This window comes from Oncorhynchus kisutch, linkage group LG8 (assembly GCF_002021735.2).
Source record: "Oncorhynchus kisutch isolate 150728-3 linkage group LG8, Okis_V2, whole genome shotgun sequence".
Lineage (NCBI taxonomy): Eukaryota > Metazoa > Chordata > Actinopteri > Salmoniformes > Salmonidae > Oncorhynchus > Oncorhynchus kisutch.
In genome coordinates, this window is record NC_034181.2 from 15545832 (window position 1) to 15617920 (window position 72089).

Genomic DNA, 72089 nt, shown 5'->3' on the forward strand with positions numbered 1-72089 from the left:
TAACCTTAGTCTGTTCTATTGTCTCCCTCTAACCTTAGTCTGTTCTATTGTCTCCCTCTAACCTTAGTCTGTTCTATTGTCTCCCTCTAACCTTAGTCTGTTCTATTGTCTCTAACCTTAGTCTGTTCTATTGTCTCCCTCTAACCTTAGTCTGTTCTATTGTCTCCCTCTAACCTTAGTCTGTTCTATTGTCTCTAACCTTAGTCTGTTCTATTGTCTCCCTCTAACCTTAGTCTGTTCTATTGTCTCTAACCTTAGTCTGTTCTATTGTCTCCCTCTAACCTTAGTCTGTTCTATTGTCTCTATCCTTAGTCTGTTCTATTGTCTCCCTCTAACCTTAGTCTGTTCTATTGTCTCCCTCTAACCTTAGTCTGTTCTATTGTCTCCCTCTAACCTTAGTCTGTTCTATTGTCTCCCTCTAACCTTAGTCTGTTCTATTGTCTCCCTCTAACCTTAGTCTGTTCTATTGTCTCCCTCTAACCTTAGTCTGTTCTATTGTCTCCCTCTAACCTTAGTCTGTTCTATTGTCTCCTCTAACCTTAGTCTGTTCTATTGTCTCCCTCTAACCTTAGTCTGTTCTATTGTCTCCCTCTAACCTCAGTCTGTTCTATTGTCTCCCTCTAACCTTAGTCTGTTCTATTGTCTCCCTCTAACCTTAGTCTGTTCTATTGTCTCCCTCTATCCTTAGTCTGTTCTATTGTCTCTATCCTTGGTCTGTTCTATTGTCTCCCTCTAACCTTAGTCTGTTCTATTGTCTCCCTCTAACCTTAGTCTGTTCTATTGTCTCTAACCTTAGTCTGTTCTATTGTCTCTAACCTTAGTCTGTTCTATTGTCTCCCTCTAACCTTAGTCTGTTCTATTGTCTCCCTCTAACCTTAGTCTGTTCTATTGTCTCCCTCTAACCTTAGTCTGTTCTATTGTCTCCCTCTAACCTTAGTCTGTTCTATTGTCTCTAACCTTAGTCTGTTCTATTGTCTCTAACCTTAGTCTGTTCTATTGTCTCTAACCTTAGTCTGTTCTATTGTCTCTAACCTTAGTCTGTTCTATTGTCTCCCTCTAACCTTAGTCTGTTCTATTGTCTCTAACCTTAGTCTGTTCTATTGTCTCCCTCTAACCTTAGTCTGTTCTATTGTCTCTAACCTTAGTCTGTTCTATTGTCTCTAACCTTGGTCTGTTCTGTCTCTAACCTTAGTCTGTTCTATTGTCTCTAACCTTAGTTGTTCTTTGTCTCTTAACCTTGTCTGTTCTATTGTCTCCCTCTAACCTTAGTCTGTTCTATTGTCTCCCTCTAACCTTAGTCTGTTCTATTGTCTCCCTCTAACCTTAGTCTGTTCTATTGTCTCCCTCTAACCTTAGTCTGTTCTATTGTCTCCCTCTAACCTTAGTCTGTTCTATTGTCTCTAACCTTAGTCTGTTCTATTGTCTCTAACCTTAGTCTGTTCTATTGTCTCCCTCTAACCTTAGTCTGTTCTATTGTCTCTAACCTTAGTCTGTTCTATTGTCTCCCTCTAACCTTAGTCTGTTCTATTGTCTCTAACCTTAGTCTGTTCTATTGTCTCCCTCTACCTTAGTCTGTTCTATTGTCTCTAACCTTAGTCTGTTCTATTGTCTCCCTCTAACCTTAGTCTGTTCTATTGTCTCCCTCTAACCTTAGTCTGTTCTATTGTCTCCCTCTAACCTTAGTCTGTTCTATTGTCTCCCTCTAACCTTAGTCTGTTCTATTGTCTCCCTCTAACCTTAGTCTGTTCTATTGTCTCCCTCTAACCTTAGTCTGTTCTATTGTCTCCCTCTAACCTTAGTCTGTTCTATTGTCTTCCTCTAACCCAAGTCTGTTCTATTGTCTCCCTCTAACCTTAGTCTGTTCTATTGTCTCCCTCTAACCTTTGTCTGTTCTATTGTCTCCCTCTAACCTTAGTCTGTTCTATTGTCTCCTCTAACCTTAGTCTGTTCTATTGTCTCCCTCTATCCTTAGTCTGTTCTATTGTCTCTATCCTTAGTCTGTTCTATTGTCTCCCTCTAACCTTAGTCTGTTCTATTGTCTCCCTCTAACCTTAGTCTGTTCTATTGTCTCTAACCTTAGTCTGTTCTATTGTCTCTAACCTTAGTCTGTTCTATTGTCTCCCTCTAACCTTAGTCTGTTCTATTGTCTCCCTCTAACCTTAGTCTGTTCTATTGTCTCCCTCTAACCTTAGTCTGTTCTATTGTCTCCCTCTAACCTTAGTCTGTTCTATTGTCTCTAACCTTAGTCTGTTCTATTGTCTCTAACCTTAGTCTGTTCTATTGTCTCTAACCTTAGTCTGTTCTATTGTCTCCCTCTAACCTTAGTCTGTTCTATTGTCTCTAACCTTAGTCTGTTCTATTGTCTCCCTCTAACCTTAGTCTGTTCTATTGTCTCTAACCTTAGTCTGTTCTATTGTCTCTAACCTTAGTCTGTTCTATTGTCTCTAACCTTAGTCTGTTCTATTGTCTCTAATCTTAGTTGTTATTTTGTCTCTTACCTTGTTCTGTTCTATTGTCTCCCTCTAACCTTAGTCTGTTCTATTGTCTCCCTCTAACCTTAGTCTGTTCTATTGTCTCCCTCTAACCTTAGTCTGTTCTATTGTCTCCCTCTAACCTTAGTCTGTTCTATTGTCTCCCTCTAACCTTAGTCTGTTCTATTGTCTCTAACCTTAGTCTGTTCTATTGTCTCTAACCTTAGTCTGTTCTATTGTCTCCCTCTAACCTTAGTCTGTTCTATTGTCTCTAACCTTAGTCTGTTCTATTGTCTCCCTCTAACCTTAGTCTGTTCTATTGTCTCTAACCTTAGTCTGTTCTATTGTCTCCCTCTAACCTTAGTCTGTTCTATTGTCTCTATCCTTAGTCTGTTCTATTGTCTCCCTCTAACCTTAGTCTGTTCTATTGTCTCCCTCTAACCTTAGTCTGTTCTATTGTCTCCCTCTAACCTTAGTCTGTTCTATTGTCTCCCTCTAACCTTAGTCTGTTCTATTGTCTCCCTCTAACCTTAGTCTGTTCTATTGTCTCCCTCTAACCTTAGTCTGTTCTATTGTCTCCCTCTAACCTTAGTCTGTTCTATTGTCTTCCTCTAACCCAAGTCTGTTCTATTGTCTCCCTCTAACCTTAGTCTGTTCTATTGTCTCCCTCTAAACTCTGTCTGTTCTATTGTCTCCCTCTAACCTTAGTCTGTTCTATTGTCTCCCTCTAACCTTAGTCTGTTCTATTGTCTCCCTCTATCCTTGGTCTGTTCTATTGTCTCTATCCTTGGTCTGTTCTATTGTCTCCCTCTAACCTTAGTCTGTTCTATTGTCTCCCTCTAACCTTAGTCTGTTCTATTGTCTCTAACCTTAGTCTGTTCTATTGTCTCTAACCTTAGTCTGTTCTATTGTCTCCCTCTAACCTTAGTCTGTTCTATTGTCTCCCTCTAACCTTAGTCTGTTCTATTGTCTCCCTCTAACCTTAGTCTGTTCTATTGTCTCCCTCTAACCTTAGTCTGTTCTATTGTCTCTAACCTTAGTCTGTTCTATTGTCTCTAACCTTAGTCTGTTCTATTGTCTCTAACCTTAGTCTGTTCTATTGTCTCTAACCTTAGTCTGTTCTATTGTCTCCCTCTAACCTTAGTCTGTTCTATTGTCTCTAACCTTAGTCTGTTCTATTGTCTCCCTCTAACCTTAGTCTGTTCTATTGTCTCTAACCTTAGTCTGTTCTGTTGTCTCTAACCTTGTCTGTTCTATTGTCTCTAACCTTGGTCTGTTCTATTGTCTCTAATCTTAGTTGTTCTTTTGTCTCTTACCTTGTTCTGTTCTATTGTCTCCCTCTAACCTTAGTCTGTTCTATTGTCTCCCTCTAACCTTAGTCTGTTCTATTGTCTCCCTCTAACCTTAGTCTGTTCTATTGTCTCCCTCTAACCTTAGTCTGTTCTATTGTCTCCCTCTAACCTTAGTCTGTTCTATTGTCTCTAACCTTAGTCTGTTCTATTGTCTCTAACCTTAGTCTGTTCTATTGTCTCCCTCTAACCTTAGTCTGTTCTATTGTCTCTAACCTTAGTCTGTTCTATTGTCTCCCTCTAACCTTAGTCTGTTCTATTGTCTCTAACCTTAGTCTGTTCTATTGTCTCCCTCTAACCTTAGTCTGTTCTATTGTCTCTAACCTTAGTCTGTTCTATTGTCTCTAACCTTAGTCTGTTCTATTGTCTCTAACCTTAGTCTGTTCTATTGTCTCCCTCTAACCTTAGTCTGTTCTATTGTCTCTAACCTTGGTCTGTTCTGTTGTCTCTAACCTTGGTCTGTTCTGTTGTCTCTAACCTTGGTCTGTTATATTGTCTCTAATCTTAGATTGTTCTTTTGTCTCTTACCTTGTTCTGTTCTGTTGCCTCTAACCTTAGTCTGTTCTATTGTCTCCCTCTAACCTTAGTCTGTTCTGTTGTCTCTAACCTTAGTCTGTTCTGTTGTCTCTAACCTTGGTCTGTTATATTGTCTCTAATCTTAGATTGTTCTGTTGTCTCTAACCTTGGTCTGTTATATTGTCTCTAATCTTAGATTGTTCTGTTGCCTCTAACCTTAGTCTGTTCTATTGTCTCCCTCTAACCTTAGTCTGTTCTGTTGTCTCTAACCTTAGTCTGTTCTATTGTCTCCCTCTAACCTTAGTCTGTTCTGTTGTCTCTAACCTTGGTCTGTTATATTGTCTCTAATCTTAGATTGTTCTGTTGCCTCTAACCTTAGTCTGTTCTATTGTCTCCCTCTAACCTTAGTCTGTTCTATTGTCTCTAACCTTAGTCTGTTCTATTGTCTCCCTCTAACCTTAGTCTGTTCTGTTGTCTCTAACCTTGGTCTGTTATATTGTCTCTAACCTTAGTCTGTTCTATTGTCTCTAACCTTAGTATGTTCTATTGTCTCTAACCTTAGTCTGTTCTATTGTCTCCCTCTAACCTTAGTCTGTTCTATTGTCTCTAACCTTAGTCTGTTCTATTGTCTCCCTCTAACCTTAGTCTGTTCTATTGTCTCTAACCTTGGTCTGTTCTGTTGTCTCTAACCTTGGTCTGTTCTGTTGTCTCTAACCTTGGTCTGTTATATTGTCTCTAATCTTAGATTGTTCTTTTGTCTCTTACCTTGTTCTGTTCTATTGTCTCCCTCTAACCTTAGTCTGTTCTATTGTCTCCCTCTAACCTTAGTCTGTTCTATTGTCTCCCTCTAACCTTAGTCTGTTCTATTGTCTCCCTCTAACCTTAGTCTGTTCTATTGTCTCCCTCTAACCTTAGTCTGTTCTATTGTCTCCCTCTAACCTTAGTCTGTTCTATTGTCTCTAACCTTAGTCTGTTCTATTGTCTCTAACCTTAGTCTGTTCTATTGTCTCCCTCTAACCTTAGTCTGTTCTATTGTCTCTAACCTTAGTCTGTTCTATTGTCTCCCTCTAACCTTAGTCTGTTCTATTGTCTCTAACCTTAGTCTGTTCTATTGTCTCCCTCTAACCTTAGTCTGTTCTATTGTCTCTAACCTTAGTCTGTTCTATTGTCTCTAACCTTAGTCTGTTCTATTGTCTCTAACCTTAGTCTGTTCTATTGTCTCCCTCTAACCTTAGTCTGTTTGTTGTCTCAACCTTGGTCCTGTTCTGTTGTCTCTAACCTTGGTCTGTATATTGTCTCTAATCTTAGATTGTTCTTTTGTCTCTTACCTTGTCTGTTCTGTTGCCTCTAACCTTATGTCTGTTCTATTGTCTCCCTCTAACCTTAGTCTGTTCTGTTGTCTCTAACCTTAGTCTGTTCTGTTGTCTCTAACCTTGGTCTGTTATATTGTCTCTAATCTTAGATTGTTCTGTTGTCTCTAACCTTGGTCTGTTATATTGTCTCTAATCTTAGATTGTTCTGTTGCCTCTAACCTTAGTCTGTCTATTGTCTCCCTCTAACCTTAGTCTGTTCTGTTGTCTCTAACCTTAGTCTGTTCTATTGTCTCCCTCTAACCTTAGTCTGTTCCTGTTCGTCTCTAACCTTGGTCTGTTATATTGGTCTCTAATCTTAGATTGTTCTGTTGCCTCTAACCTTAGTCTGTTCTATTGTCTCCCTCTAACCTTAGTCTGTTCTGTTGTCTCTAACCTTAGTCTGTTCTATTGTCTCCCTCTAACCTTAGTCTGTTCTGTTGTCTCTAACCTTGGTCTGTTATTATTGTCTCTAATCTTAGTCTGTTTCTATTGTCTCTAACCTTAGATTGTTCTGTTGCCTCTAACCTTAAGTCTGTTCTATTGTCTCCCTCTAACCTTAGTCTGTTCTGTTGTCTCTAACCTTGGTCTGTTATATTGTCTCTAATCTTAGATTGTTCTGTTGCCATCTAACCTTAGTCCTGTTCTATTGTCTCCCTCTAACCTTAGTCTGTTCTGTTGTCTCTAACCTTAGTCTGTTCTATTGTCTCCCTCTAACCTTAGTCTGTTATATTGTCTCTAACCTTGGTCTGTTATATTGTCTCTAATCTTAGATTGTTCTGTTGTCTCTAACCTTAGTCTGTTCTATTGTCTCCCTCTAACCTTAGTCTGTTCTATTGTCTCCCTCTAACCGTAGTCTGTTCTATTGTCTCCCTCTATCCTTGGTCTGTTCTATTGTCTCTAACCTTAGTCTGTTCTATTGTCTCCCTCTAACCTTAGTCTGTTCTATTGTCTCTAACCTTAGTCTGTTCTATTGTCTCTAACCTTAGTCTGTTCTATTGTCTCTAACCTTAGTCTGTTCTATTGTCTCTAACCTTAGTCTGTTCTATTGTCTCCCTCTAACCTTAGTCTGTTCTATTGTCTCCCTCTAACCTTAGTCTGTTCTATTGTCTCCCTCTAACCTTAGTCTGTTCTATTGTCTCTAACCTTAGTCGTTCTATTGTCTCTAACCTTAGTCCTGTTCTATTGTCTCATAACCTTAGTCTGTTCGTATGTCTCGAACCTTAGTCTGTTCTAATTGTCTCTAACCTTAGTCGGTGTCTATTGTCTCTAACCTTAGTCTGTTCTATATGGTTCTCTAACCTTGGTCTGTTCGGTTTCTCTAACCTTGGTCTGTTCGTTGTCTCTCTCATAACGCTTGGATCCTGTTATAATTGTCCTTCTAATCTATGATTGATTCTTTGTCTCTTACCTTGTTCTGTTCATTGTCCCCTCTAACCTTAGTCTGTTCTATTGTCCTCCCTCTAACCTTAGTCTGTTCTATGTCTCCCTCTAACCTTAGTCTGTTCTATTGTCTCCCTCTAACTTAGTCTGTTCTATTGTCTCTAACCTTAGTCTGTTCTATTGTCTCTAACCTTCAGTCTGTTCTAATTGTCTCTAACCTTACGTCCTGTTCTACTTGTCTCCCTCTAAACCTTAGTCTGTTCCTATTGTCCTCCCTCTAACCTTAGTCTGTTTCTATTGTCCCCTCTAACCTTAGTCTGTTCTATTGTCTCCCTCTAACCTTAGTCCTGTTCTACTTGATCTCCCTCTAACCTTAGTCTGTTCTATTGTCTCTAAACCTTACGTCTGTTCTATTGTCTCTAACCTTAGTCTGTTCTATTGTCTCTAACACCTTAGTCTGTTCTTTGTCTCCCTCTAACCTTAGTCTGTTCTATTGTCTCCCTCTAACCCTTAGTGCTGTTCTATTGTCTCCCTCTAACCTTAGTCTGTTCTATTGTCTCGTAACCTTAGTCTGTTCTATTGTCTCTAACCTTAGTCTGTTCTATTGTCTCTAACCTTAGTCTGTTCTATTGTCTCTAACCTTGTGTCTTGTTCTATTGTCTCCCTCTAACCTTAGTCTGTTCTATTGTCTCCCTCTAACCTTAGTCTGTTCTATTGTCTCCCTCTAAACCTTAGTCTGTTCTATTGTCTCCCTCTAACCTTAGTCTGTTCTATTGTCTCTAACCTTAGTCTGTTCTATTGTCCTCTAACCTTAGTCTGTTCTATTGTCTCTAACCTTAGTCTGTTCTATTGTCTCTAACCTTAGTCTGTTCTATTGTCTCCCTCTATACCTTAGTCTGTTTCTATTGTCTCTACCTTGGTCTGTTCTGTTGTCTCTAACCTTGGTCTGTTCTGTTGTCTCTAACCTTGGTCTGTTATATTGTCTCTAATCTTAGATTGTTCTTTTGTCTCTTACCTTGTTCTGTTCTGTTGCCTCTAACCTTAGTCTGTTCTATTGTCTCCCTCTAACCTTAGTCTGTTCTATTGTCTCCCTCTAACCTTAGTCTGTTCTATTGTCTCCCTCTAACCTTAGTCTGTTCTATTGTCTCCCTCTAACCTTAGTCTGTTCTATTGTCTCTAACCTTAGTCTGTTCTATTGTCTCTACCTTAGTCTGTTCTATTGTCTCTAACCTTAGTCTGTTCTATTGTCTCCCTCTAACCTTAGTCTGTTCTATTGTCTCCCTCTAACCTTAGTCTGTTCTATTGTCTCCCTCTAACCTTAGTCTTTTCTATTGTCTCCCTCTAACCTTAGTCTGTTCTATTGTCTCCCTCTAACCTTCGTCTGTTCTATTGTCTCTAACCTTAGTCTGTTCTATTGTCTCTAACCTTAGTCTGTTCTATTGTCTCTAACCTTAGTCTGTTCTATTGTCTCCCTCTAACCTTAGTCTGTTCTATTGTCTCCCTCTAACCTTAGTCTGTTCTATTGTCTCCTCTAACCTTAGTCTGTTCTATTGTCTCTAACCTTAGTCTGTTCTATTGTCTCTAACCTTAGTCTGTTCTATTGTCTCTAACCTTAGTCTGTTCTATTGTCTCTAACCTTGGTCTGTTCTATTGTCTCCCTCTAACCTTAGTCTGTTCTATTGTCTCCCTCTAACCTTAGTCTGTTCTATTGTCTCCCTCTAACCTTAGTCTGTTCTATTGTCTCCCTCTAACCTTAGTCTGTTCTATTGTCTCCCTCTAACCTTAGTCTGTTCTATTGTCTCCCTCTAACCTTAGTCTGTTCTGTTGTCTCTAACCTTGGTCTGGTCTGTTGTCTCTTACCTTGTTCTGTTCTTTTGTCTCTAACCTTGGTCTGTTCTTTTGTCTCTTACCTTGTTCTGTTCTGTTGCCTCTAACCTTAGTCTGTTCTATTGTCTCCCTCTAACCTTAGTCTGTTCTGTTGTCTCTAACCTTGGTCTGTTCTATTGTCTCTAATCTTAGATTGTTCTGTTGCCTCTAACCTTGGTCTGGTCTGTTGTCTCTTACCTTTTTGTCTTTTCTATTGTCTTTAACTTTGATGTGTTCTATTGTATCTAACCTTGGTCTGTTCTATTGTATCTAACCTTGGTCTGTTCTTTTGTCTCTAACCTTGGTCTGTTCTTTTGTCTCTAACCTTAGTCTGTTCTATTGTCTTTAACCTTAGTCTGTTCTTTTGTCTCTAACCTTGGTCTGTTCTATTGTATCTAACCTTGGTCTGTTCTTTTGTCTCTAACCTTGGTCTGTTCTATTGTCTCAGTATTAGGTTTGTTATATTGTCTCCCTTCCCTGTGGTGTTGTCGTGTTGTCTGTGATGTAGTTGTGTTGTCTGTGGTGTAGTCATGTTATCTGTGGTGTAGTCGTGGTGTATTCGTGTTGTCATGTTGTCTGTGGTGTATTCGTGTTGTCATGTTGTCTGTGGTGTATTCGTGTTGTCTTGTTGTCTGTGGTGTAGTCGTGTTGTCTGTGGTGTAGTTGTGTTATCTGTGGTGTAGTCTTGGTGTCTGTGTTGTGGTGTCTGTGGTGTAGTCGTATTGTCTGTGGTGTAGTTGTGTTATTTGTGTTGTAGTCGTAGTGTCTGTTGTGTGGTGTAGGTGGTGTAGTCGCATTGTCTGTGCTCTAGCTGTGTAGTCAGTTTGGTTGGCCAACACAGTCTCTGCCATTCCAAGTAGGCAGCAAAGCAAGACAGGTTAACTCTGCCTCTGAAGGATGGATCTGTCTCATTTCACAGACAAGCTGTCTCTCTCTCTCTCTCTCTCTCTCTCTCTCTCTCTCTCTCTCTCTCTCTCTCTCTCTCTCTCTCTCTCTCTCTCTCTCTCTCTCTCTCTCTCTCTCTCTCTCTCTCTCTCTCTCGCCTCTCGCCTCTCGCTTTCTCTCTGTGTGTGCACGCATGTTGATGCATCAATGAACCTGTGATGACAAGAAGATGCCAGATGTGTGTCCACCCATAACGTGCCCCCTCTTCCCCTAAATTAAGACGTACCACATTCGAGCCACCTCACAGCCCCACACCAGAACCTGCCCACACTCCTGTGGGGGGATTGAGGGATGGAGGGGACGAAAACAATGGATTTCTATAATTGCCTCCCTATTTAACGAGCTAATTAGCACAGAGTGTTGCAACCTGAGGCGTTATTGAAATGACTCAGTCACAGTTCAGTAAAGCTTCTAATAGAGGGGGAGGATGGGGGAGGGAGGATGGGGGAGGGAGGATGGGGGAGGGAGGATGGGGGAGGGAGGATGGAGGGAGGGAGGATGGGGGAGGGAGGATGGGGGAGGGAGGATGGGGGAGGGAGGATGGGGAGGGAGGATGGGGGAGGGAGGATGGAGGGAGGGAGGATGGGGGAGGGAGGATGGGGGAGGGAGGATGGGGGAGGGAGGATGGGGAGGGAGGATGGGGAGGGAGGATGGGGGAGGGAGGATGGGGGAGGGAGGATGGGGAGGGAGGATGGGGGAGGGAGGATGGAGGAGGGAGGATGGGGGAGGGAGGATGGAGGAGGGAGGATGGGGGAGGGAGGATGGGGGAGGGAGGATGGGGGAGGGAGGATGGAGGAGGGAGGATGGGGGAGGGAGGATGGGGGAGGGAGGATGGGGGAGGGAGGATGGAGGGACGCCGGTGGAACAGATGAGTCCAGGCTGGAATAATTGCATGTAACAAGCTCCCCACTGTACCCTCATCAGACTGGAGCTGTAGGTAGTGACAGGCAGGCAGACAGAGAGATAGGCAGACAAGCAGGTCGGTAGACAGACAGGCAGACAGACGGAAAGACAGATGGACAGACAGACAGACAGACAGGCTGCATGCGTGGAAGTGTAAAGCTGAGACTGCTCTGATTTCAGGGCCTCTGGGTAGCCAGGCCTGGACTCTGATAGAGAGGTAGAACTAGAGTTTACAGCAGTCATTCTGGGTTCAACCAAAGTAATTATGGCCAACATAAACATAAACACTGTTCAGTATCGGTTGTCTCTGGGCAGTAACATGGTGTCTAGATCTTGGGCAAACTATAATATGTGTGTGCGTGTGCAGGTGTTTGGGCATGTTGTAATGTCTCCGTGCTGTAGTCCTGGGTGACAGTCTTTCCCCCCCACTCAGCAATAGCTGCATTTGGAATATCCTGTGAATTCACGACCTCTCTAGTTAGGAAACATTAAAATCACAACTGATCGCCGGCTGCTTTCTAGAAATGAATGTTTTTTTTTTGTAATCCTCTGGTGTATCATGCTGTAGGAACATGGAGTGGAGAAAATGTTCCCAAGTTTTTTCTCCACATGATAAAACCGCTGTAAAACTACTAAAACAGGGAGGGGAGACAGTGAGCTGACTGTGCGTGGCTCCAAGTTGTTTAGTTTACTAAGGCATTTTTCACTGCATTCAAAGCCAATGCTACTGAGGCTTGTGAAAATTCTCAGCTGTTAGATATTAAAGCTGGAGAGGAGATTGGTTTTGATTGGGTTTGGATTTAGCGAGAAGTTTGCATGACATTTTCTTTCACTAACCACGTTTCCATTCCGGTCATACCGACAGCTGTGTCGGAAACAGGACGTTTCAATAACATTTTATGAATTCAGACAGAAAATGTGTTAATTCGACTTGGTGGGATCTTTTTGTGTCGAAGAAATTAGGTATGGTGAGGAATGGTGGTAGAAACACCTTTATGTGCACATATTATATAATATAATAAGTATTAAAGTACACTTGGAGTCACGCGATGATACACTATATATACAAAAGTATGTGGACTCCCCTTCAAATAAGTGGATTTGACTATTTCAGCCATACCTGTTGTTGACAGGTGTATAAAATTGAGCACACAGCCATGCAATCTCCATAGACAAGCATTGGCAGTAGAATGGCCTTACTGAAGAACTTAGTGACTTTTAAAGTGGCACCGTCACAGGATGCCACATTTCCAGCTAGTCAGTTCGCCCTGCTAGAGCTGCCCGGGTCAACTGTAGGTGATGTTATCGTGAAGTCTAAACATCTAGGAGCAACAACGGCTCAGCCGTGAAGTGGTTGTCCACACAAGCTCACAGAACTAGACTGCCGAATGCAGAAACGCGTAGCGCATAAAAATCTTCTTTCCTAGGTTGCAACACTCATCACCGAGTTCCAAACTGCCTATGGAAGCAACGTCAGCACAATAACTTTTTGTCAGGGAGCTTCATGAAATGGGTTTCCATGGCGGAGCAGCCGAACACAAGCCTAAGTTCACAATGCACAATGTCAAGCGTCGGCTGGAGTGATGTAAAGCTCGCTGCCATTGGACTCTCAAGCAGTGGAAACAAATGATGAGTGATGAATCACTCTTCACCTTCTGGCAGCCCGACAGATGAATCTGGATTTGGCAGATGCCAGGGTGACGCTACCTGCTCCAATGCATAGTGCCAACTGTAAAGTTTGGTGGAGGAGGAATAATGGTCTGGGGCTGTTTTTCATGGTTCGTGCTAGGCCCCTTAGTTTCAGAAGGGGAAATCTTAACGCTACAGCATACAATGACATTCTAGACGATTCTGTGCTTCCAACTTTGTCGTAACAGTTTGGGGAAGGCCCTTTCCTGGTTCAACATGACAGTACCCCCGTGCAGAAAGTGAGGTCCATACAGAAATGGTTTGTCGAGATCAGTGAGGTAGAACTTGACTGGCCTGCACAGAGCCCTGACCTCAACCCCATTGAACACCTTTGAGTTGAATTGGAATGCCGACTGCGAGCCAGGCCTAATCGCCCAACATCAGTGCCCAACTTCACTAATGCTTGTGGCTGAATGGAAGCAAGTCCCTGCAGCAATGTTCGAACTTCTAGTGGAGGCTGTTATAGCAGCAAAGGGGGGACCAACTCCATGTTAATACCCATGATTTAGGAACAAGATGTTCGACGAGCAGGTGTCAACATGCTTTTAGCCTTGTAATGTATGTTGTGTGGTCATCCATCAATGACTCGGGAAACCATGAAGTTTATTAGTTTGCAGATTAAATAAGTTACGATGAATTTCACAAGGTGGTGAAAGTGCAAGGTGATGAGGTTGATGCTTCTTTCCAATAAATATCAATGGTTTTATTCTAGTGACATGATGATCGATGCTTGACTGCCATTTGACAAATAATAATAATAATCTCATCATGTAGACTAGCCTTCCTGCACTGTATCTGCCAGCTGTTGGCTGGAGCGTGACACACATGTGACAATTTGCTATTTTAACGCCACCGTTTTTGTGACAAAACTATCGATAGAGTTGAAAATGCGATGGAAACACAAGGAACTGTAGATTTTTATTCGGTACATGAAAATGTAAGTGAAAAAGTACATGTTTTGTGCACTTCCTCATCACGGACTGACTTTCTCTTATCTGCAATAAGTCTGTTTTACCACCATCAGTGGTGAAGAAATATATATTTTCTTTATGCAGATTTCTTTACGTTCTATCTCTAATGTCATCGTTCATTTTGTAAAACATCTTGTTCGAAAGATGATAACAGACTAGACTAGTTTATTGGATCATTACAAAGGGATAGTTCACTTCAAAAGTAGGATGTTTCATGTTTTCCTGCCTGCAAAAGTGGATCTCGACTTCAGACCACTTTTGTGCTGAAAAATGCCTCTAACTTATATTTTTGAGCTATTTTTAGAGTTGGTAGTTTAGTACCTTCATGGACTGTGAGGGGAGTTGGTCAATGGGGTATTTTTGATAAAAGCTCCCCTTAATTTGTCCCAGGAGGGAGAGGTAAATTAGATCTGACCCACCTGTTAAAGTGAACCCACAGCGTTGATATTTCCACTCACTTTTAACCCCTCCTCTCAAAAGCAAAGAAAATACAAGATTTAGTTTTATTTGTTCCCTTAAATGATGTAAATGAAGCAGCAGCTGTTTGAATTGGAGTTAAATTGCTTATTCAATATCTTTCTCATCAGCATGGGTTGTCTGCCCCCACTACTGCACTCTCCCTTTCTCCACTCTCCTACCTCCTACTCCCTCCACCTCCCCCTTTCTCCCCTCCTCCTCTGCCTCTGCCCTCCAACCTCCCCTAAAGGCGTTGGCATGCTTCCCATCCGAAACAGTTCGGAAGAGTTTGTACATACATGTATATTCAGATGACATTTTGTGATGTTTTTGTTCGTTTTTCGGCTGTTCAGGCACACAGTTTTCTGGAGGCAAGCCGCAATTCGGAGCCGAAGACTATGCCCCTTCGTGGGTGATTGGTTAACAGTAGGGATTCTTCAATAAAGTCTTTGTTGTCAATCAATGTGAGATGACACGTTTTCATGCACATTTTTTCATAGAGAAATATTGCAACAATACATCTTACATCTTAGTTAATGTAAAATTGCACGACTAAGATCAGCAAAAACTATTAATTACAGATTTTTAAAATGATCTTAGATTAATTCTGACTATTTTGAGGAAGTGAGGTCTTGGCTTCGGTGTCTTAAAATTGACAAACAGTACTATTGATGCTTTTTTTGTGTGAAGTGAAGATCTTTTAAGGGAGTACACTCGTTTACAACACTCGTTCGGTTCGGCTAGGCGCCAGCCGAACTGAAGCATGCTGACACCTTAAGTGGGTCTTTCATTTAAAAGTAAGCACATTAATTTTCCAAACACTGGCAAGATAAAGTGTCTCTTCCCAACAAATGAATAAATGGCTAAATAAATGAGCCAGAGAGCTGTAACACACACACACACACACACACACACACACACACACACACACACACACACACACACACACACACACACACACACACACACACACACACACACACACACACACACACACACACAAACACACACACACACACACACACACACACACACACACACACACACACACACACACACACACACACACACACACCAATAAACAGTGCTATTGAGATATCTGCTGAGGTCTGGCTCTGTACATCCTGTGACTGTTTATTTATTATTTGGTAAATCACTGCTTACCCCCAGGCTGTTAGGCTGCTCTGTGCAGGTAATTAGCTTAGCGTGTGTGTGTGTGTGTGTGGTGTAGTTGCTGCTGTGTTGTTAAGGATTCCTGAACAGTAAACATGATTGGGTGTATGTATGCAAGTGGGCCACTGTAGTGGCTGGTTCTGACTAATTACTGCTCTGGAGGAGAGGAGAGGATGGAAATGAAAGAGGGATTGAGAAGAGGGATAACCTTCCCGCAGGGCTCTCTTAGGGGCTGACGGGTGTTGTCGCCCACCTCTATCCTCCTCTCTCCCTCGCTCTCCTTCACCTGTTATTGCCCTAAGACAAGAACCACAGCTGTTTTCCCCCACTGCACCTCTTAACACACAGGATTCAACAGAACATTCAGATTCCATTTGTTGTCCTAATGAGTACCCACACTCTAGACTATATATACACAAACCATATACACTCACTCACACACACTAGCTACATTGACACGCCGACACACAAAACCCACACACATTCACATACACTACATATGCCCACACACACATCACACACACACACACACACACACACACACACACACACACACACACACACACACACACACACACACACACACACACACACACACACACACACACACACACACACACACACACACACACAACACAAACGTACATACATACACATTACACACACTCACATACAATTTTACATTCATAATTGCCTGCTGCTACTATGTCCTTTATTATCTATCCTGATTCCTAGTCACTTTACCCTGCCTTCATGTACATATTTACCTCAAATACCTTATTATTATCTATCCTGATGCCTAGTCACTTTACCCTGTCTTCATGTACATATTTACCTCAAATACCTTATTATTATCTATCCTGATGCCTAGTCACTTAACCCTGCCTTCATGTACATATCTACCTCAAATACCTTATTATTATCTATCCTGATTCCTAGTCACTTTACCCTGTCTTCATGTACACATTTACCTCAAATACCTTATTATTATCTATCCTGATGCCTAGTCACTTTACCATGCCTTCATGTACATACTGTATCTACCTCAACTACCTCGTACCTCTGCACATTGATCTGGTACTTCCTGTATATAGCTTCACATTGATCTGGTACTGGTACTTCCTGTATATAGCTCCACATTGATCTGGTACTGGTACTTCCTGTATATAGCTCTACATTGATCTGGTACTCCCTGTATATAGCTCCACATTGATCTGGTACGGGTACTCCCTGTATATAGCTCCACATTGATCTGGTACTGGTACTTCCTGTATATAGCTCCACATTGATCTGGTACTCCCTGTATATAGCTCCACATTGATCTGGTACTCCCTGTATATAGCTCCACAATGATCTGGTACTCCATGTATATAGCTCCACATTGGTCTGGTACTCCCTGTATATAGCTCCACAATGATCTGGTACTCCCTGTATATAGCTCCACATTGGTCTGGTACTCCCTGTATATAGCTCCACATTTATCTGGTACTCCCTGTATATAGCTCCACATTAATCTGGTACTGGTACTCCCTGTATATAGCTCCACAATGATCTGGTACTTCATGTATATAGCTCCACATTGATCTGGTACTGCTACTTCCTGTTTATAGCTCCATTATTGTGTATTTTATTCCTCTTTTGTTACCACTTTATTCTGCATTGTTGGGGAAGTCTCGTAATCAAGCATTTCACTGTAAAGTCTACACCAGTTGTATTCGGCGCATGTGACAAATACAATTTGATTTGATTTCAATCATTTTCAAATTTGTCAGCATCTAACATTCAGAAAATTCCATCTTCCCCAATGTGATTACTATACACACACCTGTCATAACATCAAACATACAGCAGCAGCAACACACCTACTCATTCAAGAGTTTTTCTTTATTTGGACTATGTTCTGCTATGTTCTACCTTCCGGCTGTGTAAGGGATATTTGACCAAGAAGGAGAGTGATGGAATGCTTCATGAGATGATCTGGCCTCCACAATCACTAGACCTCAACCCAAATTATATGGTTTGGGATGAGTTGGACCGCAGAGTGAAGGAAAAACAGCCAACAAGTGCTCAGCATATGTGGAAACTGCTTCAAGAGTGTTGGAAAAGCATTCCAGGTGAAGTTGGTTGAGAGAATGCCAAGAGTGTGCAAAGCTGTCATCAAGGGAAAGGGTGGCTACTTTGAAAAATCTCAAATATATTTTGATTTGTTTAACAAATGTTTGGTTGCTACATGATTCCCTATGTTTTATTTCGTAGTTTTGATGTCTTCACTATTATTCTACAATGTAGAAAATAGTAAAAATAAAGAAAAACCCTTGAATGAGTAGGTGTGCCCAAACTTTTGACTGGTACTATATGTGAGGTGTTAGTTATTCATGTTTCAAGTTTCAACCAGGGCACCAACTGCAGCTCTCCCCTCAGAGACTAAAAATATTTCTAAGTGTACTTCATTGAGGAGGAGGAGGCAACTGTTTGAAAAAAAATGACAGTCATGAAGACATTTCAAACGGTCAGGCCTATTTGTATTCCCTCTCCTTTCCCAGCTTTTATTCGTTTATTTAAAGCCAGGACATGACCTGGGGCCTAGCCGGAGAGAAGAAATGACATTTCACTTAGCTTATTTATTTCATCTGTTTTTGATAGCCAAACTGTTTCTAATTGTATTCATTCTCTCACCACCTTTTGTTATCTGTGGTATTTTTGGGCTGTCTAAAAAGGCTCATAAATGCCTTCTCAATACTTTTGGAGTGATATTTATGACTAGCAGGCATTGGATAATGTAGTGGTATTTGATTATTAGAAGGTATATTGGATAATGTAGTGGTATTTGATTAGAATCAGGTATATTGGATAATGTAGTGGTATTTGATTAGAATCAGGTATGTTGGATAATGTAGTGGTATTTGATTATTAGAAGGTATATTGGATAATGTAGTGGTATTTGATTAGAATCAGGTATATTGGATAATGTAGTGGTATTTGATTAGAATCAGGTATGTTGGATAATGTAGTGGTATTTGATTATTAGAAGGTATATTGGATAATGTAGTGGTATTTGATTAGAATCAGGTATATTGGATAATGTAGTGGTATTTGATTATTAGAAGGTATATTGGATAATGTAGTGGTATTTGATTAGAATCAGGTATATTGGATAATGTAGTGGTATTTGATTAGAATCAGGTATATTGGATAATGTAGTGGTATTTGATTAGAATCAGGTATATTGGATAATGTAGTGGTATTTGATTATTAGAAGGTATGTTGGATAATGTAGTGGTATTTGATTAGAATCAGGTATATTGGATAATGTAGTGGTATTCGATTAGAATCAGGTATATTGGATAATGTAGTGGTATTTGATTATTAGAAGGTATATTGGATAATGTAGTGGTATTTGATTAGAATCAGGTATGTTGGATAATGTGCATGAAGATACACACAATAATATGGTTATTGTGAAGAGTCAGATGAATATAATAGTTTGTTTAAAACATATATATGCTTTGCAAGAAGAATGATTTCCCTAATAATCCAGTTTACATGGACACATCTGAAATCAGGCTACTGATGGTACTTTTGATAAAAGTCAGTGACCATGTCCATTTTGTGAAACCTGTTTGAGTTCAGACATATAAAGGTTGTCTTTCTGAGATGCTTTAAAAGTTCTTCCCAAACTCACTTTACTAGCTCGTGAGAGAGAACGTCGATTTAAACTGTTTACATGTCATAATCATTCTAAAGATTTCTCAGAGAACCAGGTGTTTTAATTGGCAAATGTGTACTTTGATTATGACCTTACGCCTATTAAGATAAGCAGATTAAGGTGTTTGTTTACATGACTATTTACATACTCGGCCTTCTGCCATAATCAGTTTAATATCTCATTTTTAGTGTGCATGTAACCATAATCAAGTGTTATTATAAGGTGTATTGGATAATATGGTGGTTTTGATTATGAGGAGGGTAGTGTAGTGGTGAACACTGTATTGAAGGTAGTTGCTAATGGACGGGTATTGGCCTGCAGAGTGATATTGACAGACTGACTATGTTCAGGTTTAGCTTTATGTACTAATGGGAAGAACAGCCTTTTGAGAGATTTGATTCAAGCCAGACAGTGACAACATTTGTAACATGTTTGTTCCATCCCTTTTTAAGCATGTAATGCTTTTTTAAACACTACGATGTTAAACACGAAGATTAATTTGGTTTTTGATGGTCTCTCTTTTCCTCGCCCCCCCCTCCTAATCCCAACCCTGTTTTGTTTTTATGGCTTTCCCTGTGGAAATAACATCTGTTCATTTTATGGGTGAGGATCGGGCTTTTTAAGTGTGTTCTAAATTGGACTGCTTTAATGCCATCTCAATATTTTGTTTAGATGCTCAATTAGATTTGTAATTGCTCCTGGGTCATGATTACATTTATATTGGTTTTGCTGATTAATGCACAGCGTTTCTACTCCGCGGTCAGCAACCCCATGAAAATAAAATGCAACCCTTCATAGGCTGAGACCTAGCTGGGCAGGGAGTACATCACCAAAGGGCAAAGAGACTCTGTAAAATTCCAGATTCAACCTTTAGGAAGGCGGATTTACAACCTTATCTTCAGTGCTCTCTTCTGGAAACTGTTTAAGGCTGAACTCAGCACAGAGATCCTATCAAATGACTTCTAATATGGAATTCAATGGAATACAGGTACTGCACTTACCCTACGTGATGTCATCATTTAGAATCAGTTTGAATGCTCAGCAAAGGTCAGAATATTTAACAACTTTTAGAACGTAATGTGTGTGGGTGGGGGGGACAGTAAAAATGAGTCAACAGGAACAAGTAAAAAGGAGAAGATGATGAAGATCTTGGCAAAGAGGAAAACCCTCTGTCTAGTCATTCAGAAACAGTTAAGAGAGCGTTTCTATGGTGCTTACACTGATAACAGACTGATAGCAGTATGCTCCTGAGCATACTACTCTCCAATATCCAGTCTCTTGACAACAAGGTAGATGAAATCCGAGCAAGGGTTGCCTTCCAGAGAGACATCAGAGACTGTAATGTTCTTTGTTTCACTTTCTTTCATGGCTCACTCTGGATACGTCATCAGAGTCGGTACAGCCACCTGGTTTCTTCGCGCATCGCGCAGATAGAAACAAGCATCTCTCTGGTAAGAAGAAGGGCGGGGGTGTATGCCTTATGATTAATGAGTAGTGTTGTGATCATAACAACATACAGTAACTCAAGTCCTTTTGTTCACCTGATTTAGAATTCCTCACAATCGCATTATCTACCAAGAGAATTCTCTTCGATCATAATGACAGTGGTGTATATCCCCCCCCCCCAAGCAAACACATTGACGGCCCTGAAAGAACTTCATTCGACACTATGTAAACTGGAAACCACATATCCTGAGGTTGCATTTATTGTAGCTGGGGATTTTAACAAGACTAATCTGACAACAAGGCTCCCTAAATTCTATCAGCATATTGATTGCGCGACCCTGGCTGGCAAAACCCTGGATAATTGTTATTCTATGTTCTGCGACACATATAAGTCCCTCCCCCGCCCTCCTTTTGGAAAAGCTGACCATGACTCCATGTTGTTGCTCACAGCCTATAGACAGAAACTAAAACAGGAAGCACCCGCACTCAGGTCTGTTCAACACTGGTCCAACCAATTGGATTCCACGCTTCAGGATTGCTTCGATCAAGTGGACTGGGACCTGCTCCGCATAGCGTCGAACAACATTGATGAATACGCTGATTTGGTGAGCAAATTTATTAGCAAGTGCATTGGTGATGTTGTACCCATAGCGTCTATTAAAACATTCCCCAACCAGAAACCGTGGATTGATGGCAACATTTGCGCGAAACTGAAAGTGCATAACACTGCTTTTTATCAGGGCAAGGTGACAGGAAACATGACCGAATACAAACAGTGTAGCTATTCCCTCCGGAAGGCAATCAAACAAGCTAAGGGTCAGTATAGAGACAAAGTAGAGGGGCAGCTCGGGACTGAGGTAGCTCATAACTGAGAGGTAGCTCATGACCAAGGGGAAGCTCAGGCCTGAGGGGTAGCTTAGGACTGAGAGGAAGCTCAGGACTGAGAGGTAGCTCAGGACTGAGAGGTAGCTTAGGACTGAGAGGAAGCTCAGGACTGAGAGGTAGCTCAGGACTGAGAGGTAGCTCAGGACCGAGAGGTAGCTTAGGCTGGTTGACGGCTCTGGCAGCTTCTTGCTGACTGACGGCTCTGGCAGCTCCTGGCTGACAGGTGGCTCTGGCAGCTCCTGGCTGACTGGCGGCTCTGGCGGATCCTGGCCGAACGGCAGATCTGGCAGATCCTGGCCGAATGGCGGCTCTGGCGGATCCTGGCCGAACGGCGGCTCTGGTGGATCCTGGCAGACTGGCGGATCCTGGCAGACTGGCGGCTCTGGCGGCTCCTTGCTGACTGGCGGCGCTGGCGGCTCCTTAGTGACTGGCGGCCCTGGCGGCTCCTTGCTGACTTGCCCCCCTGGCGGCTCCTTGCTGACTGGCAGCTCTCGTGGCTCCTTGCTGACTGGCGGCTCTGGCGGCTCCTTGCAGACTGGCGTCTCCTTGCAGACTGGAGGCTCTGGCGTCTCCTTGCAGACTGGCGGCTCTGGCGGCTCCTGACAGATTGGAGACTCTAGCAGCTCCGGACAGGCGGAAGAATCTAGCAGCTCCGGACAGGCGGGAGACTCTAGCAGCTCCGGACAGGCGGGAGACTCTAGCACCTCCGGACAGGCGGGAGACTCTAGCAGCTCCGGACAGGCGGGAGACTCTAGCAGCTCCGGACAGGCGGTAGACTCTAACAGCTCCGGACAGGCGGGAGACTCTGGCAGCTTCGGACACGCGGGAGACTCTAGCAGCTCTGGACAGGCGGGAGACTCAGATGGCGCTGGGCAGACAGGCGGCACCTGGCAGTCGGGCAGCTCAGGCAGCGCTGGGCTGACGGGCAGCTCAGGCGGCGCTGGGCTGACGGGCAGCTCAGGCGGCGCTGGGCAGACTGGAGACTCCGACAGCGCTGGAGAGGAGGAAGGTTAGGGTCAAATTGTCTCCGTTCTTAAGGTTTGGGGTTATAAGTCCTTGATTCCAGATGTCAGGGAAATAACCTACACTCAGGATCAAATGAAAGTTTTAATAGAGCCAATTGAAATTTAGCATTTTTAGCATCAAATTTCGGATGCCATCAGGTCCGCATGCTTTTTAAATTTGAGGGCCTGAAGTTTCTTATAGAGCTCCTGGTCAGTAATTGGGGAGTCCAATGGATTTTGATTGTCCTTTATAGCTTTGGCATTGTTCTGCGTTTGTGTCAATTTGAACGGTGTTGTAGAGTGTTTTTTCTTCAATTTTGCCAATCGCTCTCTCTCTCTCTCTCTCTCTCTCTCTCTGTGTCTATCTCTCAGCCCACATGGTATAAGGCTAGGTGCTTTAAGCCGGTTTACTGAGTCAGACTCTGGTAATTCACTTCACTGCTCTCCTCTGACATCACAAAGAAAACACAAAGACACGGTTTGTCTGGTCGACTGCTTCATTCGTTTACTGCTGTATATTTGCTGACACTGACTGACTGACTAGCTATTCAAACCAACAGACACACACTAGTAACATCATCAATACTCATGGTGTGAAACAACACCAAGTCAAACATTGACTTCAAAGGAGAATTGTTGGGTGGATGTATTCTCTGCCTCTGTGTCAGGAAGAAGAACTGAACAAATGTTCTACATTTGAAATTTTCCTGGCTTCTATGTTTAGTTGGCGCTAAAAGTTTCACGATACTTAAGCCTATGTTTTAGGAATGCAAATGAGAATGCTATTTTTATGTGGAATGTTTTGTGCCAACACGAAGAAGAATGTGTCGAACTCCGTGGCTCTGATACCAACACCTCATCCTGCTCATACTGCTGTGAATGGACTCTGTTAGCTCGGGAGGGGGGTGTTTAATCCTCCGATTTCATTTTCCAAACTGACTTCTGTCAGCCTAAAGTGACTCAATAAAGGTACCTCCTCTAATACGTATTTTTTGTGTAGATTCTCTATACTATACTTGCTTGTTTTGTCACATTAACTGAAATTAGGCCAACTATTAGATTTTTGGCACCCAGGAAATGGCAATTTCTGCATAGCGCTTCTTTAATATTCTATGTTTGTGGACTACGACTCATTTATATAGATGGAGAGTTGATATCTTATGCGACGGGCAGAGAACCTATTCTTTCCTTCTGAGTGAAGTCCTATTCATGAGCCTGTATTTGCCTTTGAGGTCTGCACTGTATCTCTCTCTCTGTCTGTGTGAGGGGCTGTGAGGGACAACCTATTGATGATGATCACATTCGGCTTTTGGCCAAGCTGAATTTCCATCGCTCCTGGAGTTTTCCCACTCTTCATTTTGGTGAAATTGCACTTTACTGCATAATGGGAGTTAATATTTCTCATTGAAGTTACAAATTCCTTGCGTTTTCGATGCCAAGAGTGTATCTGTGTTTGTGTGTGTCTGTGTGCGCCCTAGCCGCAGTACTCTCCCCTGCTAGCTGAAAATCCCCTTTAATATCGAAGGCTTTTCTGGTCCCAGCAGATGCTGCCGGGGACTCAAACAAACAAATAAATTGTCATGTTGGATATTTCTACGAAAATGTCATCAACCTCTTTTCATCCATTTGGCTGCCAACTCATCTGTTGTGCCAGTGTGGCCTCCTGGTTTTTCCCAGGAGTGGGAAACCATATTGATGGAACCACACTGTACTGTACTTGTAATATACTGTTTTAACAGTCTAGTCTTCTGGCGCTTGTCTTTATTGATTTCTCTTTCGTGGATAGGGGCACGTATAGAAGCAGGAAAGCAAAATGCCATTTCAAAGATCATCTTGATTGTTATAATATTGTTGATTAGGATATGTTTGTGTTGGGCCTATGAAAATACATTCATTTTGATACAACTGTGGAGAAGGTCAATCAAGCCAAACTCTGTTGTGTTGTTTTCTTATTGCGGAGTCTTTGGCTGGTGCAGTATGGATACAGCCTTTTTGTTTGAGTCTCTGTTTTAGCTGAACATTTAAATCTAATCTAGATGCAATCCTCCGTCATGTCATTGTATTCTCTATTCTTACTGTTGTTTATTTATGAGAATACCAACTATATATATATACATAATGAGCAATTTTTATTTTCTTTGACATGAGTGCAGTAAACAAGAGGCTTGCTTTAGAAGTCCAATGAATGCAGCTGTTCTTTTCTCCAATTATGAGCTTGAGTACTTTTCATTTTATGCCGTGAGTTGTCCTCAGGCTTTGTTGAATGTTTTCAGTGAAAAGCATGTAGAACATACATTGTGTGGACAGTGTCTGGCTTAGCGGTTACCAGTTGGAAACTATAGTCTGGCTAAGAAAAAGATGAAGAGAGAAAAGTGCCGTGAAAACAGAGGACCAAGCAGACAGTCTTTGCACACCTTTAATCAATTGCCGGGCATTATAATGAAAAGAATATCTGTTCTCTATACGCACAAAGACCAGTGAAATGGAGGATAGAATATATATATCGGTTTGCCTCTTACTGTTGCCTTTCTGCCATGAAATACACATTTAAAGCTGGGGTGTTCTAGTTGTTCTCTGTATGGTATTGTTGATGGTGTATGGATGTTTTTTTTAAAAAGTATTTTCTATTAAAATATTATATTTTTCTGATATATGTGTGAGCCGGTCACATTCGTGCGCTGTAGTCTTACTAGTTCCTACAGAAAGAAAGATTATTATTTAAAAAATGATCATCCTTGTATTGCGGAAAATGTAGGCTAAATGGGAGGATTCAATATCTATTACAACTTTCCACTTTTGTTTTAATCTGGTCACTGCTTCAGGGTATTTGACAGGTGTAGTGGTTTAACATGAAAATTACCTCCATATTGCTGCCTCATCAACCATTTTACCCATGCCTTTTTGGATTTCATGTCTCGCACTGATAAAAGCAATTATTGTCCAAAGCCCTTCGCCTACACAGCTTTAATTGATGGTGGGTTGTTTCCCTTCCAGGAACATAGAATGGACCAGTTAAAGGCAATTTTGCATTAAAAATTGCCAATATAAATAGAATATACAGCCCTTGTAGATAGTAATACCAAAAAAATGTGTGAAGCACGTGCACCAGTAAGCAACGCCCCATCGAGTGCATGACGCAGCCTGTGATTTTGCCTGTGACGTTCGTTCAGATGAGGACTGAATCCGACAACATCTGGTGAAGATGCCGGTTCTACAAACAAGTAGCTATTACTCCTCGGCCTGAAATCCTAGAACACAAATATCTTCTTGAAGGTAATTGTCCTTTTAATACATGATTTTTGTTGGTAAAAGGCATGAACCTGGCATTGCTAGCTGATTTCTGACCTAATCATCTTACTTTACTAGCAACTGGCAAGCTGTATAAGGCAGCCTTAGATGTGATGAAAAATCAGTAGCTAAATTTGCTAAGCTGTCCATCTGATTTGATAAAGTTTATAAAAATGCAGTTCGTTAGCTAGCTAGCTGGCTACATTGAAACTGCTGCGGGATAGTTTGCTAACGCCCACCATCAGCCTGTATTCACCACCGTAGCTAGCTAAGTGGACTGTAGCTTGCAAGGTTTCTAGAAAATAACAGCTATATATTTGCTAGCATCATGACTGATCAAGCTAATGTGAGCTAGCTAGCTAACATGTATGTTTTCTGACATGACACAATCAGGCTTACTTTACATCTGACAGATATTTAGCTACCGTAGCTAGCTAGATAATAATGGTTTAGGATAATTGCGGTTTAGTTAATTATCTAGGTTGCTAGCTAAGTGTTAAACCCAGCTAGCTAACCAACTAGGCAATTATCAATGACACTCACTCTGCAACTTACCATACTTTTCTGAACAACTAGAATATCACGCCTGCTCTCGCTCTATGACTCACATCATCGGGGCGGCAGGGTAGCCTAGTGGTTAGAGCGTTGGACTAGTAACCGGAAGGTTGTGAGTTCAAACCCCCGAGCTGACAAGGTACAAATCTGTCGTTCTGCCCCTGAACAGGCAGTTAACCCACTGTTCCCAGGCCGTCATTGAAAATAAGAATTTGTTCTTAACTGACTTGCCTGGTTAAATAAAGGTAAAAAAATTAAAAATAAATAAAAAAGATTTACGCACACCTGCCACCATCATTACACGCATCAATGCTCCTTCACTTTGTTGAATGCCCCTCTATATCTGTGTGTTCCCCATGTCAGCATTATTGTCATTATGTTATTTTGTTCCCCCTGTCCAGACGTTGTTACTGTTTTGTTATATGTCTGCTTATCCATTAAATGTTCACTCCCTGTACTTGATTCTTGTCTCCAGCGTCTGTCCTTACGTAGACATTTCTTTCGCCAATCTCGACCGACTTCATTTTGCCTACTCCCATCTCTAGGTCTTCTTTCTTCCAGGTTGAAAATGATATGGCTGTAGTCCAGTGCTTCATTGTCAAAAGAAACCCACTCTCTCACAGCCATCTGGTGCAGTCAATGGCTCAACGTTCCAAAATTATTCACCGGAATCTACATCAAGCCAGGACAATGGTTATATTTCATGCCCAGAAGTATATATTCGATTAAATCTTCAATTTACAATGTCGGATAAATAAATAAAAAAGCTAGATACCTACTGTATATTCACTACTCATTATTATTATTTTTCAGAGGGGAACATGGCCTTTAATTGATGACTGACTCTGAGTTAAGAGAGAGACTGGGGGAGCATACTTTTTCACTGATTAAGAAGTACATTTTTAAAGTGGCATTCTAATGTTTTCTGCAGGACACCTTGACGGAAGTGGAATTGAATTGCCTGTCTCTGACACCGTTGGAGGTCTCCCTCTCTCATTAACTCCTCTCCTCTTCTCATTAAGCCCTCGTTGTGTCCACATGCCCCCCTCTTCACCTCAATTTCTCCTTATTTGTCGGCGATATCGGGATCAAGTTGCACAATTATCCCTAATGTTCTTTCATTTTGTTTACACGACTCAAAGCCTCGGGTGTGTCTGTTAATACTCAGGGACTCTCAACTGACTGGCTCAGCATTAGCCCTTCAGTTAACTGGCTCACCATTAGCCCTTCTTAAACGTTTTCCTGTCATAATAAAGCATCCACATTTTTTTCTCTCCTGTTTTTTACAAGCCAAAATACTCACTGAGCTGATCTCTGCCTCATCTCTTTCTTGACAGGATGTATTCAGAAACAATCTCCATGCTTCCCCCTATTTAGTAGGCCTATTGATTTTTCATAAGAACACCGGTTCACTACTGTATTTCTCACCACACATTGTTTAACAAATAATCAATTTATTCAGCTCTGTTTCTCGTCCCGCATTGAATTGATAGTGAGGAGTTTAATATTTCTGCTCTGTCTCAGAAAAGGCGATTGAAAAGAGCAGAAAATAGACAGGGTTCGGCTTAAGTAGAAAAATGTAGGCACACACACAGAAATATTTGAGGTAATTAAGCTAGAATCATTCATTTTTATAAACAAAAAATATATAGGTCGCACAGCAAAATGTTTAGGAACATGTGTGAGTAAAATGGTTGCCTGTAGAGCTCTGAAAGAGAGAATGTTGTCTGGCCATTGTATCCCTGGTGAGGTGAATGCTGTTGATTTGCTGACAGGCAGTCATAATATTGATACAATATAATACTTTACTTGAAGGTCTGTTTATGAACAGCCAATAAAGATTTTGAAATACTAAGCATTAGTTTAAATTCGTAATATAAACCAGAAATAGTCACCGAGACACCCAAAGCCAGTTGCTGTATCTCACTCTCCCATAAAGAGACTTAGTGTGTCTCTGCCGGCAGCAGCAGAGGATGTGAATGCTGTTTTATTCGTCTCTTTCCTGAATGGCTCTGGTGGCTTTACAAGACCTGAATTATTTATCCTTCTATAGGATTTACACACACTCCTTTCCTCCATACCTCCCCCTCCATCTCTGTCCACCTCTTTTCTCAGTCCTCCTCTTCTCATCGTCCTTTTATCTTTCTCTCTGTTCCCTTCCTTTCCCCATCTCCTCTACACCAATCTCTCCATGTTTCTACATTTACATTTTAGTCATTTACAAGACTCTAGAGTGACTTACAGTACAGTTCGTGCATTCGTCTTAAGATAGCTAGGTGGGACAACCACATATCACAGTCATAGTAAGTACATTTTTTCTCAATATAACACATTGTCATCCCTACTGCTTCTGATCTGGTGGACACATACTGAGTTTGTATATAATGTCTGAGTGTTGGAGTGTGCTCCTGGCTTATTGTAAATAAAATAAACAAATAAAATCGTGCCTTCTCGTTTGCTTAGTATAAGGAAATTGTGCCATCTGGTTTGCTTAGTATAAGAAAATCGTGCCTTCTCGTTTGCTTAGTATAAGGAAATTGAAGCATTTACTTGAACTTTTACTCAGGTATGACAATTGAGTACCTTTCCCACCACTATACTTAAGTACATTTAAAACCAGATAGTTTTTCACTTGTACTTGAGTCCTTTTCTACTTAGGTATAAGGTATCTTTACTTGTACTCAAATATGACAATTGAGTACTTTTCCCACCACTTTTAAAGATTCATTAGGGGTTATATATTGTTATACTCTTAGACCTAATTGTTCCATTGAGGCTTTTTGCTTTACATTTCAAACTGCCAATGAAGTTTAGGGTCGGGATGAAGACAGGTGTAGGCTATTGCCAGATAGTGTCTGTTCCTTACCAGGTGAACAATAAATAAATCGTAATAAACCTCAATGGATGGAAATAGATAGATGGATAGGCATAGTTGGTGTTGCATGTTCAAGGCCATATATTGTGATCCATGTGTTCATTTGTGGAGATGTTGCTGACATGCAGGACTGGTCAATGTTATGCATTATGGTAGGGCTGGGTGATAAAGACAAAATATTATTTCATGGTATAAAAATTACATAAAATGTATATTTTATATTTTGGAATATTAAAAGTTTTTGCTAAATTTGCTCACTGGTATTACCAGGCTGTATAGCTAGTTACATTTTCTCTGACTCAGTATATTTATTAGCTAGCTAGCCAGCTAACTAGCGATTAGCAATAGTGGCTAACACGATTTAGGCCAAACTTGCTAAGAAAAGACAAACTATATGTAAGAAACACAAACTAATAGTGTAATTATAGAACACTAGTGGATTTATATTAAGAATCAAAGTGAAAACAGCCTCATTGTCATCAACATTGTTGCATGTGCTGCATTGACCATGGAGACTGAACCCAAGTGTCTCGTGGTCGAGGAACAACAAATGGGCTCCTTGAGTGAAAGGGGTCGGGGCTAGGTCTGTGTGGAAAGCGGCATGGAGAGAGAGAGTGCAGAGAGAGATGTCTCGTAGCGGAGTAAAGTGTAAAAATGGATTTTACACACGCAGTATCACATTTAACAAACCAAACATTGAAATACTGTTATAGAAGGTAAAGTAAAAACCCAAACCGGTTTGTGCATCAATACCGGTATATCGTAAAATACTGTATTCCGCCCAGCCCTACATTGTGGTTAAAAATGTTGTTATGAATTCAGGCTTTTCAAACTCACACCCACAATAAGCTTATTTTATTATTGTTACTTTGTAGCTTGACTCATAATTTTTTTTTTTTTTACATTTCTGTACACTGTCATACTCAGACAATGAGAGCTTAACCTCCTCCCCTGACAACAGAATTTTAGACCATGCCAGTCTCTTACCCTCTCTTCTTCTCTCCCCTTTCATCCTCTCATCCATACTCCTCCTTTTAACCCCTAGTAATTGATTTGGGTTGAGTTTAGCTGTGGGAATAGACTGAATACTGCTAGAAGACCTTCTCCTTTCATTTCCAAGCCCCCTTCATTTCTTCACCTTCCATATAATTTGGTTGATATTTGGAAAGCTCCGTCTGTGTTCTATTCCACTGTGGCAACCCCCCCCCCCGCCCACCTTCTCACCCAGTCTTTTTATTTCTCACATGTTTGAAAGAAGGAGGAGTTCTAACATTCAAACGTTACTGACTTGATCAGAGGAGTGATGGTCTCTTTGAATCACTACCATGGTGTGCATGTGTGTGCATGTGTGTGTTTGCTTCTAGCACACAGTCTTATAATGGTCCTACTACTACTGTTGCCTCTGGGTCGTATCATGAATACTCCCCCTTCAGCGTGATACCCATGTCCTTACACCCCTCCCCTTCATTCTCTTCACCACTTTATTTACCCCTGTCTTCATCCTTCTGCTTCTCCATCCTTTATGAGTGAAGGTGCGTTGGGGAGTGATAGAAGGAGGAATATGGCACCAGAGATGTCCTCCAACTACTGCCCCCCTTCCTCTCTCCATCTCCTTCTCCCTACATCTCCTCCTCCCTCCCTCCATCTCCTTACCCCTTCCTTCCTCCATTTCCTTACCCCTTTCCTCCCTCCATCTCCTCCTCCCTCCCCGCCTTTCCTCCATCTCCCCCTCCTCCCTCCTCCCTCCTCCCTCCATCTCCTTACCCCTTCCTCCCTCCGTCTCCTCCCCCTTCCTCCCTCCATCTCCTCCCCCCATCTCCTCCCCCTTTCCTCCATCTCCCCCTCCTCCCTCCATCTCCTTACCCCTTCCTCCCTCCATCTCCTTCTCCTGTCCTCTATATCTATCTCGTTCCTGTCGACTCCTATTCTCCCTCCATCCCTTTCTCCATCCCCCTGTAAAGGTGCATGTGGGTGATAGTGAGGGATGAGTTGTGCTCTGAAGTGAAGTTCAGCTCGTTTCATGTTAAAGTTTAATGTTGCCTGTAGCGATGCTGGCAGCCATTCACCTTAATATTTAATGCAGCAATTAGAAAGGTTATGGTGGTGCTACTGTGCACATCGATTACACTCTCTGTGTCCCCGCTCTCTCTATCTCACACTGAGATGTGTTGTTAGCCACTGCTGGTAGGCTTGTTGTTTTACATTTTTGAGGTCAAGCACGGAATATACTGTGGCAATGACTTGATTATTGAGGTCAAATACAGAATGTACTGTAGAAATGACTTGATTATAGAGGCGAAATACAGAAGCAACAAATGCAGAATGTACTGTTGAATGAGCCAAATTGTAAGCTATGATGGTATGAGGGCCAGATCAGTAATTTAGCCAGGACACCAGGGTTAACATCCCTACTCTTACAATAAGTTCCATGGGATCTTTAGTGACCACAGAGAGTCAGGGCACCCGTTTATTAATGTCCCATCTGAAAGATGCACCCTTTTATTTTTTTACATTTGTATTTATTTCACCTTTATTTAACCAGGTAGGCTAGTTGAGAACAAGTTCTCATTTGCAACTGCGACCTGGCCAAGATAAAGCAAAGCAGTGTGACACAGACAACAACACAGAGTTACACATGGAGTAAACAATAAACAATCCAATAACACAATAAAGTCAATGAAACAGTAGAAAAAATAAAGTCTATATACAGTGTGTGCAAAAGGCATGAGGAGGTAGGCAATAAATAGGCCATAGGAGTGAATAATTACAATTTAGCAGATTAACACTGGAGTGATAAATGAGCAGATGATGATGTGCAAGTAGAGATATTGGTGTGCAAAAGAGCAGAAAAGTAAATAAAATAAAAACAGTATGGGGATGAGGTAGGTAGATTGGGTGGGCTATTTACAGATGGACTATGTACAGCTGCAGCGATCGGTTAGCTGCATCAAATAGTTGATGTTTAAAGTTGGTGAGGGAAATAAAAGTCTCCAACATTTTTGCAATTCATTCCAGTCACTGGCAGCAGAGAACTGGAAGGAAAGGCGGCCAAATGAGGTGTTGGCTTGTGTGTGCTACGGGTGGGTGTTGTTATCGTGACCAGTGAACTGAGATAAGGCAGAGTTTTACCTAGCAAAGACTTATAGATTACCTGGAGCCAGTGGGTCTGGCGACAAATATGTAGCGAGGGCCAGCAGACTAGAGCATACAGGTCGCAGTGGTGGGTGGTATAAGGTGATTTGGTAACAAAACGGATGGCATTTTGATAGACTGCATCCAGTTTGCTGAGTAGAGTATTGGAAGCTATTTTGTAGATGACATCGCCGAAGTCGAGGATCGGTAGGATAGTCAGTTTAACTAGGGTAAGTTTGGCTGCGTGAGAGAAGGAGGCTTTGTTGTGAAATAGAAAGCCGATTCTAGATTTGATTTTGGATTGGAGATGTTTAATATGAGTCGAGAAGGAGTGTCTACAGTCTAGCCAGACACCTAGGTATTTATAATTATCCACATATTCTAGTTCGGAACCGTCTAGGGTGGTGATGCTAGTCGGGTGGGCAGGTGCGGGCAGCGAACGGTTGAAAAGCATGCATTTGGTTTTACTCGCGTTTAAGAGCAGTTGGAGGCCACGGAAGGAGAGTTGTATGGCATTGAAGCTCGTTTGGAGGTTAGTTAGCTCAGTGTCCAAGAAAGGGCCAGAAGTATACAGAATGGTGTCGTCTGCATAGAGGTGGATCAGGGAATCGCCCACAGCAAGAGCAACATCATTGATATATACAGAGAAAAGAGTCGGCCCGAGAATTGAACCCTGTGGTTCCCTCATAGAGACTGCCAGAGGTCTGGACAACATGCCCTCCAATTTGACACACTAAACTTTGTCTGCAAAGTAGTTGGTGAACAAGGCGAGGCAGTCATTAGAAAAACTAAGGCTATTGAGTCTGCCGATAAGAATATAGTGATTGACAGAGTCAAAAGCCTTGGCCAGGTCGATGAAGACGGCTGCACAGGACTGTTTTTTTATCGATGACGGTTATGATATCGATTAGTACCTTGAGCGTGGCTGAGGTACACCCGTGACCGGCTCGGAAACCGGATTGCACAGCGGAGAAGGTACGGTGACATTTCGAAATGGTCAGTTATTTAACTTGGCTTTCGAAGACTTTAGGCAGGGCAGGATGGATATAGGTCTGTAACAGTTTGTGTCTAGGGTGTCACCCCCTTTGAAGAGGGGGATGACCACGGCAGATTTCCAATCTTTAGGGATCTCGGACGATTCGAAAGAGAGGTTGAACAGGCTGGTAATAGGGGTTGCAACAATGGCGGCGGATAATTTTAGAAAGAGAGGGTCCAGATTGTCTATCCCAGCTGATTTGTACGGGTCCAGGTTTTGCAGCTCTTTCAGAACATCTGCTGTCTGCATTTGGGTGAAGGAGAAGCTAGGGAGGCTTGGGCGAGTACCTGCGGGGGGGGGGGGGGGGTGGAGCTGTTGGCCGGGGTTGGAGTAGCCAGGAGTAAGGCATGGCCAGCCGTTGAGAAATGCTTATTGAAATGTTCGATTATCATGAATTTATCAGTGGTTACCATGTTACATAGCCTCAGTGCAGTGGGCAGCTGGGAGGAGGTGCTCTTGTTCTCCATGGACTTTACAGTGTCCCAAAACCTTGAAAAAGCTAGCCTTTGAAAAAGCTAGCCTTTGCTTTCCTGACTCACTGCGTGTATTAATTCCTGACTTCCCTGACCAGTTGCATATCGTGGGGACTATTCGATGCTATTGCAGTCCGCCACGCTGGTCAAGGGCAGTCAGCTCTGAAGTGAACCAAGGGCTATATCTGTTCCTAGTCCTGCATTTTTTTGAACAGGGCATGCTTATTTAAGATGGTGAGGAAATTACTTTTAAAGAATGACCAGGCATCCTCGACTGACGGGAGGAGGTCAATATCCTTCCAGGATACCCGGGCCAGGTCGATTAGAAAGGCCTCCTCGCAGAAGTGTTTTAGGGAGTGTTTGACAGTGATGAGAGGTGACCCATTGCGGATACAGGCAATGAGGCAGTGATCGCTGAAATCCTGATTGAAAACAGCGGAGGTGTATTTGGAGGGCAAGTTGGTCAGGATAATGTCTATGAGGGTGCCCATGCTTACGGATTTAGGGTTGTACCTGGTGGGTTCCTTGATGGTTTGTGTGAGATTGAGGGCATCTAGCTTAGATTGTAGGACTGCAGGGGTGTTAAGCATATCCCAGATCAGGTCACCTAACAGAACGAACTCTGAAGCTAGATGGGGGGCGATCAATTGACAAATGGTGTCCAGGACACAGCTTGGAGCCGTGGGGGGTCGATAGCAGCTGGCAACAGTGAGAGACTTATTTCTGGAGAGGTTCATTTTTAAATTAGAACTTCAAACTGTTTGGGTATAGACCTGGAATGTATGACATAACTATCTCTGGAGTAGATTGCAACTCCTCCCCCTTCTGCAGTTATATCTTGACGGAAAATGTTGTAGTTGGGTATGGAAATCTCAGAATTATTGGTGGCCTTCCTAAGCCAGGATTCAGACACGGCTAGGACATCGGGGTTGGCGGAGTAATTGACAGAGTGAAAAGAAGGAAGCAATTCACTTTTTGTCCAGGAAAACCTAGTCCAGTCTGTTCCAGACACTGGGAGATGAATTCACCTTTCAGCAGAACAATAACCTAAAACACAATGCCAAATCAACACTGGTAGTTTCTTACTAAGAAGACAGTGAATGTTCTTGAGTGACCGAGTTACAGTTTTGACTTAAATCTGCTTGGACATCTCTGGCAAGACTTGAAAATGGTTGTTTAGCGATGATCAACAACTAATTTGACGGAGCTTGAATAAAAAATCAAAATAATAATGGGCAAATATTGTACAAGTGTCACGCCCTGACCTCCGAGAGCCGTTTTTATTTATCTATTTGGTGAGGTCAGGGTGTGATGTGGGGTGGGCATTCTATGTTTTGTATTTCTTTGTTTTTGGCCGCATCAGAGGCAGCTGTCTATCGTTGTCTCTGATTGGGAATCATACTTAGCTATACAGTATACAGCTCTTGTAGCCTACGGAACGGTATGTTCGGTTTGATTTCACGTTGTTATTGTGTTGCTGGTTCTCATTCAATAAATATGATGACCACAAATTACGCTGTGCCTTGGTCTCCTTCAAACAGCGCATGTTACAACAAGCCAGATGTGCATAGCACTGAGAGACTTACCCAGAAAGACTCACAGCTGTAGTCGCTGCCAAAAGTCATTCTAACATATATTGACTCAGTGGTCACGTAGTGTATGTGGACAGCTGCTCATTGAATATCTCATTCTAAAATCATTGGCATTAATATGGAGTTGGTCCCCCCTTTGCTGCTATAAGAGCCTCCACTCTTCTGGGAAGGCTTCCCACTAGACGTTGGAACATTGCTGCTATAACAGCCTACACTCTTCTGGGAAGGCTTCCCACTAGATGTTGGAACATTGCCGCAATAACAGCCTCCACTCTTCTGGGAAGGCTTCCCACTAGATGTTGGAACATTGCTGCTATAACAGCCTCCACTCTTCTGGGAAGGCTTCCCACTAGATTTTGGAACATTGCTGCTATAACAGCCTCCACTCTTCTGGGAAGGCTTCCCACTAGACGCTGGAACATTGCTGCTATAACAGCCTCCACTCTTCTGGGAAGGCTTCCCACTAGATGTTTGAAAATTGCTGCTATAACAGCCTCCACTCTTCTGGGAAGGCTTCCCACTAGATGTTGGAACATTGCCGCAATAACAGCCTCCACTCTTCTGGGAAGGCTTCCCACTAGATGTTGGAACATTGCTGCTATAACAGCCTCCACTCTTCTGGAAAGGCTTCCCACTAGATGTTGGAACATTGCTGCTATAACAGCCTCCACTCTTCTGGGAAGGCTTCCCACTAGAGGTTGGAACATTGCTGCTATAACAGCCTCCACTCTCCTGAGAAAGCTTCCCACTAGATGTTGGAACATTGCTGCTATAACAGTCTCCACTGCCCTGGTAAGGTTTCCTACTAGATGTTGGAACATTGCTTCTATAACAGCCTCCACTCTTCTGGGAAGGCTTCCCACTAGACGTTGGAACATTGCTGCTATAACAGCCTCCACTCTTCTGGGAAGGCTTCCCACTAGATGTTGGAACATTGCTGCTATAACAGCCTCCACTCTTCTGGGAAGGCTTCCCACTAGATTTTGGAACATTGCTGCTATAACAGCCTCCACTCTTCTGGGAAGGCTTCCCACTAGACGCTGGAACATTGCTGCTATAACAGCCTCCACTCTTCTGGGAAGGCTTCCCACTAGACGCTGGAACATTGCTGCAATAACAGCCTCCACTCTTCTGGGAAGGCTTCCCACTAGATGTTTGAAAATTGCTGCTATAACAGCCTCCACTCTTCTGGGAAGGCTTCCCACTAGATGTTGGAACATTGCCGCAATAACAGCCTCCACTCTTCTGGGAAGGCTTCCCACTAGATGTTGGAACATTGCTGCTATAACAGCCTCCACTCTTCTGGAAAGGCTTCCCACTAGATGTTGGAACATTGCTGCTATAACAGCCTCCACTCTTCTGGGAAGGCTTCCCACTAGAGGTTGGAACATTGCTGCTATAACAGCCTCCACTCTCCTGAGAAAGCTTCCCACTAGATGTTGGAACATTGCTGCTATAACAGTCTCCACTGCCCTGGTAAGGTTTCCTACTAGATGTTGGAACATTGCTTCTATAACAGCCTCCACTCTTCTGGGAAGGCTTCCCACTAGACGTTGGAACATTCATTGCTGCTATAACAGCCTACACTCTTCTGGGAAGGCTTCCCACTAGATGTTGGAACATTGCTTCTATAACAGCCTCCACTCTTCTGGGAAGGCTTCCCACTAGACGTTGGAACATTGCTGCTATAACAGCCTCCACTCTTCTGGGAAGGCTTCCCACTAGATGTTGGAACATTGCTGCTATAACAGCCTACACTCTTCTGGGAAGGCTTCCCACTAGATGTTGGAACATTGCTGCTATAACAGCCTCCACTCTTCTGGGAAGGCTTTCCACTAGATGTTGGAACATTGCAGCGAGGACTTTCTTCATTTCAGCCACAAGAGCATTAGTGAGGTCGGGCACTTATGTTGGGTGATTAGGCCCGCAGTCGTTGTTCCATTTCATCCCAAAGGTGTCCGATGGGGTTGAGGTCAGGGCTCTCTGCAGGCCAGTGAAGTTCTTCCACACCGATCTCGACAGACCATTTCTGTATGGACCCCACTTTGTGCACGGGGCATTGTCATGCTGAAACTGTTGCCACAATGTTGGAAGGATATAATTGTCTAGAATGCCATTGTATGCTGTAGCATTAAGAATTCCCTTCACTGGAACTCAGTGGCCTAGCCCGAACCATGTAAAACAGCCCAGATCTTTATGCCTTCTCCACCAAACTTTACAGTTGGCACTGTCCATTGGGGCAGGTAGCATCTTCCTGGCATCTGCCAAACACAGATTCGTACATTGGATTGCCAGATGGTGAAGTGTGATTCATCAACTGTCCAGTGTCCCCACACGTGACTCTGTACTGGCACCCCCTGTATATATTGTTATTTTTTACTGCTCCTTTTTAATTACTTGTTTTTTTAATCTCTTATTCTTATCTGTATTTTTTTTAAACTGCACTGTTGGTAGGGGCTCATAACTAAACATTTCACTGTAAGGTGAATACACCTGTTGTACTTGGCACATGTGACTAATACAATTTCATTTGATCACTTCAGAGATCGTATTTCCACTGCCAATGGCGGAGTCCAATGGCGGAGAGCTTTACACCACTCCAGCCAACACATGGCATTGTGCTAGGTGATCTTAGGCTTGTGTGCGGTTGCTCGGCCATGGAAACTCATTTCATGAAGCTCCCGATGAGCAGTTCTGCTGACGTTGCTTCCAGAGGCAGTTTGGAACTCAATAGTGAGGACAGATGGTTTTTACGCACTACGAGCTTCAGCACTCGGCGGTCCAGTTCTGTGAGCTTGTGTGGCCTACTACTTCGCGGCTGAACTGTTGTTGCTCCTAGACGTTTCCACTTCACAATAACAACATTTACTGATGACCGGAGCAGCTCTAGTAGGGCAGACATTTGAGAAACTGACTTGTTGGAAAGGTGGTATCCTATGACGTTGCCATGTTGAAGGCCATTCTACTGCCAATGTTTGTATATGGAGATTGCATAGTTTTGTGCTAGTTTTTAAAAACCTGTCTGCAACAGGTGTGGCTGAAATAACCAAATCCGCTTATTTGATGTCCACATACTTTTTTATATATAGTCTATTTCTGTATTTTATTTTCAATAAATGTGCAAACATTTCTAAAAACATGTTTTCACTTTGTCATTACGGACTATTGTGTGTAGATGAGTGAGGGAAAACATTTTTTTTATAAATGTTTGAATTCCGGCTGTAACACAACAAATTGTGTAGTAAGTAAAGGCATAGCGTCTTGTAGTAAGTAAAGGCATAGCGTCTTGTAGTAAGTAAAGGCATGAATACTTTCTAAAAGCACTTTAGACTCCTGAAAAGGGTAGGGAACGTAGACTGTCCGTACACACAAATGGGTGTAAAATGGGAAATCAAGATGTGTGCCAAATAACCTAAATCTAGCCCATTTAAAATGTCAAAGTTTTGGGTGAGTGAATCCATTGTGGGTAGAGGTAGTGTGTGTGTGGGGTACGGTTTTAAAAGCGGAGTGGAAATACTCCTCCCCCTGTCGCCATTAGCGCTTCAGGTTTTTATTCAGCTGTGTGTGTGTGTGTGTGTGTGTGTGTTCAGGCTTTATTAGACTCCAGCAGTGTTTGGACAGCCGCAAGAGCCGAACTAATAGGAGAGAATGATGCAGAAATGAACAAAGAGCTCTCTGGGCTTACTCCTCTTCTAGCTCTTTCACCTTCTGACTTTCTCTCTGTCACTCTCCTATACACACATGTTCCCTCTCTTTCTCTCTCCATCTCTCCTCCTTGCTTTTTCTCTCTTCAAACAAGCCAATCGTTGCTACTCTTAATTTCTCTCTTTTTTCATTTCTACAAAGCTCTTCAACTCAGCAGGAGAAGTCAGTGATTGCTCCTCCGTGGTAATGCCTCTTTCTTTTAGTCCAAATCTGTTTCCGTCTCTCTCGCTTTCTCTATGGGGTTAGGTACAGTAGGAGTCCTAGCTTTAATGGTTACAGAGGTGAATAGAAATGCTCAATGTGATCTAGGGCTGACCTCATTTAGTCGACTAGTCGATTGTTTGGTCGATAGGCTGTTGATCGACAGAGATTTCTTTAGTCGAGCAGTACAAAAATAAGTATCATGGTGGACTGATCCATTGTGGAGGCTATGGGGATGGCACAGTCCATCAGTCTAAGACATGTGCTCCTGAAATTGTATATGGTTATATTACATAAGATTGATGCAACACTAATAAACATAATATTATTTTATAACAAATGCGCTTTCTCCCGCGTTGGATGGGTGGTCACTGTCCACGGTTCTGAAACACATCAGTGCGCTGTTGAATTGGTGCCTTTTCCTAGACCATGTTGATATGTGCATAATAGCAAAGTTAACCAGCATATTGGTGTTGAGAACAATGTGGCGGAGGCAGCAGCGGACTTAAGAGACAAGTAAAGTGAGGAGAGTTGCAACCCCAATTTAATTAGGTCTATAATCAGTAGCCTACCTGTTAAATGTGCATGGCTTTATAAATCATCCATATATATCTACAGAAATAAGGCAGATCCTGCTTGTGTTGCCTGTTTGAATGTTTGTTTATTAGCCTAATGATTCCGTCAGCACCAATCGTCACGCAACGACATGTCAAGTAAACAATGGCACAAATCCGTCTTTTTAATCTTTGCTATGCTGTAATAAAGACGTTACACGTTTTGTTTGTTAGACCAGCCTCTCTGGTATTATTAATCATTGTTTACATTTACATCATTGTGTTGTTTACACCGTTCCAAATTGTCAGGAAATTGAATTTTTTATAATAATAATCCTCCTTTTCCCTTTATCTCCTTATTGATATTACAATTATTATTATGATCATTATAATAATAAGTAATGTCATTATCATTACTAGGCTTAGTAAGTAGCTGTCCACATACTTTTGGTCACGTAGTGTATCTCATTTAAATAAGTATAAACACCAAGCTGTAGGCCTAAGAGCGCATCCTGTTTAGCTTTTCTATTTAATCTTCATTTAACCAGGCAAGTCAGTTAAGAACAAATTCTTATTTACAATGACAGCCTAGGAACAGTGGTTTAACTGCCTTATTCAGGGGCAGAACGACAGATGTTTACCTTTTTAGCTCGGGGATTCGATCTAGCAACCTTCTGGTTACTGGCCTGAAGCTCTAACCACTGCCACCCTGTAACTTAGGCCTATTTCAATACTTACAGTATATAGGCTACTGTATCAAACAGTTACTCATTTGAGTCATTCATGATTTGAAATGAAATCATGAATTTTAGATTTAAAATAACAAAGCAACCATTGAATAATTAGCGTAAAAAACGAATAGGCCTAAACCGTACCATTTCTGAAATTACATTCACAAATTCAACTGTTTTTAGTCTTTGCTGTAATAAAAGCTTCACGACAAAAAACTTTACAACAGACTCTCTGGTATGCTTATAATTTACATTGTTGTTTACATTGTTCCAAGCGGTCAGAAAAATTATATTTTAATCTATCAGCACCTGTTCGGCACACAGGATATGCACTCAGCGCTTGATCCTTACCTTATTTTTCTTGATTTCCAGTATTTTCCACAACAAGTCAAATGTATTCCACACATCTGACTTTCCCTTTACACCCTGAGCAACCAGTAAACATTTCCCCATTTCAAGTTTATTTGTCACGTCCTCTGCATCCATTTTGCTGTCACATGTGTTAAGGTGTACAGAGTTTGTTATAACCACTTTATTGATCTGATTCTGATATGCTATAGGTCAGGCCCGATTTGTTACATGCATGAGATGCATAAGTGTGTCACGTAAAGAGAGCAAGGAAATAGGGAATATTTTTCCGAAACAAATGAGGGATTTTGATAATCATAACTTTTAATTCAGAAATGGCTGTAATTATGTTGCAGCTTCAGCAACACGGGCAGCGTGATACACGCTGTTGATGTTCAGTGGTGGTTGCTGCAGCAGAGAGGAGAGAGAACCGGTGTTAGTCACAGTCACACGTCACTTTTTCTTAATTAACACAGCGCAGCAAGTCTGAGCCAGACCCGGCACAATCAAATAAATTGCGGTCGGACTTCCTCTAGTCATTTGTGTGTCTTAATTATATTGTTTGCTTAAAGCATCAGACAAGCTCAGTGCATACAGTTGATTTGATTAAAACACATAGGATGTGTCCATTATATGTAAAAATACAAATTTAAAAAATTCGACCAAACGATTAGTCAAAAGAACAGACGACTCTTGGTCGGGGACAGCCCTAATGTGATCCGAGAGAAGTTACAACTGGGTTTGCCCTGTCTCCCTCTGTTCTTTCTCCCTTTCCCTCTATAGTTATTTTTACCATCTTCTACCTCCCTTTCTCTCCCTCTGTATGTCGGACCCAGATATGCTCTACTTGTCCTCTCCTCATGGATGATTTGATTGTTGAAGGAACTCAACCAAAAGTAACACACATTTTTTTAAATCTTTGGAAATCAACCAAAGTTGTTCCTATTTTAATTTGAATGGTTTCAAGTTAAAAAAAAAATATTATCAGAGCGTCGTCCTGTGACGTTTTGAAGGTGGAAAGCAGAGAAACAGAGGAGCGAGGTGAGTTTGGCTTACAGGCATGGCCATAATTAGTAGGCAATACCCCAGCGAAGCAGTGCTGTGGACTGGGAGGGTTTCAAGGTGCTTGGTCTAACACACACTCATTTGTCTCACACCCACTCATAGATGGGGCTAACACTCTTTGTTATGCTTTTCAAAGATGATGCTGAATCCTGACATTTAAAGATGAGTTTTGGAGTAGCCTACTCAGTTTGTAATGTGTGACGCTAGAAATTAAAATGTGTTCAATCATAGAGTTAGCCCTCCATATTTAATATGCTTTGATAGGCTGCTATCCATCGAGATGAGAGGTGCGATGTTGGAGACTGGTCACTACTTTGACCTCTGACCTTCATCTCTCCTGATGACCTCTCTCTTCCTTCATTGTTTCACTCTCGCCCATCAAACATTCACCCCCATCCACATCTTTCTCCGTTTGCTTCGCGACACATCCATAATTCATACCTCCTTTTCTTTCTTCTCGCTTCTTTCAAACCCCCTTCACCTATCTCTGCAACAGCTGTTGAGGGAGCGAGACGTGCAGAGTTGCAGTGTATGCTCTGTTACCATGGTGATTTAGGAGGGCCCCTGAATAGGATCCCTAATGAGGGGCCCTAACAAGGTGGAAACGGGGTGTGAAACGAGGGCTGTAGTCGATCTATCATGTCAGGTGGAATTTAAAGTTAAAGATGATTACTCTCTGCTATAGTTCATCAGGTGGAATGTGATTTAAAAAAATATTGTTTGGGATTCAACCTTTATTGGAAGGGTTAGTTATATTGTCACATACTGTACAACTTCAATTAATAGCTTGGGCGTTTATTTGCATAAAACACTGAACACAAAATATGCTTATTAGAGACAGGCTTCTATTTGAGCCAGGCGTCTATTTCCTTTAATGCACACAGCCACAGCTTTTGCTCATTTCATAGTTGATTTTTTTTCATTCACTTCCGCCGTTTGATTCCATTTCTTCATCGCCTGCCCTAATGTGTTATCATTTACACACTGTCAAGTTTCTTTTGTCTTAGTATGCATCTATTTCCGAAGAAGAAAAACCATCCTTGACAGAATAATTATTCTCCTCTTTGACTGCGCATTTTAGTCAGTTCTTACTTGCACCACTAGAAGGCAATCAGTCGATTTTTGGGGGGTCTGTACTCCTGAAGGTGTTGACTGTTTTTTTTCTGATAGCCAGTTAGCTAGCAGTTCTCAGCTGTTAGCACAGAGATAGATAGAGGACTCACCTTTCGTATCTGTGCCATTATAACATATGTGACTGCATAGGCAGCGCCATTGAGGCTAGCACGTTTCCCTGAGCAGCGATGTAATACCTGGGCGAGAGTATCTGCTGGTGTCGTGCTTGACTGCCGCTTCTCCCCGGTAGTTGTTTAGAAACAGTTTACTCATTAGCTTTGATTTGTTCGTTCTTCAGCTGTTTTTTGTTAATGGCTCCCGAGTGGTGCAGTGGTCTAAGGCACTGCATCACAGTGCTAGAGGTGTCACTACAGACCCTGGTTCGATTGCAGGCTATATCACAACTGGCCGTGATCGTGAGTCCCATAGGGCAGCACACAAATGGCCCAGCGTTGTCCGGCTTAAATAACCTCGTCAAATAAAAAGTGTTTATTTCTGTCAACTTTTCTGCCTGTTTTGTCAATTTTTAGGCCTACTGGAGTTTTGTGCCTTTTACAACCTTGGCTTATTATTGCTAGCTAGCTTGCTAGTTGGCTGTTAGCCTACCTCTGAGTTTGGACTGCACTGCTGTGATCACCTGCCTGGATTCCCCCCGATCGCTGGCCTTCCTGGTGCCCTGACTCACCTCTGGGTTATTGCCTTCGGAATTTCTGTATGTTGGAATTCCCCTGCCATACCTCCCTCTGAAATACCTATCTGCCTACCCTCCTTGACTATCCCTTGGCCTGGTGTAGCTCCCACCTCCACACTCCTTATTCTCTGGCTAGCTCTACGGCCTCTCCCCTTTAGCGCTTCTCTCCCTGGCTCTCGCTCTACTAACCCAGCTTCCACTATTTTGTCATCGCATGGGCCTCAGACATCAATCTCATTAGGTCTCCACTCTCCCTTTGTTTTTGCTCGGCCGGTAAAGGTTGTGTTTCAGACTGTGGGTTCTAGTGCTGGCTGGTCTAGAGTAGGCTAGTTGGGCTCTGGCTTGCTGCTTTGCCAACCGTGTGGATAAATCTGACGTTTTATTGGATTTAAATCACTGTCATGCTCCTGCCCACTGGCTACTCTCTGTTCCTGCTGTTTGTGCTCTGCCCTGTTTTTCCAGAACAAATATTACTCCCCCCATGAATAATAACTATCGGCTATACTCTGAAGTACCCATTATGAATCCTACATAGACACAGCTACCTGCATGGTGGCTCACGTCTCAACTCATCTGTGAACTGTGTTACTGGTAGCAACATTAACTCTCTCTGGTCTCACTTGCGCCCTTCTCCCAAGACATCATCTTGTACCGTAAACCATGACTAACTATGCCCCCTTCAACCTACCACTATCCATAAACTCACCTCTCTGCCTCACAATAGTAACTTTGCTCTCCTCAACACTGGATCAATGAACAACAAAGCAGCCTTGCTCCATTAACTAATATCTGACAACAAGCTATACTTCCTCATCCTAACTGAAACTCGGTAACAACCTGGTGATTTATTTTCTCTTAACCAACCTACTCCCACTGGTTATGCCTGCTTGTGTCACCCACACTCCACCGTTCGTGGTGGCGGCCTCGTTGTACTGTGTAACTCCAAAGTATCTCCCTACTGTCTTCCTCATTTGCCTATAAATAATCTTGCTCCATGGCCACTATTCTCGTGGTACCGTCCTCCTAAAGCTAATGAATCATTCCTGTCTGAACTATCTGAACTGCTCAAAATTTCTGTCTCACTCTCGCCCCTCTTACTGTTTCTTGGCGATATGAATATTCAGGTGGACTCAAACTTAAAACTTGCCTCTGATTTCATTGCTGTTCTGGACTGTATTACCCAACATGTCAATTTTCCCACTCGCATCAAGGGACACATACAAGACCTAGTCTGGTCTGTTGGCCTCAACCTAACTCATAATTCCCCCTCCCTGTTCCCACTGTCTGACCACAAGATCCTTCCTTTCTCTCTTACCTCATACTCACTCCACAACACTGGCAAAAGCCTCATCTCCTTCCACAACATCAAAGCTGTTGACCCCGTCCAACTCTCTGATGCCATCTGCTCTGCTCTGCCCCTTGACCAACTCACCTGATGAACTAGCTGCCCCACTCCAAACTAAACTGGTTTCCTCCTCCTCTCCCTGGTTTACCGCTAAGCTCCGCGCCCTGAAGAAAGCTGGCTGACACTTGGAGCACCTGAGCAGGAAGTCTAGGCTCGCTGTCCATGCTGAGGCCTACAAACTCCACCTCTCCACCTACAGAGATGCCCTCTGACTTTTTCCACATTTTGTTACGTTACAGCCTTATTCTAAAATGTATTGTATTGTTTTTTCCCCATCAATTTACACACAATACCCCGTAATGACAAAGCAAAAACAAGTGTATTAAAAATAAAAACAACTGATATCACATTTACATAAGTATCCCAACCCTTTCTTCAGTTCTTTGTTGAAGCACCTTTGGCAGCGATTACAGCCTTGAGTTTTCTTGGGTATGACGCTACAAGCGTGGCACACCTGTATTCGGGGAGTTTCTCCTATTCGTCTCTGCAGATCCTTTCAAGCTCTGTCAGGTTGGATGGGGAGTGTCGCTGCACAGCCATTTTCAGGTCTCTCCAGAGATGTTCGATCGGGCTCAAGTCCGGGCTCTGGCTAGTCCACTCAAGGACATAAAGAGACTTCTACCAAAGCCACTCCTGCGTTGTCTTGGCTGTGTGCTTAGAGTCGTTGTCCTGTTGGAAGGTAAACCTTTGCCCAGGTCTGAGGTCCTGAGCGCTCTGGAGCAGATTTTCATCAAGCTTTTCTCTACTTTGCTCAGTTCATTTTTCCCCTGATCCTGACTAGTCTCCCAGTCCCCGCCAAAGAAAAACATCACCAAAGCATGATGCTACCACCACCATGTGTCACCTTAGGGATTGTGCAAGGTTTCCTCCAGAAGTGACCCTTGGCATTCAGGCCAAAGCGTTCAATCTTAGTTTCAACAGACCAGAGAATCTTGTTTCTCATAGTCTGAGAGGCCTTCGGTGCCTTTTGGCAAACTCCAAGTGGGCTGTCCTGTGACTTTTTACTAAGGTGTGACTTCTGTCTGGCGACTCTATCATAAAGCCATGATTCGTGGAGTGCTGCCGAGATGGTTGTCCTTCTGGAAGGTTCACCCATCTCCACAGGGGAACTCTGGATCTCTGTCAGGGTGACCATTGGGTTCTTTGATACCTCCCTGACCAAGGCCCTTCTCCATTGATTGCTCAGTTTGGCTGGGCGGCCAGCTCTAGGAGAGTCTTGGTGGTTCTAAGCTTCTTCCATTTCAGAATGATGGAAGCCACTGTGTTCTTGGGGACCTTCAATGCTGCAGAAATATTTTGGTACTCTTCTCCAGATCTGGGCCTCGACACAATCCTGTCTCGGAGCTCTACGGACAATTCCTTCGACCTCATGGCTAGGTTTTTGCTTTTAAATAAGGTATTTGTGTTTTAATCATTATTGGGTATTGTGTATTCATTTAATCAATTTTAGAATAAGGCTGTAACATAACAACATGTGGAAAAAGGGAAGGGGTCTGCATACATTCCGAATGCACTGCATATACCCCCATGTATTATTATTTAAAACAAATGATATATTTCACCTTTATTTAAACAGGTAGGCCAGTTGAGAACAAGTTCTCATTTACAACTGCGACCTGGCCAAGATAAAGCAAATCAGTGTGACAAAAACAACAAGAAAGAGTTACACATAAACAAACATACAGCCAATAACATAATATAAAAATATATGTACAGTGTGTGCAAATGTAGAAGAGTAGGGAGGTAAGGCAATAAATAGGCCATAAAGGCGAAATAATTTCAATTTAGCATTAACACTGGAGTGATAGATGTGCAGATGATGAAGTGCAAGTAGGGATACTGGGGTGCAAAAGAGCAAGAGCATAAGTAACTATGGGTGGGAGTTGCTATGGTGACCAGTGAGCTGAGATAAGGTGGGGCTTTACCTAGCATAGCTTTATAGATGACCTGGAGCCAGTGGGTTTGGCGACAAATATGTAGTGAGGGCCAGCCAACGAGAGCATAGAGTTCGCAGTGGTGGGTAGTATATGGGGCTTTGGTGGCAAAACGGATGGCACTGTGATAGACTACATCCACATTTGCTGAGTAGAGTGTTGGAGGCTATTTTGTAAATGACATCGCCGAAGTCAAGGATCAGTAACATAGTCCGTTTTACAAGGGTATGTTTGGCAGCATGAGTGATGGAGGCGTTGTTGCGAAATAGGAAGCCGATTCCAGACACCTAGGTATTTGTAGTTGTCTACATATTCTAAATCAGAACCGTCCAGAGTAGTGATGCTAGTCGGGTGGGCGGGTGCGGGCAGCAATCGGTTGAAGAGCATGCACTTAGTTTTACTAGCATTTAAAAGCAGTTGGAGGCAACGGAAGGAGTGTTGTATGGCACTGAAGCTCGTTTGGAGGTTTGGTAGCACAGTGTCCAAAGGGCCAGATGTATACAGAATGGTGTCGTCTGCGTAGAGGTGGATCAGAGATTCACTAGCAGTAAGAGCGACATCATTGATATATACAGAGAAAAGAGTCGGCCCGAGAATTGAACCCTGTGGCACCCCCATAGAGACTGGCAGAGGTCCGGACAACAGGCCCTCTGATTTGACACACTGAACTCTATCTAAGAAGTAATTGGTAAAACAGGCGAGGCAGTCATTTGAGAAGCCAAGGCCGTTGAGTCTGCCAATAAGAATGCGGTGATTGACAGAGTCGAAAGCCTTGGCCAAGTCGATGAAGACGGCTGCATAGTACTGTCTTTTATCGATGGCGGTTATGATATCGTTTAGGACCTTGAGCATGGCTGAAGTGCACCCATGACCAGCTCGGAAACCAGATTATATAATGGAGAAGGTACGGTGGGATTCGAAATGATCGGTGATCTATTTGTTGACTTGGCTTCTGAAGATTTTAGAAAGGCAGGGCAGGATAGATATAGGTCTATAACAGTTTGGATCTAGAGTGTCTCTCCCTTTGAAGACTGGGATGCCCGCGGCAGCTTTCCAATCTTTGGGGATCTCAGACGATATGAAAGAGAGGTTGAATAGGCTAGTAATAGGGTTTGCAACAATTTCGTGGGATAGTTTTAGAAAGAGAGGGTCCAAATTGTCTAGCCCAGCTGATTTGTTGGAATTCAGATTTTGCAACTCTTTCAGAACATCAGTTGTCTGGATTTGGGTGAAGGAGAAGTGTGGGGGAGGGCCTGGGCAAGTTCCTGCAGGGGGTGCTGAGATGTTGGCCGGGTAAGGGGAGACAGGTGTAAACCATGGCCTGCCGTAGAAAAATGCTTTTTGAAAAAATCGATTATCGTCGATTTATCGGTGCTGACAATGTTTCCTATCCTCAGTGCAGTGGGAAGCTGGAAGGAGGTGTTCTTAGTCTCCATGGACTTTACATTGTTCCAGACCTTTTTGGAATTAGTGCTACAGGATGCAAATTTCTGTTTGAAAAAGCTAGCCATTGCTTTCCTAACTGACTGAATATATTGTTTCCTGACTTCGCTGAAAAGTTGCATATCGCGGGGGCTATTCGATGCAAATGCAGAATGCCACAGGATGTTTTTGTGCTGGTCAAGGGCAGTCATGTCTGGGGTGAACCAAGGGATATATCTGTTCTTAGTTCTACATTTTTTGAATGGGGCGTGCTTATTTAAGATGGTGAGGAAAGCACTTTTAAAAAGCAACCAGGCATCCTCTACTGGCGGGATGAGGTCAATATTCTTCAAGGATACCCGGGCCAGGTCAATTAGAAAGGCCTGCTCGCTGAAGTGTTTTAGGGAGCGTTTGACGGTGATGAGGGGTGGTCGTTTGACCGCGGACCCATTATGCACACAGGCAATGATTGCTGAGATCCTGGTTGAAGACAGCAGAGGTGTATTTAGAGGTCAAGTTGGTCAGGATGATATCTAAGAGGGTGCCCATGGTTACTGATATGGGGTGGAACCTGGTAGGTTCCTTGATAATTTGTGTGAGATTGAGGACATCTAGTTTAGATTGTAGGATGGCCGCGGGGTTATGCGTGTCCCAGTTTAGGTCACCTAACAGTACGAACTCTGAAGATAGATGGGGGGCAATAAATTCACATATAATGTCCAGGGCACAGCTGGAGGCTGAAAGGGGTCTATAACAAGCGACAACGGTGAGAGACTTGTTTCTGGAAAGGTGGATTTTTAAAAGTAGAAGCTCGAATTGTTTGTGCACAGACCTGGATATTAAGACAGACAGAGCTCTGCAGGCTATTTCTGCAGTAGATTGCAATTCTTTCCCTTTTGGCAGTTCTATCTTGTCGAAAAGGTTATAGTTAGGGATGGAATTGTCAACATTTTTGGTGGCCTTCCCAAGCCAGGATTCAGACATGGCTAGGACTTCCGGGTTGTCAGAGTGTGCTAAAGCAGTGAATAAAACAAACGTAGGGAGGAGGCTTCTGATGTTATCATGCATGAAACCAAGGCTTTTACGGTTACAGAAGTTAACAAATGATAGCGCCTGGGGAGTAGGAGTGGAGCTAGGGGCTGCAGGGCCTAGGTTAACCTTTACATCACCAGAGGAGTAGGATAAGGGTACTGCTAAAGGCTATAAGAACTGGTCGTCGAGTCCGTTTGGAACAGAGAGTAAAAGGAGCAAATTTCGGTGTGCGGAAGAATAGATTCAAGGCATAATGTACAGACAATGGTATGGTAGAATGTGAATACAGTGTAGGTAAACCTAGGATTTGAGTGACGATGAGAGATGTTTTGTCTCTAGAGGCACCATTTAAGCCAGGTGTGGTCACTGCATGTGTGGGGGGGTGGAACAAAATGGCTAGCTAAGGCATGTTGAGCTGGGCTGGAGGCTCTACTGTGAAATAAGACAATAATTACTAACCAAAACAGCAATAGACAGGGCATATTGACATTAGGGAGAGGCATGTGTTGCTGAGTGATTATAGGGTCCAGTGAGTAGCTAGGCGAGCTGGAGACATGGCAATTCAGACTGCTAGCAGCCCGGGGCTAGCAAGCTAGCAGATGGGCCTCCGGGGGACGTCGCAACGGAAGAGCCTGCTGAAACCCCCTCGGAGGGTTACATCGGCAGACCAGTTGTGATGGATTGGTGGGGCACCATGTTGGCAGTTAAAGGGTCCAGGCCAATAGGTATATTCTTGGGTAAAATAGGTATTGTTGCCCAAGAATTGGCTGATGGACCTCTTCGGCTAGCCGGGAGATGGGCCTAGCTCGAGGCTAACTCCAGGCTAACTGGTGCTTGCTTCGGGACAGAGACGTTAGCCAGGAGTAGCCACTCAGATAGCATCTAGCCAGCTGTGATGATCCGGGGTGAAGGTTCAGAGTTTGAGATAGGAATCCGGAGATGTGGTAGAGAAAAAGCAGTCCAATATGCTCTGGGTTGATATCGTGCTATGCAGACTGGGTGGAATTGACCGGGCTGAGGCTGGCTGATATCCGAGTTAATGGTGATGACCGCTAGTAGTGGCTAACTGACTACTAACTAGTAGCTAGTTAGCTGGTTACTTTCTGATGGGGGTTCCAGTTCTAAAGTGTAAAAAATAGCATCTCCGTACCACATTGTGTGAGGCGGGTTGCAGGAGAGTATGTTCAGTCCGTAGATGGAAATTGAGATAAAAATATCAAAAAATATATACAAAATATATACAAAGAAAACGATACATGGGACGGGACAAGACAAGATTATCTCCATTTTAAAGTATTCAATATATTTTCTTCACGTCTGGCTGGCAACATGACTCCAACTTTGTCACCAGGAGGGATCAGCCAATGAAATTGGAAGTTCCATCCAGTTGACTACATTAAAATGGTGGAAGCTGTCAATGCGCTGCCCGTGCTAATACAGAGTTTTGGCCACTAGAGGCCACTATTGTTTTCAATGTCTGTTAGCACGGATGAAAAACGGATGATTGCCATAATTACTGAATTATCATTACTGAGTTACCAAATTATTTAATGTAACAAATCAAACATTAAATATCATAAACAATTCATTTAGACCCGCCGTTTATTTGAAATGGGCATTTATTTGCTGAATTGTGTGCTGTTACCCGGCTATCAAAAGGGACAGGCGACAATTTGAGACTGTTTGTAATTGAAGTTTTATTGTAATCACAAAGCTCTTTAACAAGCGACCAGGTGTAAAGATTCATGTAGCATTTGAGTGTACTGCTGTTAGTGTTGATTCCATCTCCTGGACAGGGACCTGGTTCCATAGTACTTCACACATCCAACAATTGACAGGTGCAGGGTACAAAAAATGTCCTATCAAGGAAATACATATGCTTGCTTATTGTTGTATACTGTTGTATGTTTTATTTGCAGTATTCCAGGGAGACTGTTCTCCCACTTCTTTTACAGCGCTGGTTCTCATCTTCACCCTCTCTTGTTGTTCTCCCTCTCTGGTTTGTTGTTCCTAGAGGGCATGCTGTGTGTGTGTTTGTGCTTGTGTGTGCGTGCATCTTTTTGTGAGTGTGACGATGAGTATCGCATCCTTCTCTCAGTTCCTTGGAGCCTGTATGTGTTTGAGTGTGTTGTTTGTCTAGTTGTGGAGACCACCCCGCAACCTGTTTTCATTGGTGTTGGTGCTAAATGCCGTTAGCAGCCATGAGCATTACTGAGGACCAAATACCACAGCTTCCTGCAATCTCAGCGGAATTTATCACATGCACGCACACACACACCAACAAGATCTCGTCGTTTCATAGTGCTTTGGCTCCGAGCATAACGAGTTTGCACCCAGTGCTGGGCAATCTTTTTTTGTTGTTGTTTTATTTGCTAAGGAAGGCGTATATTGACATGCTCAGGAGCTTTTCAAATGACAGTCTATTTCTAGTGATTTCTCTTTGTGTGTGGTTCAGTGTCCTGCAGTGTGTGTGTGGTTCAGTGTCCTGTAGTGTGTGTGTGGTTCAGTGTCCTGCAGTGTGTGTGGTTCAGTGTCCTGCAGTGTGTGTGTGTGTGTGTGTGTGTGTGTGTGTGTGTGTGTGTGTGTGTGTGTGTGTGTGTGTGTGTGTGTGTGTGTGTGGCTCAGTGTCCTGCAGTGTGCATGTGGCTCAGTGTCCTGCAGTGTGTGTGTGGTTCAGTGTCCTGCAGTGTGTGTGTGGCTCAGTGTCCTGCAGTGTGTGTGTGGCTCAGTGTCCTGCAGTGTGTGTATGGTTCAGTGTCCTGCAGTGTGTGTGTGGCTCAGTGTCTTGCAGTGTGTTCGTGGTTCATTGTCCTACAGTGTGTGTATGGCTCAGTGTCCAGCAGTGTGTGTGTGGTTCAGTGTCCTGCAGTGTGTGTGTGGTTCAGTGTCCTGCAGTGTGTGTGTGGTTCAGTGTCCTGCAGTGTGTGTGTGGCTCAGTGTCCTGCAGTGTGTTCGTGGTTCATTGTCCTACAGTGTGTTCGTGGTTCATTGTCCTACAGTGTGTGTATGGCTCAGTGTCCTGCGGTGTGTGTGTGGCTCAGTGTCCTGCAGTTTGTGTGTGGCTCAGTGTCCTGCAGTGTGTGTGTGGTTCAGGGCAGGCTGCTGCAGGATATGTGATCAAAGCGACCATGGGGGCCATATAACGATTTAAACCCTCTCATGTACTGGTAATAATCCAGACTTTATAAGCCTTTGCTCTGTTCGTTGTGTGTGTTTGTGTGTGTGGTGCTATACACTCAGGGTCCCTAGAGAAACCAGGCCCCAATCAGCAGAACATGAGCCTTAGTAATGTCTCTCTCATCTCCTATCTCAGTCTCTTTCACTTTGTTTCCATGTTGGCCTGACCAAGGTTGTGTCCACCTGTTCCCTGTGTGTAATTAATTGATGGCTGACCTAGTCTCCTGTTCAAACAGCTCTAGGTATTTCAGGGTTACTGCCTCTGGGCAAAGTGTAGTGGTTTGTTTCCACCAGACTGGCACCTATGGTTTAAACTTTACACTGATGCAGCTTGCCACACAGGTTGTGTGTCTGTGTGTGTTTGTAAGTGTACAATGTGGACTGCATTCATATGAGTGAGTGCATTGCTGTCTAGTGTGTTTGTGTGTGTGTGTGTGTGTATTTCTCTGTGTGTTTGGAGCAGGATTGTCTGACTGTACTAAACCACAGAGGCTTTGCCGCTCCTCCTTCCCACATCACACAGATCGCCACGGATACCATATCTCCGTGACAACCCCTGCTGAGCCTTCTCCCCAGTGGCGCCTATCCCATAATATTAGATTTGTATGCATTCCTCTAATGCCGTGTTTAAGCCTCGCTCTCTCCGTCTTTTCATCATTATCAGTCTATGGATGGGGTAAGCCTGCTTGCTTATCAGTGTACTAAAGGGCACACACACACACACACACACACACACACACACACACACACACACACACACACACACACACACACACACACACACACACACACACACACACACACACACACACACACACACACAATGACACAGCTGTGTGCTGTTGCTGAGCTGTGCTCCTCTCTACATCAGTGGCCAAGGCTGAGCATGGTGCCTTGCCTTTTGCAAACATGAACTGTGGTAAGGGCCTTGAACAGATGTGGACTTTGAGGACTTTCACCATTTTGAAGTAGTCAACTGAGTGGGACTTCCTATGGGTTAATGAAGGGTCACATAATTCCATCCAGGTCACGTGAGCAATAATAATGTCATGTGAGCAAACATTCCATTTACATTTGAGTCATTTAGCAGACACTCTTATCCAGAGCGACTAGGATAAAGTGCCTTGCTCAAGTGCACATCAACCTAGTCGGCTTGGGGATTTGATCCTTTCGTTCACTGGCCCAACGCTCTTAACCACTAGGCTACCTGCCGCCCCATTCTATAACTGCAGGTGGCAATAAATCACCAACCTTGGCTTTATACCTGTTCAAACAACGCTCTCCGGGTGGCAGTATACACCATTTTAGTTTGTTTTTCAACTCATAGAAGTAGTAGAAGAAGAAAAATATACTACTTCAAAATGGAGATGACCTCAATGGTGCTTCCCGTGCACTCACAGACACCATAATGGGAACGATACAATGATGCAATGTCTTAAGTGTCTGTGTGACCTTTACAGTGAATGTCTACCTGTCTCCCTCCAGTGTTAATCTGCTAAATTGTAATTACTTTGCTACTATGGCCTATTTATTGCCTTACCTCCTCACGCCATTTGCACACACTGTATATAGACTTAATTTTTTTCCTATTGTGTTATTGGCTGTACATTTGTTTTTTCCATGTGCAACTGTGCTGTTTGCACTGCTTTGCTTTATCTTGGCCAGGTCGCAGTTGTAAATGAGAACTTGTTCTCAACTAGCTTACCTGGTTAAATAAAGGTTAAATAAAAAAATATAGGACTACAGGCTAACCGTCCCTCTCCTCAGACTCTGTGCTCTCCTGCTGGAGAGACCGAGTGGTTCACTACTGTTTATGGAATCCAAGTCGCTTTGGACAAAAGTGTCTGATGAATTACATACACTGAGTATACCACACATCAGGAACAGCTTCCTAATATTGAGTTGCCCACCCCCTTCCACTCAGAACAGCCTCAATTTGTCGGAGCATTGACTCTACAAGGTGTCAAAAGTGTTCCACAGGGATGCTGGCCCATATTGTTTCAATGCTTCCCACAGTTGTGTCAAGTTGGCTGTATGTCCTTTGGTTGGTGGAACATTCTTGATACACATGGGAAACTGTTGAGTGTGGAAAACTCAGAGAGAAAGAAAATGGAAAAATAATAGAAAAGTTGAATACTTAATTGTAAATACACAATGAGTAACAATAATGGGGTACTAGTACCGAGTTGATTTGCAGGGGTTTGAGGTAATTGAGGTAGATGTGTACATAGTTCCTTCAGAAAGTATTCACACCCCTTGACCTTTTCCACATTTTGTTGTGTTACAGCCTGAATTTAAAATGAATTAAATTGAGATGTGTTGTCACTAGCCTACACACAATAATGTCAAAGTAGATTTCTAAATAATTTTTACTAATGAATTACAAATGAAAAGCTGACATATCTTTAGTCAATAAGTATTCAACCACTGTTATGGCAAGCCTAAATAAATAAAGGAGTAAAAATGTGCTTTTCAAGTCCAAATCTAAGTTTATTTGTCACGTGCACCGGATATAACAGGTGTAGTAGACCTTACAGTGAAATGCTTACTTACAGACTCTAACCAACAGTACAAAAAAGGTATTAGTGAACAATAGGTAGGTAAAGAAATAAAACAACAGTAAAAAGACAGGCTATATACAGTAGTGAGGCTATAAAAGTAGTGAGGTTACATACAGACACTGGTTAGTCAGGCTGATTGAGGTAGTATGTACATGTAGATATGGTTAAAGTGACTATGCATATTTGATGAACAGAGAGTAGTAGTAGCGTAAAAGAGGGGTTGGTGGGTGGTGGGTGGCGGGACACAATGCAGATAGCCCGGTTAGCCAATGTGCGCGAGTACTGGTTGGTCGGGCCAATTGAGGTAGTATGTACATGAATGTACAGTTAAAGTGACTATGCATATATGATAAACAGAGAGTAGCAGCAGCGTAAAAGAGGGGTTGGGGGGCACACAATGCAAATAGTCCGGGTAGCCATTTGATTACCTGTTCAGGAGTCTTATGGCTTGGGGTAAAAACTGTTGAGAATCCTTTTTGTCTTAGACTTGGCACTGCTTTCCATTCTCTCTTTCTCTCTTTCTTTCTCTCTCTCGGAGGACCTGAGCCCTACAATGTGATTTTCTGGAATTTTGTTTTAGATTCCGTCTCTCACAGTTGAAGTGTACCTATGATAGAAATTACAGACCTCTACATGCTTTGTAAGTAGGAAAACCTGCCAAATCAGCAGTGTATCAAATACTTGTTCTCCCCACTGTATATAGACGCCTACTAGTATATATAGACGCCTACTAGTACAGTGTGGCAAAAAAGTATTTAGTCAGCCACCAATTGTGCAAGTTCTCCCACTTAAAAAGATGAGAGAGGCCTGTAATTTTCATCATAGGTACACTTCAACTATGACAGACAAAATGAGGAAAAAAAATCCAGAAAATCACATTGTAGGATTTTTTATGAATCTTTTTGCAAATTATGGTGGAAAATAAGTGTTTGGTCACCTACAAACAAGCAAGATTTCTGGCTCTCACAGACCTGCAACTTCTTCTTTCAGAGGCTCCTCTGTCCTCCACTCGTTACCTGTATTAATGGCACCTGTTTGAACTTGTTATCAGTATAAAAGACACCTGTCCACAACCTCAAACAGTCACACTCCAAACTCCACAATGGCCAAGACCAAAGAGCTGTCAAAGGACACCAGAAACAAAATAGTAGACCTGCACCAGGCTGGGAAGACTGAATCTGCAATAGGTAAGTAGCTTGGTTTGAAGAAATCAACTGTGGGAGCAATTATTAGGAAATGGAAGACATACAAGACGACTGATAATCTCCCTCGATCTCACCCCGTGGGGTCAAAATGATCACAAGAACGGTGAGCAAAAATCCCAGAACCACACGGGGGGACCTAGTGAATGACCTGCAGAGAGCTGGGACCAAAGTAACAAAGCCTACCATCAGTAACACACTACGCCGCCAGGGACTCAAATCCTGCAGTGCCAGACGTGTCCCCCTGCTTAAGCCAGTACATGTCCAGGCCTGTCTGAAGTTTGCTAGAGAGCATTTGGATGATCCAGAAGAAGATTGGGAGAATGTCATATGGTCAGATGAATCCAAAATACAACTTTTTGGTAAAAACTCAACTCGTCGTGTTTGGAGAACAAAGAATGCTGAGTTGCATCCAAAGAACACCATACCTACTGTGAAGCATGGGGGTGGAAACATCATGCTTTGGGGCTGTTTGTCTGCAAAGAGACCAGGACGACTGATTCGTGTAAAGGAAAGAATGAATGGGGCCATGTATCGTGAGATTTTGAGTGAAAACCTCCTTCCATCAGCAAGGGCATTGAAGATGAAATGTGGCTGGGTCTTTCAGCATGACAATGATCCCAAACACCGCCCGGGCAACGAAGGAGTGGCTTCGTAAGAAGCATTTCAAGGTCCTGGAGTGGCCTAGCCAGTCTCCAGATCTCAACCCCATAAAAAATCTTTGCAGGGAGTTGAAAGTCTGTGTTGCCCAGCAACAGCCCCAAAACATCACTGCTCTAGAGGAGATCTGCATGGAGGAATGGGCCAAAATACCAGCAACAGTGTGTGAAAACCTTGTGAAGACTTACAGAAAACGTTTGACCTCTGTCATTGCCAACAAAGGGAATATAACAAAGTATTGAGAACCTTATTTTCCACCATAATTTGCAAATAAATTCATAAAAAATCCTACAATGTGATTTTCAGGATTTTTCTTCTTCTCATTTTGTCTTTCATAGTTGACGTGTACCTATGATGAAAATTACAGGCCTCTCTCATCTTTTAAGTGGGAGAACTTGCACAATTGGTGGCTGACTGAATACTTTTTTGCCCCACTGTATATATAGACGCCTGCTAGTAGTATATATAGACGCCTACTAGTATATAGACGCCTAGTAGTATATATAGAAGCCTTCATGCAGTATGTTACCATGGCTATCTTCTGTCAGTGTTTTATTTGATGGCTTTATAGTGCAGGGTAATCTATTTTTACAAAGCATTAGCATTGACTTGGCAGTAAATAAGTGTTTGACAATGACCCTATGTCCAATTGTAGGAGCACACAATAATTAGCGCCACACACACACTGCCCATTAGTTGCTGTGCAGGCCATGTTAATGGTGTACTCTCCAGTTTAACAGCAACCCATTCTCAATCACTGTCATCTGTAACAGTTATAAGAGAGATAATGATCAAATTTTCTCCAGCCCGTTGCATGAAATGGACAGTTTCTGTAGATTCATGTCAAAATCTCAGAGGTAATACTGAAGCATATGCATTATATTCACCTGCTCCCTCTCTCTTTTTTGCCTGTCTCTATTTCTCTCTCCCTCTCCTGCTCCCTCTCTCTTCTGCCCCTCTCTCTCCCTCTCTTACTCTCTTCTGCTCCATCTCTCTCCCTCTCTCTCTCTTCTGCTCCCTCTATTATCTGCTCCCTCCTTTCTTCTCCCTCTTTTCAGCTCATCTCTCTCTCTTCTGCTCCCTCTTTCTCTCTTCTGCTGCCTCTTTTTCTCTCTTCTGCTCCCTCTCTTTCTCTCTTCTGCTCCCTCTATTTCTCTCTTCTGCTCCCTCTCTCTCTCTTTCTTCTGCTCCCTCTCTCTCTCTCTCTCTCTCTCTTCTGCTCCCCTCCTCTCTCTCTCTCTCTTCTGCTCCCTCTCTTTCTCTCTTTTGCTCCATCTCTTTCTCTCTTCTGCACTCTCTCTCTTCTGCTCCATCTCTCTCTCTCTCTTCTGCTCCCTCTCTCTCTCTCTCTCTCTTCTGCTCCCCTCCTCTCTCTCTCTTCTGCTCCCTCTCTTTCTCTCTTCTGCTCCATCTCTTTCTCTCTTCTGCACTCTCTCTCTTCTGCTCCATCTCTCTTCTGCTCCATCTCTCTTCTGCTCCCTCTCTCTTCTGCTCCCTCTCTCTTCTGCTCCATCTCTCTTCTGCTCCCTCTCTCTTCTGCGCTCTCTCTCTTCTGCTCCCTCTCTCTCTCTCTTCTGCTCCATCTCTCTTCTGCTCCATCTCTCTTCTGCTCCCTCTCTCTTCTGCTCCCTCTCTCTTCTGCTCCCTCTCTCTTCTGCTCCCTCTCTCTTCTGCTCCCTCTCTCTTCTGCTCCATCTCTCTCTCTCTTTTCTGTTCCCTCTCTCTCTCTCCCTCTCTTCTGCTCCCTCTCTCTCTCTCCCTCTCTCTCTCTCTTCTGCTCCATCTCTCTTCTTCTCCATCTCTCTCTTCTTCTCCCTCTCTCTTCTGCTCATCTCCCTCTCTTCTGTGCTCTCTCTTCTGCTCCCTCTCTCTCTTCTGCTCCCTCTCTATCTTCTGCTCCCTTTCTCTTCTGCTCCATCTCCCTTCTGCTCCATCTCTCTCTCTCTTCTGCTCCCTCTCTCTTCTGTGCTCTCTCTTCTGCTCCCTCTTCTGCTCCCTCTCTCTCTTCTGCTCCCTCTTCTGCTCCCTCTATCTTCTGCGCATCTCCCTCTCTTCTGCTCCCTCTCTCTCTTCTGCTCCCTCTCTCTCTTCTGCTCCCTCTCTCCTCTGCTCCCTCTCCCCCCCTCTCTCTCTTCTGCTCCATCTCTCCCTCTCTCTCCTGCTCCCTCCCTCTCTCTCTCCTGCTCCCTCCCCGTGCCTCTCCGTCTCTGCCTCTCTCTCTCCCTCTCTTTTTGCCTCTCTCTCTCCCTCTCTTTCTGCCTTTCTCTCGCTCTCTCTCTCTCTCCTAGCATTTCATTTGCTCTTCCGATTGTACATCAACTCCCGTCTGAACCCTATGTCTGCTATCCTTGCATCGTAGCACAGCAGGGGGAAAGGGTTTCGTAGCACATTCACAGATTGATTTGTAGCCAGTACTCTAAAACCATTTATAGATTTTATTGATATGAGATGAAAGGTGAGTTCCTAACGAGTTCAGGAAACCAAGCTAGAGCTCTGTGTGACGTTCAGTCATCTTGACTTTTTTCACATTGATGAGGGAAATTGTTTTTTTTATTACATTTTAGAATAAGGCTGTAAATTAACATACTTTATCTGGTTTTAGTCATCTAGCTTTTAATTTGGTGATTGTTAGTTCTCAAAGACTATAGTCTTATAGAACCCATTGTTAGTTCTCAAAGACTATAGTCTTATAGAACCCATTGTTAGTTCTCAAAGACTATGGTCTTATAGAACCCATTGTTAGTTCTCAAAGACTATAGTCTTATAGAACCCATTGTTAGTTCTCAAAGACTATGGTCTTATAGAACCCATTGTTAGTTCTCAAAGACTATAGTCTTATAGAACCCATTGTTAGTTCTCAAAGACTATAGGCTTATAGAACCCATTGTTAGTTCTCAAAGACTATAGTCTTATAGAACCCATTGTTAGTTCTCAAAGACTATAGTCTTATAGAACCCATTGTTAGTTCTCAAAGACTATAGTCTTATAGAACCCATTGTTAGTTCTCAAAGACTATGGTCTTATAGAACCCATTGTTAGTTCTCAAAGACTATAGTCTTATAGAACCCATTGTTAGTTCTCAAAGACTATGGTCTTATAGAACCCATTGTTAGTTCTCAAAGACTATAGTCTTATAGAACCCATTGTTAGTTCTCAAAGACTATGGTCTTATAGAACCCATTGTTAGTTCTCAAAGACTATGGTCTTATAGAACCCATTGTTAGTTCTCAAAGACTATGGTCTTATAGAACCCATTGTTAGTTCTCAAAGACTATGGTCTTATAGAACCCATTGTTAGTTCTCAAAGACTATGGTCTTATAGAACCCATTGTTAGTTCTCAAAGACTATGGTCTTATAGAACCCATTGTTAGTTCTCAAAGACTATGGTCTTATAGAACCCATTGTTAGTTCTCAAAGACTATGGTCTTATAGAACCCATTGTTAGTTCTCAAAGACTATGGTCTTATAGAACCCATTGTTAGTTCTCAAAGACTATGGTCTTATAGAACCCATTGTTAGTTCTCAAAGACTATGGTCTTATAGAACCCATTGTTAGTTCTCAAAGACTATGGTCTTATAGAACCCATTGTTAGTTCTCAAAGACTATGGTCTTATAGAACTGGTCGGTCCCTGGATGGGAGACCAGATGCTGCTGGAAGTGGTTTAGACATTTGGGGTTGGGACATGTCCCCAGTGAAAGTTGCGCCCCAGCCTGTAGCTATTCCCCAGATCCTTGCTGTAAATGAGAATATGTTTTCATTCAACTTACCTGGTAAAATAAATACATGTACAGTACAATATGATTGTAGATGCACTCAGGGGAATATTGGGGGAGACAGACCACTGGGGAATATTGGGGGATACAGACAGAGTGGGGAATATTGGGGGATACAGACACAGTGGGGAATATTGGGGGATACAGACACAGTGGGGAATATTGGGGGATACAGAGACACTGAGGAAAAGCCTACATGTTTAAACGCCGGTGCATTTCTCGTATTCACCTGCTTGCTGGATGTTGTATATATGGCAGGGTAGCCTAGTGGTTAGAGCGTTGGACTAGTAACTGGAAGGTTGCAAGTTCCTAATCCGTCATTGAAAATAAGAATTTGTTCTTGGCTGATTAGCCGGTTAGACTCTTTTATATTTTACCTTTATTTAACTAGGCTCATTTAGGCCTCAATTTTTTTTAAACTTTATATTAATCTAGGCTACTTTTCATTTAACATGTTCAATTCACTAGTCATTTGAGCCCTCTCCCGCTACAAAGAAACTATTCGTCTTTCAGTCACAAAGCGAGCGATGACAGGGAAACGCAGTCTACTGTTTGTCCCGCCTCCCAGTAATATTTGTATGAGATATGGTTGGTTGCAGTCACATTTCTATATATGGAGGAGGGAGAGAGCGCATGATGCTCGTGAATTTGCACGTCCCATGTAATGTAAGTGGTAATAATCACTGAAGGAACAAATAGGTAGTGGAAAGCCTCATTCGGTTCCAAATATCATAATTAGGGCCCTCCAGTAATCCAGGCATTAAAACAGAATTCAACAATATTTAAACGTTTATTGACGTTAGTACGGAATCAATCAATGTATAAAACATATAGTCATTTGCCCAAGTTTATCATAAGACATTAACAGGATGCATCAGTGATTCATTTTACATGCAACTTTCTGAAGAGACAATGAGAATGCCTGTTCCTAAAATGGGGTACACGTACCCCCAGGGGTATGCGCAATGCTGTCGGGGGTATGTCAAATAAAATTGCGATTCGCATTTAAAATATATATATATATTTTTAAATGACAATTTCCTCACATTTTCAAACAGTACATTTTCCAACGGGGCTATACGTACATTTGGATGATGTTTTTTTCTCACCTGAGTAGCCTCGTTTCACTGCCAAAAATTAAATTAGACCATCTATTGTCGAAATTGTCACACACACCCTGATCTGTTTCACCTGTTTTTGTGATTGTCTCCACCCCCCTCCAGGTGTCGCCCATCTTCCCCATTATCCCCTGTGTATTTATACCTGTGTTCTCTGTTTGTCTGTTGCCAGTTTGTTTTTGTTTCGTCAAACCTACCAAAGTTTTTCCCCTCTGGTCTGGTCTCTCGATTGTTCCTGTTTCCTAGTTTTCCCGTTGTTGACCATTCTGTCTGCTCTGACCTTTAGCCTGCCTGCCGTCCTGTACCTTTCCCCACCTTTCTGGATTACTGACCTTTGCCTGCCCTCACCCTGAGCCTGCCTGCCGTCCTGTACCTTTGCCTCACCTGTCTGGATTACTGACCTCTGCCTGCCCTTGACCTGCCTTTTGCCTGCACCTGTTTAATTAATAAACTGTTGTTACTTCAACGTTGCCTGTATCTGGGTCTTACCTGAAACGTGATAGAAATAATAACACTGTCAAATACAGGTAGCCTAGTCAAATAATTAACATCCAATCACATTAACCGTTACTCTCTCACGGTAAACCTTCACTCTTGCGCAGACATTTAGAAACAAAACATGACCATTTGAAAAATAAGCCAGTTTTTAGAGTGAGAATAAAGACAACTTTTGAGTTGGAAATGCTTTCCCAAAAACCTCAATTAAATCTAACTACAATGTAACCTATGCTACCTGGCAGAAAGAACATTATTATTTTCGTCAATCCAGTGGGTTTGTTGTTTTGTGATCTCTACTATCACATGTGCTACAAAAACACTGCTAACCAACAACCTCTTGCTAGGTGCACACTTGGATGAATGGGTAACTACACACAAAAATCTATAATTTCTCACATTTTTCCCTGACCTCAAAAGTGGTCTTCATATGTGGTTTAAGCATTGTTGTGGACTTGGAACATCCAATGCTGTTGGTTTTCTATTACAAAAGTGTGATTGTGATAGCAAAAACCTGGAAAAACAAAACCTTTTATTTATTTTTCATGATAATATGGGCTATGTACTGCATTTTTCCGTTTTGAGGCAATTCATACTGTATCCTGCAGTAAAACTGTAAATACGACTCCAATCTCAAGAGGACACAGGTCACGTAAAAAACAACAACATTTTATGTTCTCTTAGAAAATAGTCCTGATCATATAGGCCTAGACCTAGACAAAACCCGAAACAACTAAGAATACACTCAATTTTAAAGCCATGTCTTTCTACATTGTACCAAAATACAATCTACCCCAGCTATGAATTATGGCAAGGTAAGAGGCTACCCCTCTACCTCAGCTCTCTCTCTGTATAAATACACACTGTACCTGTCCTGCTCAGGTCCTCACCTGTCACTCCCTCTATTTCCTCCTGCATCATTTCTAAGCATGTGCTCCGGTCTGACTAACCAATGGAACAGGCCTGTCTTTCCCTGTCCCTGGCTCTGTCAAACACCTGCACAACTCGGATTCTCTGCTGCTCATACAGGCCTTATGGATAAGTGTGCCTGTGTGTGTGTTTGTTAATATAAGTCTTGAAAGCATCTTGCCCTCTCCTAAGTCCTGAGGTTGTCACCTGCCCCGCGGCCCACCTCCACCTCTAATCATTAGGCCATGCCACGACCACATGCCCAGAGGGGGTGAGAGCAGAGGGGGCTGCTGGCTTCAGGCAAGCCCCAGGCTTTTCCGACTTATGTCGACACTGATGAGGCTGAGGGGAAACAGTGCGGATTTGAGCTGTATAGGAAAGGAAGGGATATGAGAGGGTGAAATAATGTATCACTGGCTCTATGGGTGGGTGAACACACTTGTTTCACTCACTCACTCACTCACTCAGAGCGTATGCCTTTGTTTCTCCTTCATAACAGAGTGTACTGTCAGACGATAAGATCTATCTACCACGGCATGTTCTATAGAATCCATGTGTAAATAGATATAATCTCTCAGTAAATGTACCCTGTCTCAGAGGACATTTTCTCCTAAGTCAAGACATGCTCAGTCCTCCCAGATTTATGGTAATATCTCATATTAGCATATATATAGTGCTGCACTGTAACACACTATTTATTCAACTGAGTTTTTAATCTCCTTGAATTGAATTTAAGGGTGCAATTTTAAGAGTGAAGTGGCGAGGAAGTGATGGTAGCTATTTAAAATCCACGATCAGATCATTTTTTCATAGAAGCACCTGCTGTTAAGTCTTGGTTCAGTCAACTGTCATGAGAGAAACTTTTGTATTTGGCAAGTTTCACAATTTGTGTGTAAGAAACATAAAAGTTAGATGTTTCAACCGACTATGTTGTCTTTGAGGTAGAGGATGAAAGGGAGTACACACACAGCAAGACGTCATGTGCTTTTAATGGACCGTGGCGCCATTTTCATTCCTCTTAACTGTGATGCACAGCATCTTAGCAGTGTCCAGGGTTGGCCAGACTTGTAATAGTCCCAGGATTAACATTAAAGACCTGCCTTTCTAATCAACACAAACACGATCAATATCCTCTCAAAGAAATACAAGGTTGGAGAAACCGGAGGCTTGAGAAATGTCCCTGCCGACAGAAAAGTCAACTTGATTTCCTGTTGGTTATTAAAGAGCTCTGTGCTCTAGTCAGCTCTTTGTCTATGAACACTGATCATGTCAACAGAGAATGGAGCTGGTTCTCCCTAAAGGCTTGTACAGTGCAAGAACGAACTCACCTGCTATTCATTACATTTTACATTTGAGTAATTTAGCAGATGCTCTTATCCAGAGCGACTTAATGTTAGTGCATTTAACTAGGTGGGACAACCACATCACAGTCATAGTAAGTATATTTTTTCTCAATAAAGCTAGGAGTGGGGGGGGATATTATTTAAGAAACTATTTGAAGAGGTAGGGTTTCAGAAGATGGGCAGGGGTCAAGAAGATGGTTCTGAGAGAGATAGCGACAGTTGGTCAGAGACAACACGCTCAAGTGTTTTTGGAAAGAAAAGAAAGAAGGGATGTCGGTCTGTAGTTATTGACTTCAGAGGAGTCGGTTGGTTTCTTGAGGAAGGGAGCAGCTCGGGAGATTTTGGTCTGGGATGACGGAAGTGAAAAATGGGAGAAGGTCTCCAGAGATGGTCTGGAGGAGGGAGGAGGGGATGAGGTCACACTGGCAGAGGGATAGGAGGAGTAAATGCTCTAAAGGCTATGGAGGTTTAGCAAGGACTATACAGTAGTTTGACATGGATAAATATACCACAAATAGACATTACCCAAAGGGATCAGCTTATCCTCTTTAACTCAACTCTCTGACTTAACATGTGTGAATTTAAGTATGCTCTCTCTAATTCTCTCTTTTTCTTTCTCTCTCTCGGAGTACCTGAGCCATAGGACCATGCCTCAGGACTACCTGGCATGATGACTCCTTGCTGTCCCCAGTCCACCAGGCCGTGCTTCTGCTCCAGTTTCAACTGTTCTGCCCGCGGCTATGGAATCCTGACCTGTTCACCGGACGTGCTACCTGTCCCAGACCTGCTGTTTTCAACTCTCTAGAGACAGCAGGAGTGGTAGAGATACACTTAATGATCGGCTATGAAAAGCCAACTGACATTTACTCCTGAGGTGCTGCCTTGCTGCACCCTCAACAACTACTGTGGTTATTATTATTTGGCCATGCTGGTCATTTATGAACATTTTAACATCTTGGCCATGTTCTGTTATGATCTTCACCCGGCACAGCCAGAAGAGGACTGGCCACCCCTCATAGCCTGGTTTCCCTCTAGGTTTCTTCCTAGGTTTTGGCCTTTCTAGGGAGTTTTTCCTAGCCACCGTGCTTCTACACCTGCATTGCTTGCTGTTTGGGGTTTTAGGCTGGGTTTCTGTACAGCACTTTGAGATATCAGCTGATGTACGAAGGGCTATACAGTGGGGCAAAAAAGTATTTAGTCAGCCACCAATTGTGCAAGTTCTCCCACTTAAAAAGATGAGAGAGGCCTGTCATTTTCATCATAGGTACACTTCTACTATGACAGACAAAATGAGAAAAACTAATCCAGAAAATCACACTGTAGGATTTTCTATGAATTTATTTGCAAATTATGGTGGAAAATAAGTATTTGGTCACCTACAAACAAGCAAGAGTTCTGTAACTTCTTCTTTAAGAGGCTCCTCTGTCCTCCACTCGTTACCTGTATTAATGCCACCTGTTTGAACTTGTTATCAGTATAAAAGACACCTGTCCACAACCTCAAACAGTCACACTCCAAACTCTACTATGGCCAAGACCAAAGAGCTGTCAAAGGACACCAGAAACTGCTGGGTCTTTCAGCATGACAATGATCCCAAACACACCGCCTGGGCAACGAAGGAGTGGCTTCGTAAGAAGCATTTCAAGGTCCTGGAGTGGCCTAGCCAGTCTCCAGATCTCAACCCCATAGAAAATCTTTGGAGGGAGTTGAAAGTCCGTGTTGCCCAGCAACAGCCCCAAAACATCACTGCTTTAGAGGAGATCTTCATGGAGGAATGGGCCAAAATACCAGCACCAGTGTGTGAAAACCTTGTGAAGACTTACAGAAAACGTTTGACCTCTGTCATTGCCAACAAAGGGTATATAACACAGTATTGAGATAAACTTTTGTTATTGACCAAATACTTATTTTATTTTATTTTTCACTGGCTTGCTGGGGCTCTCTCATGCCGTCCCTGGAGGGGGTGCGTCACCTGAGTGGGTTGATTCACTGTTGTGGTCATCCTGTCTGGGTTGGCGCCCCCCCCTTGGGTTGTGCCGTGGCGGAGATCTTTGTGGGCTATACTCAGCCTTGTCTCAGGATGGTAAGTTGGTGGTTGAAGATATCCCTCTAGTGGTGTGGGGGCTGTGCTTTGGCAAAGTGGGTGGGGTTATATCCTTCCTGTTTGACCCTGTCCGGGGGTGTCCTCGGATGGGGCCACAGTGTCTCCTGACCCCTCCTGTCTCAGCCTCCTGTATTTATGCTGCAGTAGTTTATGTGTCGGGGGGCTGGGGTCAGTTTGTTATATCTGGAGTACCTCTCCTGTCCTATTCGGTGTCCTGTGTGAATCTAAGTGTGCGTTCTCTAATTCTCTCCTTCTCTCTTTCTTTCTCTCTCTCGGAGGACCTGAGCCCTAGGACCATGCCCCAGGACTACCTGACATGATGACTCCTTGCTGTCCCCAGTCCACTTGGCCATGCTGCTGTTCCAGTTTCAACAGACCTGAGCCCTAGGACCATGCCCCAGGAATACCTGACATGATGACTCCTTGCTGTCCCCAGTCCACCTGGCCATGCTGCTGCTCCAGTTTCAACTTCCACCTGACTGTGCTGCTGCTCCAGTTTCAACTGTTCTGCCTTATTATTATTCGACCATGCTGGTCATTTATGAAGATTTGAACATCTGGGCCATGTTCTGTTATAATCTCCACCCGGCACAACCAGAAGAGGACTGGCCACCCCACATAGCCTGGTTCCTCTCTAGGTTTCTTCATTGGTTTTGGCCTTTCTAGGGAGTTTTTCCTAGCCACCGTGCTTCTACACCTGCATTGCTTGCTGTTTGGGGTTTTAGGCTGGGTTTCTGTACAGCACTTTGAGATATCAGCTGATGTACGAAGGGCTATATAAATAAATTTGATTTGATTTGATTTGATATTTTCCACCATAATTAGCAAATAAATTCATTAAAAATCCTACAATGTGATTTTCTGGATTGTTTTTTCTCATTTTGTCTGTCATAGTGGAAGTGTACCTATGATGAAAATTACAGGCCTCTCTCATCCTTTTAAGTGGGAGAACTTGCACAATTGTTGGCTGACTAAATACTTTTTGGCCCCACTGTATAAATAAATGTGATTTGAATTGATTTAATGTCTATTGGGACCAATTGCTCCATGGTCCATGTACCACCAATTTATAGCAGCTACATGCTGATGCACACCATAGCCTTTGTGCCAGAACTTTTACCAGACAATCAGCTGCATCCCAGTATACTAGAATGGCGAGGTGAGGCCTGATTGTGCCAGACTGAAGGTCTATGGAGGTCTATGGAAGGGACAGGGAACAGGGAGTGATGAGATGAATAGAACTCCAGTACACCATTGATTGTGCTTCTCTACAGACAGTGTGGTGTAATGATAGCCTCTGCTTTGTGATGAGAAGGGCAGAAATGGCTGGTTTTACTCCGAAGTAGCGGAGTTTGATGTCCCTCTGTTTGACACTTTACAAAGCACTATTGATCCTCAGGGAACAGGCCTACAAGAATCTACTCCTATTCATCTCTAAGCTGTGATAAACTGTAGTGTGTTTGACTGCTGTGACTCTAACAAGCACACTTACAGTACACATGCACACAATCTCCTAGGGAACTAAGGGCTGAGGGCATGGTGTAAATGATAGGCACTTTTCGCTTTGTGAATCATAAGATCAATCACCGTAGCAACGATTGCCCATGCAGATTCTACACAACACTGGGAGATTGGAGATGTTTGTGTGAATGGGCTATTGTCAGATTTCCCTCAGTGTGTCTTTGGTCCGAGCTGCAGGGTAAAACACTATCTTTATATCCAGAGTCGATGGTCCAAAGCGGACGGTAGTTGATCTCTAGTGGGTAACAGGGAGAGATGGGGATACTATCTCAGGGATTTGTAATTTTGGAAATTGACTAGGGGTAAAGTGGAGATGCTGATCTTGGGCTGAATTTCAACTTTTCAGTAAAAACACACACCAAGCTCCCAACCCTGGCTTAGTTGTTGATAGATGGTAGAATCATCTCAATTTCTATTTTATATGATGAATTGAAAATGTAAATAACTTCCACTTTGCTTTTTTTCAAATAGGGCCCTAGCTTATTTTCTTCTGTTGAAGAACTGTAATTCCATTTGTAGTTACTCAGGTGTCACTAAAACTAAAGTCCTTTATGGGTTCATTGGGTTGCTGTTAACTTCTTTGGGACTGGGGGGGCAGTATTGAGTACCTTGGATGAATAAGGTGCCCAGAATAAACTGCCTGCTACTCAAACCCAAAAGCTAGAATATGCATTTAATTAGTAGATCTGGATAGAAAACACTCTGAAGTTTCTAAAACTGTCTGCGATTATAGCAGAACTCATATGGCAGGCAAAAACCTGAGAAAAAATCCAACCAGGAAGTGGGAAATCTGAGATTTGTAGTTTTTCAAGTGATTGCCTATCCAATATACAGTGTCTATGGGGTCATATTGCAACAGTCTTTAGAACGTTGTTTCAGGCTTCTACTATGAAGGGGGAGCGAATAAGAACTGTGTGACTCAGGGGTCTGGCAGAATGCCATGAGGTAAGTCATGCGCGTGGCCGTGAGAGCGAGCTGCGTTCCCTTTCATTTCTAAAGACAAGGGAATTTGGTTGGAATATTACTGAATATTTATGATAAAACCATCCTAAAGATTGATTCTATACATCGTTTGACATGTTTCTACGAACTGTAATGTAACTGTTTTGACTATTCGTCTGAACTAAGTGTCCGCGCCTTGTGAATTTGGATTTGTGAACTAAACACGCAAACAAAAAGGAGGTATTTGGACATAAATTATGGACTTTATTGAACAAAACTAACATTCATTGTGGAACTGGGATTCCTGGGAGTGCATTCCGATGAAGATCATCAAAGGTAAGTGAATATTTATAACCCTATTTATGACGAGAATTTCTGTAATTTGATGTGGTTCTCTGCACTTTCTCCAGATGTATGTTTGAAACAATGCATTTCTGAACATAACGCACCCATTTCAAATGAGTTTTTTAGACATAAAGATTAACTTTATCGAACAAAACACACATTTATTGTCTAACATGGAGTCCTGGGAGTGCCATCCGATGAAGATCATCAAAGGTAAGTGAATATTTATAACGCTATTTATGACGAGAATTTCTGTAATTTGATGTGGTTCTCTGCACTTTCTCCAGATGTATGTTTGAAACAATGCATTTCTGAACATAACGCACCCATTTCAAATGAGTTTTTTAGACATAAAGATTAACTTTATCGAACAAAACACACATTTATTGTCTAACATGGAGTCCTGGGAGTGCCATCCGGTGAAGATCATCAAAGGTTAGTGATTCATTTTAACACTATTTCTGTCTTTTGTGACACCTCTCCTTTGGAAAATGGCTGTATGGTTTTCTGTGGCTAGGCGCTGACCTACCATAATCATTTGGTGTGCTTTCGCCGTAAAGCCTTTTTGAAATCAGACACTGTGGCTGGATTTACAAGAAGTTTATCTTTAAAATGGTGTATAATGCTTGTATGTTTGAGGAATTTTAATTATGACATTTCTGTTGTTATGAATTTGGCGCCCTGCAATTTCACTGGCTGTTGGCAAGGTAGGATGCTACCGTCCCACATATCCCAGAGAAGTTAACGAATCACCAGTAGCACTAATCAAACTGTCACGGAGTCAAAGTGCTCAGAGCAAAGTAATCTGAGCTCCATTGGCTCCCCAGTGAGCTGTGTTTGTTCCTGATGTGTGAGTGTGACCTTTCTGTCACACAGGGCCTGGGGTGCCCCTGGTCTGTTTACAACAACATGAAACAACATGACAGCAGCCTCCCTGCTCCACCAGCTCTGCTCTGCTCTACACTACTGCCTTTAACTGTTACCTTAGTGTTACATACGGTGAGGGACAAGAGAAACACTCAGACAGAAAACAGAGGAGGAGAGAAAGAAAGGAACACTCATGGAGAGGAAAAAAAAGAGAGAAACAGCCCCAATGTTTACACAAACAATGCCCAGCACACAATGGGGCATCGTGGGTAGTCAAGTGGTCAGAGGAATGGTTGTGTCATTACAGACAGCTACCCACGTTTAGAGGACATGCACGCATGTCAGCAGTGCAAGGTTCTCTTGCTGGGTAGAAGAGGGGGTGCTAGGTGGCCAGTCAGTGCACCCACACAGGTTACGGGTAATCCCTCTCACACACTACTCACTCACACACACACACACACACACATGCACACACACACACACACACACACTTCCGCCTCCCTGAGAGGGGTTAGCGGAGCTCAAGAGGCAGTTGAAGTTAGAAACATGAAATGTAAACAAAGAGTTCTACCAGTGTTGTTAAGTTCAGTGTTGGGAAGAGGTGTGTGTGTGTGATGGGGGCAATACTGTAGACAGGCCAATGTCAGAAAACAACTGGTTAAACGTACCAGGAGCTGTGCATGCTAGCATAACTATATTCAAATTAGAGGTCATCACGGATCGACCTGTACCTGAATCCCCAAGACCCGATCCAGAATCCGGGCTGGTCAAGAGCCAGAATTCAAAATAATGTCACAGGTCTGGGTTGGATCTGAAGTGATTGTCACGGATCTCGGGTATGTTTAATTTGAACTGATGTCTAAAAGGGACCGTACAGATCCGAACGCCACTGTTGCAGTAGAGAGAGGGAGTGAGAAATGTGATCATTTATGCTGCTGCTCTTGCTTTTCACGAGAGTGGAGCATGGCGCGTGTAGCTTGTTGTTGGCCAATCATAAGTCATCAAAGTGACAATAGGCTACAGTCTTAAAGCATCACTCCATTTGTGGCAAAAGTTAAGAGATATTTAATCAATTGAAGATGGAATTAAAATGACGGAATTAAAAGTTAAAGGAGAAGGATAGGTTAGAATGACCAAGAGCCAACAGTTAGGCTGCTACTTAATATTCAGATGGAGTTGTTGTTTTTTGTAACTTTAGGATGAGAAGGCGCATGCTACACTGCAGCCTCAGTTAGCCTAGATAACTAGCTTAATTAGCTTTTCCCGGTTTGAGGAAGTCCAAGACAGGTAATACGTAATCATATTTGATGATAAATAAACTAGTTATCGAGTTTTATGGCCCCTCCCCCGCATTGATAGAGCGGCACCTCTCTCTCCCTCCTCACACTCTTTATCAGCTCCGGTTAGTAAAGTAGCTTCTATTTACTCCAAGGCGATAGTTTACAGTGTACCTAGCTTCTATTTACTCCAAGGCGATAGTTTACAGTGTACCTAGCTTCTATTTACTCCAAGGCGATAGTTTACAGTGTACCTAGCTTCTATTTACTCCAAGGTGATAGTTTACAGTGTACCTAGCTTCTATTTACTCCAAGGCGATAGTTTATAGTGTACCTATATGCAATTTAAGATAATATCCTTTCCACCTCCCCCAATACAATCTATACTCTACTTTCCCCAAATAACAGCTTTTCTCCCGGACATAAAAATAGAAGTAGCCAATGCCAATTTGCTACATCGACACTGAAATTCCAATTCAAAGGGAAAAATATAGCATGTATGTCAACTCTTCTATGTATTTGCATGTG